Source organism: Oxyura jamaicensis, chromosome 5, assembly GCF_011077185.1.
Source record: "Oxyura jamaicensis isolate SHBP4307 breed ruddy duck chromosome 5, BPBGC_Ojam_1.0, whole genome shotgun sequence".
Classification (NCBI taxonomy): Eukaryota; Metazoa; Chordata; class Aves; order Anseriformes; family Anatidae; genus Oxyura; species Oxyura jamaicensis.
In genome coordinates, this window is record NC_048897.1 from 22766233 (window position 1) to 22821877 (window position 55645).

The 55645-nt window shown below is 54.5% G+C and overlaps 1 protein-coding gene and 2 long non-coding RNA genes across 3 annotated transcripts; all 3 read right to left on the bottom strand.

Moving 5' to 3' along the window:
• Positions 1 to 9897: 9897 nt before the first annotated feature.
• Positions 9898 to 11069, bottom strand: LOC118168142. Its single transcript, XR_004751378.1, has 2 exons — positions 10487 to 11069; positions 9898 to 10190 (listed from the first exon to the last, which is right to left on the bottom strand). It is a non-coding gene; the product is annotated as an uncharacterized LOC118168142 (long non-coding RNA).
• Positions 11070 to 17702: 6633 nt separating this feature from the next.
• On the bottom strand, positions 17703 to 23163 carry LOC118168143. Its single transcript, XR_004751379.1, has 2 exons — positions 21948 to 23163; positions 17703 to 19786 (listed from the first exon to the last, which is right to left on the bottom strand). It is a non-coding gene; the product is annotated as an uncharacterized LOC118168143 (long non-coding RNA).
• A 12369-nt stretch (positions 23164 to 35532) lies between these two features.
• Positions 35533 to 38189, bottom strand: FOS (Fos proto-oncogene, AP-1 transcription factor subunit). The gene is made up of 4 exons (XM_035328678.1): positions 37951 to 38189; positions 37293 to 37544; positions 37056 to 37163; positions 35533 to 36936 (listed from the first exon to the last, which is right to left on the bottom strand). Exons 1-4 carry the CDS (start codon positions 38089 to 38091, stop codon positions 36328 to 36330), a joined length of 1110 nt encoding a protein of 369 aa, XP_035184569.1. The 5' UTR covers positions 38092 to 38189; the 3' UTR covers positions 35533 to 36327.
• Between the last annotated feature and the right edge of the window lie 17456 nt (positions 38190 to 55645).

The window sequence follows — 55645 nt, forward strand, 5'->3', positions numbered from 1 at the left end:
CCCCCCCCCCCCCGGCACCTCCCCGGGACCCCTTAGTGCCCGGCCGGGGAGGCGAAGGACAGCAAGGGCGGCCCCGGCAGCCCCCCGCCGGCCTCTCCCTCTCCCCGGTCACAGCGGTGAAGCCGAGGGCTGTCGGCCCCACAGCCTCCAGCCCCTCACCGGGATGAAGCTGGGGGAGAGGAAACCGAGGGGTTCGGGGAGCCCCTGCCCAGCTGCTCCGGGCTCCTTCCCTTCTTGTCACTGGGATGCCCCAGGGGGACGTTGCCCGAGGCACCTCCCCGGCCTCGTGCCCTAGCACTGAGATGGCAGGTGAAGACTGCCTGCTTCCTGATAACTTATTTGCATGGATTTGAATCGTTTCCTTCCTCTTTAACATCGGCCCTTTCCCACCTGCCAAAGTGCTGTGGAAGCGCAGCTCTGCAGGGCCACGCAGGACCTGCCGCGGGTACTGGATGCGCCGCTGCTGCCAAAGCAGCTCTGCTGCAGGACAAAACCCCTTTTCCTCTGGGAAGGAGGAACAGGGCAGCAGCTGGCGAAGCTGCCCCGCTGAGCCGCACGAGTCCGTGCACAAAGTAAAGGGGGAAAGAGATGGGAGGTGTCCCCCAGAGGGGGGTGAACCACAGCAAGCAAATTGCTCTGAACCTCTTGTGTGTCTGCGCGCCCCATGGGCAGGTCATGGCAGACTGAGGAGTCTGTTATGGAGCTGGGCACCACTGCCAGCTCCTTGCCCTGTCCTTCCCACCACCCACCCCACCTCGTTTTCCTCCTCCTGGCTCGTCAGCCATTGCTTCTTTTCAGCGTTCACAAAGTCCATTTCTTTTCACCGCTGGCTGTTCATCACCTGCAGGTTCATGCTGTTCATCACCCACAGGCTCCCGCCACCCGTGCAGCCCCGCTCTCCCCACCTCTGAGCAGGAGCAGGGCACCAGAGCCACCACGTTCCACATGGGACGTTCCTTGCCCAAGCTGTCCTACAGGACACAGCCTGGATCTGCACCTGTGCCTTCATTCCCACTCACCTCGTGCTGGTAGCCTTTTATCTTTTTGTTTCCACAGAGGCACAACACTTTCTGCACACCTTTGCATCCAACCCCAACGTTTCATTAATCTTGGCACCTCATCCCAGGGGGAAGGGCGACGTGCACGCAGGAATGTATTTTTCCCATACGCATTCCTTCCCCTTCCTATATCAGATAGGACAGATTTTTGCAGTGCCTTGAGCTGGAAGGAGCCCAGTGTGGTTGACAAACAATATCTCTCCAGCAATTCACACGCAGCTGCCTTCAGGGCACCACAGCAGCTCCCCTGCAACTGCCGCATCCCGAGGGGAAGGAGAGGGAAAAGCACGGGGATTTCAGAGGAGGCTGATGGCCTGGCTGGGCCACCCAGGGCAGCACGGTTCCTCCTGCTCCTGGGGATGGTGGGAAAGTGCCATTTTCCCTCCTCGGTTTGGGGCTGGAAGACAACTCTGCCCATTCTTTCTTCCACATGTTTTCCCACCCTTTTTTTTCCATTTTTCTAGTGGACAGAGCTCAGACATCTCACCGCAGCACAGATATCTATGGCCCCAGCCTCGCGTGCTGACCTCTTCATTGCTTCTTTCCCCCAAGCCAGCCCTGATTCCCTGATTCCCCCCTGCAGGTCCTGGTGGCAGCTGAGTCTCTGTCATGATGCCAATCGGAGTTATTCCCGTGATTTTTTACTCTTAACTATTTAAGGGCTAGTTCCAGGGAAGCATCCTTGTCCAGGACAGCGCTTACGCACATGCTTAGAGGGACAAACTTGCATCATTCTTTCTCGAGCTGGGAACTCTCGTCTCACAGGGGAATTTTCCTCATTCTTGCAGCCACTTGTGCTTGAACTGTTCTTTTCCCAAAGTGGGTTTTGCCTCATGTAAACACAAAACATGTTTACTTTTCAGCTACGGTTTCACTTGGGCTAGAAAAGGCATAGGAATTCATTGAGAATTTGTGGCTTCAGTGGGTAAAAGTGAACAGCAAAGTCTCCGGCAAACAGACTGCTTGCCGAAGGATGCAGAGCGCTGGGGTAAACGCGGCTGTCCTACCAGGGCTGGTCAGTCTTGCCACTGCTGTGGAAACATGTGCTGACAAAGACAAATTAACCAAGCGGGAACGGCAGCATCTGCAACAGAGACAAGAGAGGCTGGGGGAAAAAAAGCACAAGTTCCACTGCACGAAATATAAAAAGCTGTCAAGCACATCGCCGCTTGGAAGGCGGCTTTCTCCTCACACGGAAGGGGCGATGTGCATATTTCTGTTCAAAATAAAGTGTGCAGAAGGTGAAGGCTCGTGGATGTGGAAACACAGCCCAGCAGCACAACACGGGGGCCAAAAAGTTATCAGGAACAGAGCGAACTCTAGAGCACAGCAGAGCTGCACCAGCACGGGGGGGGTGATTGCAAAGGAGTCACCCTCAGCCCTTGGGGAAATCTTTGCTTTTTGCCTTTGCCATTTTTGCCCCTCTCTTCCTGACTGCCTGGTGGCTGCCTCGCAGTGGGACTCGGTGCTCTCCAGGGCAGGACCATGTCCTCCAAAGCTGGGCAGGGGAGACAGTCGGTACCAGTCCATTTTGGCAACTTTCTCAGCATAACTCTGCTTGTTACGGCTCTGTCTGCCGCCCTACGATGAGAGCACTGAGGAGGCTCCTGATGGTCCCTGACATTTAATGTGCCATGTCCTCGAAGAGCACTGAAAGCGCATGTAAGACCCCAATGATAACAGCCCTTTCTCATCCTCCTGACACCACCATTGATGGAGATGATCTAGCAAGAGCCTCGCTGGGACATGCAGGTCCTGGTCACATCCCCGAGCACAGTTTTACACACTTGGTGTTAATTCCGAACCTTGATCTGATCAGGACTCTAGCTGCTCCAGTGCATCCCCTTTCCGTAACCTCTGCAGGGCTGACAAGTATGACCACACGCACGTGGGACACGCCTGGACAGACACAAGCACACACTGGCCTCCTGCTTCTAAAATTCCCTTGGCACGGCCTCTCCGTGCAGGGCTGATGGGGTTACATGGCTCAGAGAGCCGTGCTGTGGCTCTGTTTAACCTGGATTCCTCAGACGGGCTCCTTGCTCCCGCACTGGCCATCTAACATTTGCTACACGAAGCAGCGCTTTTCATCTGTCACCCATCTCCTAAATCACCCAAATCCTCGTAAACTTGCTTCCCGTGCTCCCAGCTCCTTGCTTTGCCTTCAGCGTTAGGATCATCTGCTAGCCTGATGGACAGCACCACAAACCATCTGCTGAACGACGGGTCCTGGGACGTCCTACAGCCTTTTCTGGCTGCCCTTCAGCCACCTCTGGCTGCGCATTGCACCATCCCCCCCAGCCACAGTTCATTTCTGACTGAGCCGTTCCCTTCACCCAACCCTATCTAATGCCTAATCTGATTTTTTATTTTTTTTAATTTTTAAAGTAACTCCCAGTCACTTTGCAGAATGGGGCTGGCGATCAGAAGGACAAATCACGCAAGCAGTAGGAGCGAGAGGATGGCACACTGTCCCCAGGTCAGCGCTGGGAAGTTTCTGGGGAACGTGGCCGGGTCTGGGCGGGCGATGGTCAGCGCTGAGCCCACGGGGGTCAGACAGCACGGGGACACGGACTGACAGGCTGATGGATCCCCAAGCTGCTTGTTTATAAGAACAGGGCTGATTAGATACCAGGGCTGGCAAATGTTGTCTAAGAGCCTGCCTCCGGCAGGGCTGGATCCTTCAGTTAAATAATCTTTGTTGGACAGTTGTGGAATAACTTCTCCAGAGAGGAATTTCCTTCTTATCTTTGTCAGCTAGGCATTGGCTTAGACTTTGAAGTATAATGCCTCTCCTAAAAAAGTTATAGTCCCATCAAACTCATATCCTATTACCATTTATCTTTGTAAACTCAAATGCTGTGTTTCTTGCAACCTCTGCTCACATGGAAGTGTTTTCATCCTCCTAATAGCTTTCGTTATCTGCCTGTATCTCCCCTATTTTTCCCAGCACGGGTGATGAGAAGCATACAGAGAATCATCCCCAACGAAGGTGCATCCCAGGCTCCCCGAGTGGCTCTACAGTAACATCTGGATTAGTTTCCATCCGACTATAAAACCGTCCCTGCATAGTTCCCAGGCATGAGCCGCTCTGAGCCTTCAGGGCCTTTGGCTTCTCCTCCTTTGAAGTATTCCAGCAGTGCCCGCACAGATCACCTCGTGGCCACTTAGCCTCATCGAGAAGTTCCTTTGAAAGACCCTGCTCACAGCCCTTTTTAAAATCCGTGCTCTGCTGTACTTCCTACGGCAGGAAACGCTGCACAACTTCCAGCAGCTCCGGGAGCACCACTCTCCTTTGCGGAGGGAAGCGAGCTGCAGATTCCTCTTGCTGCATAGCAGGGCAGTTGTGTGCCGAGGGGACACGCAGACCCTGAATGACCGATGTACCTGGCACTGAAATAAGACCTGTGTCCGCAATTCCTTGGCTCACTCTGCCCTCCCCTATTTCTGTGCACAGCTGCTGGTCCCCATCAGTCACTCTGCTCCTGAGGCGCTGGTGCCTGATCCCAGGGACTGCTGTTTTCTAATACATCAACATTTCCTTTTATAAGTTCTCCTGCCCAAGGGTGCCTCATCTGTATCCTGAATTGCACTATTATGGGGGTTGTGTTTTTTTCTTGTGGGTATAGGAATGATTTAGCTTCTCTGCAGTGTCCTTACTTTCCTTAGCTGCTCTACTTTCTTCCCTGTTCCCAGAAAGTCTGACAGACCTCTCCCAGGCTTCTCACTTCCAACAGATTTAGACAAGGTCCTATGTATTTTTTCTGGGTCTCTGTGCTTCACGTTCTCTCCTTACCCACCAAATTCCCATCCTGCATTTTCCCTGCCGCAGTCTGTGCTCCCGCTGACTGCTCTGGGCTTGGATGTTCGTTTTCTGAAGGGTGTCTCTTTGCCTTGAATAACCTCTCCTGCCTCGAGTCCTAGGCAGATGGAGGGTTCCTTGCCTTCCTTGGGAGATTGCTGTCTGCTGCAGCAGCGTTATTAATAAAAGAACCAATGAAAAGCCTCTCCCGGATATTTCCCCCAAACCCCCTCTTCGCACAAGGCCCTCTGTCCTCCTTCCCCATTGCATTCCTCCCCCATGCCTTCCTCACCCCGCTCCCCTGCACGCTTTGCCTTCTGGCTTTCCTGGCTTCCTCCGTCCCTCCCCCCGTGCTCCCTCCTTCTCTCTCTGCCTCCCTTCTTCCCTCCCTTCCTTGGCTCGGCTCGAGGTCCCTGCCCATAGCGACTGAGGGAAAAACAACAACACAACACTGGGGAGGCCGGGGCACGGGATTCCTTCCCAGAAAACTCCGAAACCAGGGAAAAGAGGGAAAGCAAACAGTGAGACCGGGAAGAGGGCTGAAGAGCGCAAAGGGTATTTCGAGGGGGAGGGATGAGCTGGTATCTCAGGGAAACCTGGTGGGGTCTGAGAAAAACACAACGCAGCAGAGGCAGCCCTGCTTTCTGGGCAGGGAGCGGTGTCAGGGAGCCCAGCTCCCGCAGAAGGAGCCCCAGCACACAGCTGGCCAAAGGACAGAGATAGCTGCACAGACGGGGAGGGAAGGAAAGCGGGGACCTGCTCTAGGCAGCGGAGGAGCCAGTGCCCTGGGCCGCAAACAGAGGAGGTCTCTGCGGCAGCAGGAGGGCCAGTTTCCTCAGAAAAACCAGCTGGGGAATTTGCCGTGTGAAGGAAGCATTTGGAGGGTTAATACCCCACAGGAGGGCCCTGGGGAATCCACTGTAAATAGGTGTGGTTTTCGCTGCAGCTCCAAGAGGCATTTTCTCTCTGTACCAGTCTGGACAGGTGAGAAATCGGAAGAAGTTGGAGCCTGTGCTTCCCGCTAGCACAAAGCAGGGCTGTTAGCACAGGTCTCGCTGTTTGTTTGCACACTCACAGCCTGGCTGCTTAACTCCGTGGCACCCGGTGCCAGGAACCTCTGGCAGTCAGCATGGTGGTCCCCCGGGTACAAGCACCTGCCTGTTAATGGAAAGCCACAGATTAATGGTGCAGCACAAGGAGCCTTAGTCAGCTGCCCGCTGCAGACGGGATAAATTCAGCGATAAGCAGAAGAGCCAGATGCAGCGTGCACTAGAAAGGCAGCCCTCTCCCTTCGCCTCCTGCCAGCTGTATCTCGTGGACCGGCACCCCCCACTACCCCCTACCCCAGCACTGCTCTTGGCCCTCCTTCCTTGCCCCGTCACTCAAGATCGCCCTTCCCAGGGCCCTGCCTTGCCCTCCCCATGCCACATCTCCTCCCCAAACCACAGGACTTCTGTTCCTTTCCACAAGTCAGCCTCCTCGCTTGGCTCTGCAGATCACCTGCCTCTAGTCGAGGATAATCGAGGACCAAACTTTTCCGTAGTCTCTGCTCTGTTTTCCACTTCTAAATCAGAGCATTTGAACCTTGAGGGCAATTTTACCATCTCCAAATGAATTTTAAACATAGCCGGCCCCAGGAAGGTAAGACTGGGAGAGATGTGAGATCACTGAACCCAGCCACAAGGTCTAACGCCGTCACTTACTTAATCCTCGTCATAAACTAACCAGGCTCAGTCCTGAAACCAATTTGGGCTTTGCTCTTACTGTTCCCACTAGAGAGCTTCTCAAGGATCGTACTGCTATGAAAGGAAGAAACATTCTGCTAATCTCCAGCCTAAATTTACTCATTCCCACTTGCCCTGGCAATGAAAGACAGCACCCGGGCAGCAAAGCGCTGGGTAGGACATAAGCCTCAGAGCAGAATTCAAACAAATCAGACTGAATCACAACGAGTAAAGCCAAAGAATGAAAACAGAACTGTTTGCAAAGCAATTAATCTCAGCCTTGGAAGCGTTCATTCCCCCAGCCATTTCAGATCCCCTGGGCTCCTCAGCCCTACAGAGTCCCCACAACTCTGCCTCCCCAAGTGCTTATTAGATTCATGACCCCACTGTGCCCCAGTACCAACACTTCTTCTGAAAACTGCTTCCAGGAAAACACATTTGCATGAAGGCATATCCCCCACCCAGCTCCCCAAGTCCTACCTCACATACCCACTCCCATAGCTGAGCTTCAGCCCAGGATGGCTGCAGGTGGGGAAACGCAGTGTCTGCAGGGAGTACAGGGGTACATTGTCCAAAGTGCGACATACGAAATAATAAAATGAGCTTGCAGAGGGCCGAAAGCTGAAGAAGAGAAACGACAGAGTCCTGGGAAACAGAAACTGCAGGTGCCAAACTTTCTTTCTGCGCTTCACTCATGGACACCACTCAAGTCAGCAGTAAAAGTTGTTTATTTTAGGGTTTTAGTCGAGTTCCGCTTCAAGAAGCCAAAATGGTGATGCTAGACCCAAAGGCATGTCACATCCCAGCAGAAACATGGCTCCCCGGTTTACATTGGTAGCTATAGCTGGGCCACGGACACTTGCGCTGAATCACAGATTCCTGTCATCCAACTGCAGACGAGGACAGCGGGAAATAAGACAGAGGAGATGGGGGAAACCATCTGCTCCTCTTGTGGGATTGCGCTGCGAATCTGTAGGCTCTGTTTGGGATAAAACAGCACTTATTTCCAAGGCAACAAATTGCAGTGTCATAAACAACAGAGGTCCAGGAGATGCCTGCAGGTTGGAAGCTAAGAGAAGGAACATCGGTCACGGAGGCACAGGCAGAGAGAGCAGAGACGAGGCAGGCCCCCGCGTCGCTGACCAGGGCACTCGTTTTGCCAGTTTCACCATTAAAGACCTCTTCCCCGCTCCTCCCACTTACAAGGCACCTACAGGGACACAAAACACATATTCTGCTGTGCCTGCATGCGGTAAATGCCCAAACCCAAGCAGAGGCCCACAGAGCCGGCCTTGAGAGGAGCCTGATGTGAAGAAAACAGAGCTGGAAAGCTAAGACTAAGGCCCAGAGAGGCATAAGGTAAGTCAAACACGGTGCATCGTCATGACCTGCTGCAGGACTGCCCAGTGTGGCAAGTCCCAGACTGCCAGAGGACAGTGGAAGACAAAATGCAGCTGGACCTCGAAGGTGGATAAAACCTGGAGGCATAAAACTGCAGCATAAATAGAAGCCTTCTTTAGGGAAGGAATGAGGCTGAGCAGGAGGAACAGGAGTGATAGGCAGAAGTGACACTGACTTAGGCAACCCGCTGAGAGCCTGAGAGAGAATGAACGCCCTGCAGAGGAGCACAGACGATTGAGGAGAAAGAGATAAAGGGCTATTTGCTGGGGATGGAGGACGTCCTCTCCACGTGGACCTGGAGAAGCGCACACAAATTCACTTTGTGGCACTAACATGTGGGGCACAATAAAGGCAGGGGAAGTCAGTGGGTGAGGAGAGGGAAGCCAAAGCAGGAAGAGGAGGTAGGAGTGAGGCTCCAATAACAGACAGTAGAAGCTGTAATCACAGGAAATATGAGCTGCATGGATTTTGACAGCTTAGGTGTCTGTTTAAAATGTAGACTTGGGATCCAAAAAATTTAGTGAATTGGTCTCTGTATCTACACCTGTAAAATGGGGATCTCCTAAATGCCAGGGGGCTTGAGGACCAGTGTGCATCTCTCATGCAGCACCACTGCCACAGCTCCTGGGATGCTTGCCCCATGCCTTCCAGTGCTCCTGGGACTCTCAACACTAACGTACAGCACAGGCGTGCCCAGAGGGGCGGTGAGTTGTGCTCCTGCAAGGCAGAGAGCAGACCGCTCGGCACAGAGCTGAGGACAGGCATCCTGTGCTGAAGTGAAGAAACAGTGGGGTGAGGGAGGGACACACATATCAATGGGCATGGGAGGAATTCCCAGAAGTGCCAAAGTGAGACGGAGAAGGGTAAGGAGCAAAGGCTCCAGAGCTGACCTGACAAGACTGTAAAAACAAAGAGAATAAAGTGAAGAAATGGTGGGATGAGAGAGGAAAGTGCAGGGCTTGCTACTGCCCATGGAAAAGGGAAAAGAGCTGGCCAGGGAGAAGGTGGGACTTTACTGCAGGCTTCTCTGAGAGAAACTCTGGTAGCAGAGCCTCCTAGTGAGAACAGCTAATTAGTTACAGGAGAGACCCCGAGGCAGAATCGGGATGGGGTGAACAAAAGATCCCAGTGTGAGCATTCAGTGGGGCAACCTACAACTCCCTGATGAGTCTGACAGTGGAACAAGGGGCAGAGGAGAGAAGCAGAGAGGCATCCCTCGAGACCCTTCAGTGATCTGTGTGCTCCGGAGCCAACGGGCTGCCAGTAGGGCCTGTGCGAGCCAGCGCTGTTGTACAAGCTGGACTGGATGTTCCAGGAACCGAAGAAAACCACAAAACGCCTTTGTGACGTGGATGAAGTGTGTGCGGAGCGGCCTAGTGCACACAAATGTCCTGGCTTGTTCCAGCCGACTGGCATCAATCAGTTCCCCCGAAGTCTGCTCCACGTAAAGCTGGGTTCTCCAGTGCCACAAATACACGAGGAATCACAAAGCCAGCTTGAGCCGATGGCAGCAAAAAGGATGAAGTGACCCCTTGCAGGCTTGTCCCCTGAGAGAAGTGGTACCTCCATTTTACAGTGGGACAGGTTTCTGCCCTTCACTGCTCAGTTCTCCTGCACAAGCACCTGCCTCTGTGCACTCCGTGACTCCGTCAGGGCTTCCTAGTACCAGGCACTTAAAAAAAAAAGGAAGTCTTCCTTTTGTGCACAGTCAGCCCCGTGTCACTGCTGCTAGGATTTGTATTCCAGCAGCCCTAAGGAAATCCAGCCCGGGATGGGCCTGGCTGCTGTACAGCAGGATAACACAGCCCCGAGAGCACAAAGCTTGCCCTCAGGTGTGTGAGGGGTTAAGTCCACCAAGAAAATGCTTCTGCTGCTTAAACCAAAATGACTCTTTTTCTTCTCTCTCTCTTTTTTTTTTTTTTTTTGTTGAGAAGTTCATAAAAAGGGAGAAAAAAAAAAAAAAAAAAAAAAAAGCTATTTGTTTTGCCCCTGCTGGAGCCATGAAGGGAGCTCTGCAGCGCGGACAGTGCAGTCACTGTGGCATCGCAGCAGTGAGGGAGCTGAACCGGGAGCTGCGAGGTGAAGGTCCCTGTTTAACAGCTTTCCGTTTGTTTACCGAAAAAATATTGTTCCATCATAAAAATTCCCAAAATAGTTCACGTCTTGACAGACTGACTGGCAGCTGCCCAGCTCTGCAGGATCCTGCTAAATGAAAGGAAATAAAAAAGAGCTAATCTGGTACCCACGGCCCAGCGCTTGCAGCTCGGGAATGTGCAGGGTGTTGGGGCTCAGCTGCCCCACAAGGTGCAGGGTAGGGAGGGGAGCCCCGAGGCTGAGGGGCCAGCTTTACGGATGGCAAAAGCTTTTCCGTGGGTGCTGCGCAGGCTGATGAGGAAGCCAGCGCTTGCCTTGCCATAAATGGCCAGCTTCTGCTTTATTTTTAAACCAGTTTTCTTCTTTTTTTTTTTTTTTTCCCTCCACCCAGCTCCGTAAGGCTTTACCTTGACAAGGCAGGCTGCCCCACACTAGTGGCTCCTAGCTGTGTAATTCCTGAGAGCTGCCAGTGGCTCCTTTGGGAGCACTGCGCATACAGACCTCATCCTGGACCCGTGCGGGCCCTGGCTGGCTAATGTATGGCTTGTTGCTCAGAAGGTCTTAGGGTGACAATCTGCTGTTCCTGCGGATCGTGGTGATCTTACCAGGCAGAAATGGAAAAGTGTCGAAGAGTTCATGGCACGCAAGTCAAGGAGAGCTGTCCTCTAGGAAGAGCAAAAGGCCACCGCGAAGCCCTGCAGCCCGCCGCAGCGACCGAAGGACCATGCATGCCGTGAGTCACAGTGCAGAGGATCAGCGAGCCCGGATTAGGTCATGCAGAAATAGCAGCCTCTGTGGAAAGAACCTCTCTCCGCCAGATCACAGATGTCTCCCCAGCTGCAGGGCTAACTTCTCCACGGCCCTCATGGTGCTCGGGGCAGGTCTGCTTTAGGGAGGGGCGAGGGGAAATTTGCACTCTGGATCAATCCCAGCCTCGGCCCCATTGGACTCTTCCTTCGTCCTTTGGACATTTTGGGACTGGGTCCCCAAAGCAGGCTAGGCTCGAGCAGAGGAGCTGGGGGAGGCTTGGAGGGGCGACCCTTCCCCTTTGCCTGCCCCGGGTAGAAGCCCACACAGCCAGGCTGGTTGGTGCTGTAGGAAGGGTCAGGGTGGACACATGGGGACATGGTGCTTCCTCTTCCGGAGGCGAGGTCAGTTTGGTGTCCCACTGGGGGACATTCCTGAGCCGTGTCACACCAGCTCAGCAGCCAGCCGTGGGAGATGTTTCAGTATGGGTGCGCCCAGGACTACCCACACTTGCTTAGTTTAGGCACCCTGTCACAAAAGGGAGGTGTGCTGCAGCACCGCTGGGGCTCGTTGGGATGGGACGGCTGGTCAGCTATCAGCCAGGTCATCCACAAGCAACATAAAAGTGACAGGGGACGCTGCCAATGGTTTTCAGATGACTCTGTGGTTCCTTTCATAGTGCATGTGGTGTGTGCGCTGCTGACTGGAGCTCTTTCACCCATCTGTAGCACCTGGGAGGAAAGCTGACTGCCAGTTTCCCACTGGACGTACGCTGCCACTGCAGGCTGGCCCTGTCCCATGTCAACCCGCCCTTCTTTGCGCTCGTTATTGTGGTCTGTGACCCATTTCCACGTACTGTGCTGTCTGAGGCAGCCGTGTGGATCCTCATGATGGGAAACTGACCCAAGGGCGCTTGGTACTACTTCTGTCTTTCGGCCTTAAGGACATGGGGAGCTGAACCCTCCACAGCACAAAGCAGCAGCAAGTCTTCACCTGAGGAAGAGGAGGTATGGCCTGCACATCAGGGCAAGCTGGAAGCATCCTTAGAAGCCCCTGCATGCAGCACACAGGTTGCAGCCATCCCACGCACACCAGGCCAGGCTGTGCTGGGATGAGCCTGGCGGAGCAGGGAGCCTCCGGAAGAGCTTCCAGCTGCACCTCCCACACTCTGCCAAGCAGGTGTGCCGAGATCCTCCTGCCCAGGCTGGCCATCACATCCAGCCCAGCACCAGCTCTTCATTCTTTCTCCTCTGTGCTCAGCTCCCCCAGGCTGTGCACAGCAGTTTAACAAGTGCATGCCAGGAGCGTGCTGGGGGTCTGGTTGTTGTGTGAGGGCAGGGTGACTAGGGGAAAAAAATCCCTTATTCAGGATCCCTGTGTATAACGATCTTCCTCAGCTGGCTGTTGAAGCGTGTACTCGGACAAACCTGCCCCAGGACAGTGACTTCAGCCACCAGCCCCTTTCCTTGTCTGCCTTCCTCATATCTCACTTCTGCATGGTCAAGTGCCCTTTGGTTTGACATTTCCACGAGGTGGGTTCCTGTAAGGCAGGACTGGGAACTCATCTCCCCCAGCCCTCCCACAGCTGGCTGGGGGCAGAGGCTGACCCCTGATGGGCCACATTTCACCCCACTCAGCTGGAGCCCTGTAGGGCAGCTGCCCCTCCGTCCTGCCCCTGCTGCCCTCCCAGGCCCTGACTCACCCATTTCCTCTGTCACTGGCGGGGCAGGTGATGTGCAGGGCTGCCTCAGCTCTCCCAGCACCCTCACAGTCACATTTTCCCTCTTATCTTATGACTACCAGTTAGGAGATAATCATCGACAGACCAAGTGGTCAAGGGCACAAGCAGAGGGTGTTCCCCTTTCACATTTTAACCCTCCAGAACTGGCACTACAGCCCATGCTAAACGAAACCAAGGTTTCAGGTTTGCAAAGAAGACAAAATGCTGCCACCTTGCTCCAGCGTTACCAAATTAAACCAAGGATTCATCACTGACCAAGCCAAAGCCCCAAAACACTGAAGAGCCCTGGCCTTAACCCCATCTTTTTGAGTGGTGTATAAATAGGACATTGTTACTAGTCTCTTTCCAAGAAGAGGAGCCCTCACACTCGGCGCTGTAATTTGGTGTCTGGGGATCACTTGGGCCCACAGATCCAGTTGCTCACCTTGCCGACAGCTCTGCCTGCTCTGTAGTCAGGGCTCCCTTTGTCCAGGGCATTTAGGGTCTTGGCCACATCTGAGAAGAACCGCTTCTCATGCACCCCTGTATCTGACTGTCCACTTGAGTCCCTACTCCAGCCCCTGGCTCATATCACAGAAGAACTCCTCCAAAACATAAACTTGCTTTTCTGCTTTCTCTGCTGGGAAATCCTTTCCCTCCAAACAGCATGAGAGTGACATAAGGCTGTGCAGGGGTCCCTGGGATCCCACTGCCAGCAAATAAAGCACAAACTGATTGTTGCTGTACCACACTCCTCCTCCTTTGAATAATAATAAAAATAAAAAAATATATAAAAATATCTCAGAGAAGGGGCCTGGGAATTGAATTCATCTCCGATCTAAAGTATTGAGTAAAGAAAAGCCTAAATACAAGCTTTATGGCTCAAGGAAGTCATCAGAACAGCCAGGCACACGCTGCCAGCATCAGAACCCCCCCACGCCCACCCTGCTCATGCCCCCAGACTCTGCACTTGGTTATTATCAGGTTATTATCTAGTTCTTATCAAGACTCATTCTGCATTACTTGTTATCATTAAATGGCAAGGAATTAGATTTGTCATTACTTATTGCTGTTCCCATCTTGCCAGCTATGGGACCCCCACCCCCTCCCTGGGGAGACGCAGTTCGCTTCTAGGAAGCACTTTCCTGTCTAAATTTTCTCCTTTGTTAATGCAATCTCCATCTCCTCACAGATGTTTGGAGTCAACAATCCTTCCCCCACCTTAGTCATCTTTTGGCTAAACTGGCTAGCATTATGCTCCATCTATCTTCCCAGTCTGTCAACAGCTCCAACTACCTCAAATTCAGCTTACAATATTTGGTGAGCTGTTTGGAGAAAGGCTCTCGGTCTCCTCCTTGGAGAGGAAAATTGCACGGGTCTATCCTGCAGCCATCACACGACAAAAAGTCCCTCCCTAACCTCCTCCCCAGTGCTGTCCTCTGGGCTGCTCTCCAGAAAGCAGCAGAAGATACTGAGAAACCAGCTCTACCTCTTAGCTTTCTGGTTTCTTAGGAGTAGCACCATGCTTGCTACCAAACTGATGCTCACAAGCTTAAATGAATCCTCACAGCCCTGTTCAGTCAGTCTGCCAAGTGTCCTTGCTGGAGTAGGTGAGTCCAGGACATGAGGTTTTATGACAGCTGCAGGGAAGTGTTGTTATTTGCCTTACCCTTTCCTCAAATTGCACACGAAGTTGGCTCTGTCATGCGCAGCAAGGCAGGAGCCCCACACTGATCTCATCCACCACAGGTGGCAGGGGAAGAGCAGCCCATGCAACTGAGAAGCCCACGTTACCACGCTGGAGAAGAGGGAAAGCAAGAAGACTGTGCACTGGCAGTGGGCAAGTGGCTAAAAGAGAAAGCTCTCCCTGCCGAAGCAGCGTACCAGGCCGTGCTTTCACTTTTCTCAGCGTGACACAACAGCCCCGTTAGCCTGCAGGTCTTGCTGCATGAAACGATAGAGGGAAATATTTCACATACACTCTCCCCAGTTTGGTTTGAGAATAGTCAAAGATAATTGCTCGTTGAGGCAGTCAATGCTTGACATCATTCTTCACACTCCCCGGGCTATGCAGGACATCGCTCGCTTAATTCACATCAACTGGCTCCAACCTCAAGCTCCTCCTTCCCACCCTCCCAGTGATACTGCGAGCGGGGGGGTCATGCTAAAAAAGCAGATTTGAGAGCAGCTAAGCATTCCCTGCGTGGTCTCACTCCCCACCTCCAGAAACAGAGGCTTTCTGAAGCAGGAGGGCTGTGCTGTGCAGGCCACAGACAAAATGTACAGGGAAGTCGTGCAGGACTTGGTGCAGGACTTGTACCTGCCTCAGACAGCAGCTAGGGGCTATGTAGGAACGCAGGGGACACAGCGAGCTGCAGAGGGAGAGCAGCCACCAGGAGGTAGCATGGGAGGGCTCCTGCAGAATTCACCTCTGGGTGATGTTCCTGCAGAACTTCACCTCTGTGGCAGCAAGGAAAGCACCACTGCTTGTTTACCACTTTGGGAAGTGGACTAAGCGAAACTGCAGGACAGTATGCAGAGTTCAGTGTGCAGGGAGCTAGTACAGAAAAGCCATGGCTCTCACACCCTCCGCCCTCAGCACTCCCTGCCACACGTGGCAGAGAGATGGCAGCAGCAAGGAGAGGAAAAAAGAGAAAGAACCATCTCTTTTGGTGCCTGGTCATGAATGAAAGGCATTTCCAAGCGGTGTGGTATGTATGGGAAGAAGGAGCATTAATTCCTCTCTTTACAGATTTGGAAAGGACTTGTGAACGTTTCCTTTCCTGCACTCTGCCGCTCACAGTTCTGCAGGGTGATATCATCGGGGCCTTTTCCAAACTCAGACTGTCTCAGACATTACAACACCAGGTTTTGGCTGCCTGTTCGTATCACCAGCTACACCCACTCCAGCCCCCTCCCTGCAACACCCCCGAGGGACCAGCGAACCTCCCACTGCCAGACTCTGAGCTCTGCTCAGCATCTCAGCAGCCACGAGCTGCTCAGACATCATCCCCAGACACTGTACCTACACCTCCTCAACTGCTCGCACAAACAGCTCGGCTAAAAATAGAGCCTCGCTCCTCCAAAGGGCCTAACGCTCTGAGCCCCATTGTTTTTAAGGCTGAAAGAGCAAGTGGCTCATGGTGCTAGGTACTGGGACGCCAACGAGAGGATTTGGAGTAGAAGAGAGGAAAAAAGAAGAGTGAGTGCCTCTGAAGAGCTCCTCCAAGCAGGCCATGGACAATGCAGAGGTGTATTTCCCTGGTGCTCTAGGTGATGTACTGGGGAAATCAGCAGCCCCCAATGGAAGCTTGCTCTTGAAGAAGCCACTCGCATGGCAGAGGAAGGCCAGCTGCTCTCCGGTCCCCAGCAGCCGTGTACTCATCTTCTGCATTCCTGCAAGTTCACCTCTGCTGCGCAGACCCTGCAAGCCGCAGCGGGGGGGAGGTGAAGCTCTCCGCTCTGTATGGTGGGGCTCACGTCCAAACCAGCTCTGTGCCAGTGGACAGAGGAAGTATCTCCACTGACATTAATGAAATTACTCCGGAGCGTCAAGTTAGGCCGAGTGAGAGCAGAAGCAGCATACTTTGATACATTGGAGATTTGCAGCTACAGGGCGGCCTATCAGCAAAACAGACAAAAAACAGAGCTGCAGGGAAGAAATTTTAGTTTCAATTTGTCCAAGAATCACAATGAAGCAGTTATTTAAAAAATGCCTGAGCTCGGTTCCTCAAAACAGTGGGAGTTTCGTTTAGTGCTTACCCGAGCGGTGCATTAGCAACGCGCTCAGGCCTTCTTCTGCAAAGAGCAAAAGTGCCAAAGGCCTAAGGAAAATAAACAAACCAAATGCCTGGGCTGCTCCACTGGCCAGCCCAGATGTCAGATTTGCTGTTAATAATGCCGATGGTTTGAGCTGCCTCCCCACCTGTGGTCCTGTCCAGGAAGGTGTGAGGAGCCCCCGGAGATGCAGACGGCATGTGCTGCAGGCGTGAGATGTCCCCCCGTGGCTTCTCACAGCAGGCTGGCAGCTCTCCGCCACAGATGTGTTCTGTCAGGATAAAACCTCCCAGGGCTCTCAGCCTGCTCCCATCAGCCTCATCCACTCCCCCTTGTGCTTAAAGATCACGGAGCTGCAAGGCTTTCTTCTGTTTACTGTAAGGAGATGTTGCCTGGATCCTTTTTGGATGGAAACTCTCAGCGACTTTGCTCTCTAGCAACCTTGGTCGAGGTTCCCCAGAGCTTTTTCCAGCCCACCGGGTGGTTTAGTTGCTCCAAAACAGAACGGGCTTGGTTCAAATCCAGCATTTGATCCAATGGCTCAGCCACATTCCTGCTAGGCTGTTGCCCTCAGCGTCGCCACTTGGCCTGTGCAGCGAGCGGCCCACTGATGAGAAGGACAAGCACATACCGGTGGTTACTGGGCTCACCAAAGCAAACTAACCACCAAGGTCCAGAGCTGGCAGCCTTTAGTCAGGAAGATATCTGCTCCTCTGCTATGCCTTTGTGCTGGTAGCTCTCTGCTGCTGTTTCCCCTCTTTGAGATTTATTTTGGTACTGGCAGGGCCACTGCAAGGACATATCTTTCCTTTCTCCCTGCTAGAGAGTTTTCTTCTTTCTCTCCCACGCTCTGTGTAGATAGCAGAGCCCATTTCCCTGTAGTGATTAACTCCTTTTGGCCCTCAATGTGCACCTTGCATCATACAGAGTGGCTCCGAGCACTTCCCTTCAGAACGTGGGTTAAAATCCAGCCTTGCAGTGGGCACTCAGAGGAGGACGTGGTGGGTAGGGGCCATGGAAGATACTTGACACCAACGTACAGCTATGGTAAAAGCGTAACTTCCCTGGTCTAAAAGGGTTGTTGGCCACGGGGGAAAGGAGTGGGCAGAGAGACCCCAGTGGCTGACAGCTGCTCCATCTGCCCCATAGGAAGTTCAACCTGCTTGGCCTCTCAGACAGAAGAAAGTGCCTTTATGCCACTGCAGTCCCACGGAGTAAACATGAGGCACTCAGAAAGTCTTTCATCTCCTGAAGAAAGGAAGAATGGTAACCACAGCCGGATGCCATAACCGGGCAATTCCTGATTAGAAATAAAACACTGTTTTGTGGAGTGTGGCTGCTCAGCCGGTGGAAGTGGTAGATTCCCTGTCGCCAGTCGGTTCTGCACCAGGGCTGTTTAACTTCCCAAAAGCACCGCTGGCAAGCACATATTATTGGGTGTGGGACAGGGGTAACTACACGAAATGAAGGGGCCAGTCTTATACAAGAGGTGAGGCTGGATGGTTGCCTGTCAGACCCAGGGAGCCTGTGAATTACCAGAGCTCTCGTTTCGCCTGTGGCATTTCTGTAAACCTGCCGCGGTTTCTTGGTGCTGGTTCAGCGCTGGCACGTGGCCTGGAAGCACACCTTCTCCAAGCTGCTCCTTGTTCCAGGTTTGCTGGAGACTGCATTCGCTCCCCCGCCTCTGGGGAGAAAATTTCATCTTTCCTTACATAACCTCGCAGGAGCAGGGGGCACGGCAACCAGGAGGGAGCTGGCTGCGCCCACTGGTCACACACACGAGGCCGTGCACTCCCGATTCAGAAAAAAACATGGGGTTTCTGCTCAAGGTGACACCAGAGTCACGGGGCACACTGACAACCCATCAGATCAGCCCAGGTGGGGAGCACTGCAGTGTGGCAGGGATGAAGGAGGACACCCTAGGGCGTGCGGTTAATCACGAGCATCTACTGGCATTGGCTGTGCTGCGGGAGATCACCTTGCAAAACAGAGCTGCAGCCCTTCAAAGTAATGTGTTAAGATGTGCCATAAGACAGGAAACACGGCGCCTGCTTGGGTACGAGGCCATTTGTGCCAAGAAAATGTAAGACTGTGGTCCCGTGAACTTTCTGCTTAGGCAGAACCCAAGGAAAACTTCACTGCAACTTCACTTGCCACGGAGCATCCCCCCAGCCTTTGTTATCCCACACACACGAGGGGTGACAGCATATTTAGGCCAGGCACTGAGAATTGTCCAAGAAAAAAGCTATGCCACCCTGGAAACCTGCCAGGAGCTGCTGGGCTGCACCTAAATCCCCCAAAACCCCTCACGATGGAGGCACCATGTTCAAGCTTCCAGCCCAGTAACGAAGTTGCTCAGGATGCAGCCAACCAAGCAAGTCTCACACCTCAAACATGGAGCTCCTGAGGCGTTTCTAAGCTCTGCCGGTGAGCACAGACCATACAGATTTCTTCACAGAATTAAGCAGCACAACCTGGCATGGCTAAGGATCTTGGAACAGATGAAAATAGCCAGTGAGCCCTATTCTGCCTTTGTCTCCTGTGCCCTTGTATGCCCCTCCCGCCCTGCGTTAATCCCAGTTTTCCCTTCACGCCCCTTTCCTTCCCTGCTCTGGCTAGTCCTGACGTATGCGTGTGCTGGCTGTCGCACCGACACGTGCACCCTGCATACACAGGTCACAGCTGCCAGACGAGCTCTGTATCGGCTGCACCCTCCCTGCCTCTGCCGTGCAAGGCACTGACCTGGGCCCGGTTCTCTTTCCACCCGCAGAGCGTCATAAAATCTGTAGAAATATAATAATCTTGGAAATTTCTAATCTTTTCTCAAATCTGGTTGAAGCTATGTTCAGAAGTTGCCAGAAGGGCCCCAAGGTAAACAGCACAATTACGTAGGCTTTGTCACCTTAGGAAACCAGCCAGAAGCAGCCAAGAGGCCCACAAACTCCATCCACAGCCCTAGTGGTATCTCGCTGTCGAAGAACATGGTGAGGAGGCACCCCACGAGCACGGAGCAAAGGCAGCTGCTTGCCAGCAGTGCTTTGCTGCCTCTCCAGCTTGCCTGCACATTGTCACTTTGATGAGAAATAAACTGCTTAATTAAGCAGCCAGCCCCAGGTTTGCCTGGTTTTGTTGACGGTGGCTGTCGATCCTCACTGCCATGATTCATGACTTGACACTCTTTTCTGTGCTCCCCTTCTGTCTCCAGCTGGAGCGCCCGATGCCCTTGGCTCCCGGCCAGGGTGCAGGGTGAGCGTCTCTTGCTTGTTTATAGCAGGGCTGGGAGATGTTTAAACGAGGCTGCTGATGGGAATCTTGGGAATTTCGCAGCAGACCTAACTGCAGCTACAGTCATCCTTGCAGCGAACAAGCTGCTCACAGGGCAGGGTACAAAAAATTCTTTATCTAAGGAGAAAGCCACTGACTGGCTACTTCTGGAAATGAAGGCGCTCGAGGATCACACTAGCTGCAAAGCAAGTTTAAAAAAAAAACATAATTGTTTCTGGGCTGATCTCTAAAAGGCAGGAGTCCAAAGCAACAGGGAAAACTGTGCATGCAGCTGCACGCTTAGTTGACACTTAAGGCTGCCACGACTGCCTGTGTAAAGAAACACTTTGATAGAAACAAGAGAGAGAGAGCCTGGCCCAGCCGCTGTGGCAAAAGCCCTTTGGAAGAGCAGGTCTGTGCCATAGCTGTACAGATTCGGTGGTGCTGGTGTCAGAGTACAGTCACAGCTCAAACAGAAAATTCCCCAGTCATACATTTACTAAGGAAGCACTGCAGATTATTACTAAAGCTGAAAGAATTTGTTTAGATCCATGCTGGGTTTCATTGTGAATGTTTATTTTCTTTCAGCACTTCATTCAGCTTGGACAATGACACCAGGCTAATTAGTTTCACATTTGCCTATGCTTTTAAGCCCATCTCCTCTGCCACATTCCATGGCTGCAATACCAAGGCTGTAAGCACAATGGGCAAAGGCACATTTTCTTTTTTTTTCTGGAGAAAGTCTTCACTTGATCTTTATTTTTGATCATCGAGTGATTCCAATGGGTTTGCTATTACAGAAAGCCTAAACTGGAGGGCTAAATCTGACCTGATCATGTTTCCTTTCAAAATAAAATAAAATAAAATTATTACAACTGACGCCTAGCTTAGGAGACTGAAAAGTTTGCAAGCAGAGCAGCTCTTTTTTCATGATGAATCAACTCTGACCTGTTAAAGAACTATTTATTTATTGCTTACTCCTCGAAGGACAATGATGTACTTGATTAGAGGAGCACCAAATGCCAGGACCCTGCAACTCCATTCCTATCTACACGTCCAGTTCAAGATAACAAACACTTTCAGGATCTCTGACGGACTGGCTGTTAACAATCTTTTTCTAGTAAAAGTGTTTGGACTGCTTACGGGATGTTCTCAAACACAGGAGTTTGGATAAAGTCTGCACAAACAATTTCCATGTGCACTGCAGTGCCTGAAGCTCCTTTTCGCATGGGCAGTTTTGCCTGAAAGTGCAGCTAAGCACTGGCTTTATGGGTGCATAGAAAATTTGGCCCTGACAAGAAGGGGATGAGTAGCACAGGCTCAGAGCAGACAGATGTCCCACATTATTACACCTGAGCACCATTCCAGAGGGCAAGGGTGGCCAACATTTCCACATCAAAGGGAACAAGGATAATAAAAGGGACAGTAACAAACAGCATAGCACCGAGTTGGATTTCTGCTTTCACCCTCAGCAGCCTTTCACTTACCCAGCAGCCAAAATAGCCATGACCCTCTAAAACATTTTCCAACAGTCTGTTAATTGTCAGGATTCATAGCTAACACCTTTCTGAAAGCTGGGGCCAACCAGGAAGCAAAAAAATAAATAAAATAAAATTAGCTTTTCCTGCTCTTAAACCTGTCGTGTTCGTCCACACACAAACATTTGGAGGAGGCTGGACTGCATATTTTCTGGGGATGCAGCACCAATTACAGCAGGCCTAAATCCAGGTGCCCTGTACAGTACCAGTTAAGAATATGAGAGGCAGGAGGGGCCGGGTAGCAGCGTGTGCCCCTGCTGCGTGTGCTCCTGCTCCAGCATCGCCACTGCCCCTGGCAGGGGCAGCAGCCCGGGTGCTGAGCCTTGGGTCACTTTCCTGGGGCCGGGGTTCCCCTTGCCACAAACCTACCTCTGCTGGGGATCCCCTGGAGCAGAGCTGGCACACAGCACCTCACAGTTCCAGAGTAGGTCAGGCTTTGCCCACGTAATTCCACAGAACAGTAATGTTCCCAGCGACCTGCTCCTCGCCAGACCCACACGAAGTGAGCGTACTCCCCATAAAAGCCAACGTTGCACCTCCCCTGCTCTCCTACAATTACAAGATTTCATTTTCTCTTCTCTCTGCTTCCTTCCCACATTCTGCCCCAGCTCCCATGTCTAGTAATTCAGTAATTCATTAATTTCTATTGATGGACAATCCTGCTATCTATCAAGACCAAGCTTTTGACAAATAAAAGCCAAAGCCAGCTGTTTTACAAACAGAGAGAGAACCTATATTGCACACACACGAAACCCAGGGACCCAACAATTGCTGCTCTCATTGCACACATCACAAGAGCCACTCCATGCTCTAACAACGCACCTGCCTGCATGTCCCACACATCATCAGGCTGGGGGCTGCTGCTGCTTCACCGCACTGCCTGGTGCCACAGCTCCAAGTCACTCGGCTACAGATTACTCACAACAGCAAGAGGGGAGGTGGGCTGCATGGGGAGACCACTCTGGGTAAATTTGTAACAGCTGAGATGGGTAAATTGGGAACAGCCTAACCTGAGTGTCACTGTGGTGAGGATCTGCTGAAGCTCTAGAAAAAAAGGCTCCTGCTGACTGGCCTGAAAACCCCTTTCCTCCTCTTCCTCCTCTGCTGAAGGCTAAAATAAAGAACAAGAAAGTGGGTTCCCTATAACAGGCAGCAAGAGACAAAATTCCCCCCAGAAAAAGGGCAGCATTTTCCACATTAGGCTGCCTCATCATGGAAAGACATCTGAGACACTTCATTAGTCACTGCCTGCAGCTTGTCTCTTCAATCATGTCCCCAAAGCAGCAGAGACCAAAAATACAATGAGGAAAGAGGAATCTCTGCATCTCCTTGCAAATGTGGAAATAACCGAAGTGGCAGTGTAGATGCCAGGCAAAGAAATTCCTTCACGTCTTTTATGGGCCAAACTCCGACCACTTCTCCACTGCTATTTTCAACTGTAGGTAACTCCTCCAGAACAGGGGCCAGGTCCAGAACCGCCCTACTAAGAAAAGCCCAGAAGTCAATTTGTCAAAAAGATATTTTTACAAGCAAGTCAAAATCCTGCAAATCCCTTAAGGCTGCCAGCGCCCACCAGGGCTTCTCTCCCAAGTCTGGAGATGCCCTGGTAAAGAAGCCCACGTGCTGGAAGCTGGGCTGGATGTGAACAAGGCCTCCCGACTGTCCCTCTGGAAGGGGTGGAAAGCCTTCAGTAGCAGGGTCAGCAGAGACCACTGGGAGGAGCCAGAAGAATGGAGAAAGCAGAAGGGATGGAGGAAGGCATTGCAGTGCCTAAAACATGCCTTTGCAACTCTAAAATGTTAAGAACCAGCAAGGCACGGCACAGATCTCCCTTTTCAAGTCTGCCCCTAGCCTGCACACACGGCACCGATCCGTACAAGCACACATGACACACAAAAGGAAAAAGGCCGAGAACAGAAAATGGTTCGGCATGGTTTCTGAACTCGGTAAAAGCACGGTGCCCCGGCATCCTGTTGTTGTCTGCTATCGTGCCCTCATCACTTCTAAGTCCAGCAATAAAATGGGACTTCTCCTTCCAGCTCTGGCGAGGGCACTGCCCGGGGAAGGCGTCTCCAAGGCACCGGTGCCGAGGCAGGGCAGGCTGCGGAGCACCGCGCAAGGCCCAGCAGGAGCAGGGCCCGGAGCCACCGGCCTGCACCACCTGCCGCCTCCCTGGGCACCTCTTGCCCTGGGCCAGGTCGCTGTAGGGCCCCCGGCTGCCTGGCAGGCCATCTGCCTGGCCTCGGCCCGCACTCCAGGACAAGCACCTCCACGCAGCCCTGGCTGAGTCGCGCCAAAGCACTGCTTTGCTGTCACAACTGCCACAGGATCTGGTGACCCAATGGTCACTGCAGGGTACTGCTCCTGGAGCACACAGCCTGTGGGACCTGCTAAAGCACAAGACCTTAAAGGGCGAAGCTCCGGCCATCAGATCGAGCGTGCTCATGAGCACAAAGCCTGAGCCTCCACTAGGGTACCTACAGAGCCCTCAGCACGCTGCAGGCTCAAAATATGATCCAAGGAGCTTACTTACAGAGAGGAAACAGCCACAGATATTCCTAGAGGGCAAGGGAAATGGTGGTGAATCTTTTCCCTGGTGAGCTAGCAGCCGCCGCTTGATCAGCTCCAACTTTCTGGAGTTGGCGGGGCGCAGCAGAGGTGCAGAGCACTCCACGCAGTGGGCAAGCCATGGTCACTGCAGGACAACGTGCTGCGAAGCACACTTTATCGGTCTTAATACAAAAAAAGACTTTCCTATTTCCTCACCCTTTCTTCCACAGGGAAGCTCTTAATTCCCAGATCCAGCTAGGAGGAGAGAGTCAGTTATCTGGAAATGACTGGTTGTGGTTTCAGGCTATGATAGATGGCACGCACTGTAATCCCTCCCTTACTCTCGCCACTAATACTCCTCCTCCCTTCAGTTACCAGAAAATGCAGCAACGCTTCCTTCTGCCCGCCCCTCTCTCCTCCCTCCAGGCTACTCCTTTGGAGAATTGGCTCCACAGCTGGATTGTAAAATAATCCAGCTGTTCCTATGACAACGTGCTGGCAGTGGGCAGAGATGACGCCAGCACACGGTGTTGGCCCATTCACTACCAACACCCAACTCTGTTTGTTTTGGTTTGGGATGCATTTGTTTTTCTATGCGGGCAGCTCTGCCGAGTACATTTCTGAAGGCCGGAGGGGCAGGAGGAGCCACAATACCAGAGACGCCAAGAAAGTTGCTGGCTCTGTGATTTACCCCTTTTTTTTTTTTTTTTGCCCCAGCTCCATCTGATGTGAGGATAAAAATCCCTCCAGGAGTCTTGCAGCTGCACCCAATCTTTGCAAGACTTGATCCAGAGCCTGAGTTGAACGGCACCATGCAAGACTTTGCGTGCAAGGCTTCCAAGGGAAAAAAAAAAAAAATAGTCTCGGGTAGAATCAATAAGAGCTATGCAGCCTTTATTTTAATGTCTCGCCTGTCAGCAGCAGGATTGCTATGTAGAAAGAAGCAAAGGAAGAACTTTTTCCTCGTGAACCATTAGCCAAACGCTAATGCACATGAATGAGCCATTGATCCAAGTGTGTGCAACAAAACAAATGCACCTCAGACTACACGGGCTTGGTTCTCATGTGCCACAGTGAGTAGCAGGACATTCCAGGCTGTCAGATACAAAGGGAGTCATGAGATAGGGTTAGCTTAAGCCTATAGATGCATCTCTGGTGACAGCAAAGAAACCAAAGTAACCAGAACCATGACTGTTTCTGAAAATGCCTTAGCAATAACAGACCTGGCAAAGCACCAGCACTTATCACACTGTGGCCAGTTGGGTTTAGTCGGACCTTTGTATGTTCAGGAAATTACTGGTCTAAAACTATACCTGGCATGACTGTAAGTCTGCTGCTTCTTGATGTCTCACCTCCTCAGCTCTCCACAGCCATTTCCAAGTCAGTGTCTTTCCCCGGTCTACTCTTCAACCTACCCACACTCTTACTCATGTGTTACTCCTAACTCCCCTTCCCACCACACAAGGATTTCTGTTCTGGCTTCAAAAGATAAGACATAAATGTCACGAGCCATTTGGGGACATATGTTTTCTCTTGCCATCCATTTTGCAGAAGGACATAAGTAACTCAGTGCAGAAAGTTCTGAGGTTCCTTTCTGCAGGGATGTATTTCCCTGCCCATTTACTTACTTTGGAAGTCACCCCAAGTTAATAAGCACCGCACAGCATTTGAATCCAACAAGCTCTACATCCTCCTCTGTATCCAAAGAGCCCTTTAATACTCAGTGCCACCTGAACCCCTCCTGCCAGCATGCTAATTACAGCAAGGCATTCCTTCGAGGATCTGGCTTCTGTCAGCCATTCGGCGTGAGGCTCTCTGGCCCAAAACAGGCTCGGCCCAAGATCTCCCCAAGTCCTTCCTGCAGAACACGGTTCAGCGAGTCAACAAAACAGACTTAGAAAAATAAACAAAGGCAAATTTCTTCCCCTAGCATAGCCTGTGGGAGTCCAGACTCCTTGCGTGCTGTACTTCAGCACTTCTCCCAAGTGCCAGATCCTACCCCCACAATTTCTGCCAGATCCCAACCCCACAATCTCTCTCACAGACTTTTTACCATTTCCTAGGGCAAAATCTGATAGGAGGTTGCCGGGCCCCCAAATCTGCATGGTATTTACAGGAACAGTTTATTCTATCCAAAGCTTCATTAGGTAAACTGCACCCAAGATCAGCACATATACATATTTGAGAGGATTAAGGACAAGAGATTTCATCAGAAATTATTTTCATTCTCAGACTGCACAGCAGATGTACGGCAAGGCAGAGAACTCCGGGGCAAGTCTGGCCATGTATCAACAACCTGTCCTTTCTATAAGAAGCCTACCTACCTACCTGGCCCTGCCCCTAGGAAGCGCCTGTGTGATGCTAGGCAGCCTTCGGGAAGTAGACAGGCAAGAGTGAAGGGGGCAGCCTGAGAGCAGTGTTAGTGCGGACAGGAGACGGCATCGGGACAGGGACTGGGTACCAGTTTTGTGGAGAGAACCGGGGGGGTTGTCTGGGGCAGCTGGCAAAGCAGCTGTGTGTACTACAGCACATCAGCCCTTTGGCCCTGACTGAGACAGTGACCAACTTCGGCTTCAGTGGGGCTTTCAGTGCCACCTCCCCCAGTATCCTCACAGCCAAACCAGTGAGATATTGACCGGGTACATAAATAATAAATAAGGGAGGAGGCAAACTGGCTGGAGCACCAGGCTCAAAGCTGATCAGCAGTAAAGTCTAAGTGACAACCAGCAGTTAAGTGACATTCCTCAAGGGTCAATAGTGGGGCCAGTACTCTGTGATTATTTTATTTATTTATTTATTTATATTTTTTTTTTATGCCCTGAACAGAGTGACAAAGCACATGCCCAGCAAATTCACGCACAATACCCAATCGGGGCAGTGGCTGAAATACTACACAGCAGGGTTACTAGTTAGAGGGACCCCAGGAGGCTGAACTAACGGGGTTAGACCACACCGCCTCTCCTCTGCTCAGCTCGCGAGGCACCAGCAGGGAGCAGTGGAAGGCAGGAGAAGGGCTCACCCACCGGCCCGGCAGCATGCCTGCGAGCCTGCGGGACGTGCCCAGCCCCAGCAGCAGGGCAGGGAGGCGGCCGGCCGACAGAGGCAGGCACTGCGACATGTCGCCGGCCGACAGAGGGCAGCCGGAGCCGCAGGGACTCCCGAGATGGGCTGGATGCTGCCGCTGTGAAGGCGGAGCGCTGCTCCTTGCCTCCAGCGTCTGCGGCTGCAGGGTTCGTGTTGCTCAACTCCCCTCCTCGATCTGGAGATCTAAACACAAGCTTAGCAGAAAATGAAATTCAGATTCTTACCTAACCGCCTGGCCCCAGGCACTCCGGCTTTAAGAAATACGCAGAACGTTACGGGAGTAATGATGAAATCTCAAGGAGCACCAAGACTTCACTGATACCGGAGCTGGAGGGGACTGCGGAAACCCAGGGGACATGGGCAGCCTTGTGCCGTTGTACGGGACAGTTTGCTGGTTAGGATCCTGCTGCACACCCACCGTGAAACTAAACCCTAAAGCCTCAAAGACATTGTCTCACTTCGGTCAGTTCCAGTAAAAACTATAGCGCATTTCTTTAAGATATGGCTCTTTGTACACATCTGACAAGTAGGGAAGTTCAGACATGGCAGTAAGAATCCCCAGCAGATGGATGATGTTTCTCAGGACCCCAAAGACGTGGGTTTAGAGGTGGCTGAGCCTAAAAGCAATGCCTCAGGGGTCTGACTTACATGTTGATGCAACCAGCTGGGGTGGTTTCAGGCATTCCCATGCCAGTCTCTCCACCCTGTTCTCCTGGCCAGGATTAACACACGTGTTCCAGGAGGTATGGGAACTTCAGCCTTTGCCACTTGGCATCTGGGAACTCTGCACAAGACCTTCCCCACAGTTGCTAACAGGGTTAGGAACTAGGGAGGGTTCAGAACGGACTCCTTTCTGTCACCAAAGAGAGCTATAAACCCATTGCAGAGCGCAAAGATGGTACTTTAAACTGCTACAGTTAGATCTCTCTGAGTACGTCACGCAGATTGCGGAGGTACTCGGAGGTGTTTCACGTATCCGGAACAGATCCTCATTACAAGCCATGTGCCTTACCACTGGGCTGTTCTCACACGCACTGCCGCCACCACCACGTTACTCCTGTAGCTCTCCTAACGCACCTGATCCCATTGATCAACTCGACTTATCACATCAGCGGGTCTCTGGAGGTGAGCTAGCCCAGCCCTGCTCAAAGGGCTTCGTCGAGTTTTGACTGCTTCCAAGGCTGGAGGTTCCACAACCTCTCCGGGCAACCTACTATAGTGTTTGGGCACCTTCATGGTGAAACATTAGGATTTTGGCAGATGCTCTGAAGAGTCAATATTCCCAAACTGAATTTAGGGAAATCACTTATGTGCTCAGTATGCTGCTCCACACACGTTGTTACAGATGTCAGCTGCAGGATCTTCCATCGCCCTCTTCCATTGCTCTGGTACTAGCATTTGACTGATTCCGCAGTAACTTTGGTGAGGGACCACGTTCAGCTGGAATTTAACCCTTCCACATAAAAACATTTTTGGTGCCAGCCAGTGTAACTTCTGAACCATTTCACCGAGGGCTCAAGCAAGTAACTGTGCAGAATCCAGGAAGGGAACAGAATCACACAGATCAGAGAAGTGAACACAGCAGGACCATCAACGTAGATTAATCAAAACTATCCTGGAACTGCAGTTTCAGTGCCTCAGTTTACCTGGCTGTTAACATGAATCACACCCTTCACCTACTTCATGGGGTGCTGGAGGGCAGCTGAGTCAGTTAAACTCGGTTCTTACCTTCAAGGCACTTGGTGGCCTGGCACCAGCGCATCAAAAACAAGTCACCTGGGCCACCAAGATAGACTGCAATCAACAGCTGCCTGTGGTGCAAGAGGACTCTGCAATAATGCAATGCTTGCCTGTGCAGTAGACCCCATTTTCTGGGGACCTGTCCAAACAGAGAGAATGAACTCCCTAGGGACACTTCAGGACCTGCCCCTGAAGATCGCAAGGCACGCTTCTTCCACCTGTGCTGTGAACACACTGCAACCCAGAACCAGCCGGGAGAGGAGGGGGGAACAAACCACACATTTGCGTATTAGTCACATTTGAGGTTAATGGGAAAGTACTCGGCTGCTACGCTGGAAAAGCTCATGGTAAGATGCAGAATAGAACAGAACGCTTTAATCATTAGCGCCCGTAAGGAGCAAGGAGATCCTCAGGTGGAAATCATTATATAATAATAAATACTTTGTCCTCATGAACACAGATGATTATTCCAGTGCATGATGGATCTTAAAAGGAAATACAAACCTTTGGTTAAGAGTCAGAGCTGATCTTTACCACATTCTGTGTCTGATCACCTGCAGGGCACAATCTGCCATTCAATATCCAGTAATTAAGCTGTATTTATGACAAGATTGGCTGTGAGGTCATTCCCCGTGCAACTACACGTGCCTTAAATTAGCTATGGTAATCATTCTCACATGCATGCAGCAGTTCAGGCCCTTAGCAGCAGCCACTGTCTGATGTTACAATAGCAAGTGAGAATGCGGCATGGAGAGGAAAAATAATGTAGACTTTGGTCCTAAAGTTAAAGCGCTTTGGAGGAAGATTTTGCTGGGTTTTGACTACATGGCATTGTATACATTTCCACATATCCAGCAAATTGAATTGGTTGGCACTTTGATCACAAACGCACAGACACTGACAGTTCCAGAACTGTCTTATTCATATCTACTCTCCAGAAGGAATCAGCAAATAATCTACGTGTATTTTTGCCATGAAAATAGTTGTAAAGCATTTCTCGTATTATAGGTTAGAAAAATTACAAGGAAAAATTAAAACATTGCTACTCTGAAGCGCTAAAACCTTCTTGGCAAATAAGTTTTATTTATACATGATAATGACAGGTTTATCAGGAAGCCACATTAAGCCTGTCCAGGCGTAAGGAGCAGAAGTCCTGCGCTCCCGTCATGCCTTCACACAAGGATTAGAGCTACAGCAAACGGTGTTCCGTGAGGCAGACAGTTACAAGTTCACATCTTGACCAAATGTACTGGGATTAGGAACCAGAAGCCATGCCCAGTGGAGCATTTGCCCTCAGAAGGTCCTTAGGCAAGTAGGGGTATACAGACTATAAATAAAACTTTTCTCAAATGAATGTTCCTAATCAGGAACATGCCTTCTGGGGGAGGTAGCCAGTTTGAGCATCATTCTGCAGTTCTAACAGCTGTGGAAACCATCCCATCAGCGTGCCAGGCCCCTCAGCTCAGCTTGCAGGCTGAAACAAAGATCTGGAAGATAAGCAGTCAGTAGAGTATCATGTTTTCTCGTGTGTTATTTCACCATATTCATCTCCAAATACAGATAGCTACCTACCTTCTAGTGAAATAAATTATTTCATATTTCGCTTAAATCCTACCCAATATGTAGCATGATTTGGAGGTAGTTTGCCAAGCTCTTTTAGACACCGGGGTTATTTTTGGAGCATTAAACACCTTACACAGCCATGAGGTAAGTTAAGGACTTGTCATATGCCAAAGTGCAATGAAGTAGGAAATGCAGTATGAAACCTGCTAGGGTATTGCTGGATGACCAGGGAGAGCGGCAGGAGCCCAGCTTCATTGGCACAACCCAAAAGTATTTCAGGGACTAGAATTATTACTGGGCAACAGAGCAGGGTGGAAAATCAGCAGTCCCAAGCTCCCTGCTACCTAGCCCCAGGCATAGCTCCGGAGCCCAGGCTTGTGGCACCTGACCACCTGGAACTTGCTGACAAACCTGGGGGGAGGATCTGCAATTCCTATGAAGAGTTAAAGCTGTCAAGAGCTGAATTCTTTGAAAGTCTCAGAGCGAAATCCTTATCTGTGCCGAAACCCCATTCTTGGCTTTGCACTCAACTCTTATGTAATGACAGCAAATGACTTCAGTTTATCTTCCTTTGTGTCCTCAAGGTTAGTGACACATCATGATTAGGTTACGCTACTGTTTTAATTGAATTGCCAAAGCACATGCTTAAATGCTGTAACAGTGCTTCTCCTTCTCTCTGCTGTGTGCTACTGGCAACTGACACGTCTCCTGCTATTGCAGTAAAAACAAAGCTCCAATATAATCAGTGAAGAGGAGCTAAAAATCTGTTGTTCTGAAGACAAAAAAAAGAAAAAAGAAAAAAAAAAGAAAAAAAAAGAAAAAAAAAAGAGCTCCATCACTGGAAACAATAAAGATATTTTGTCCACATGTTAGTTATGACCTTCCTTTGTTTTCCCATGGTATCCTGTTGATATAACATCCAGGTCCCTTGTGGATATCCGCTGTTTCCATATCAGAAGAATGAGTGTTTGTTGGTTTCACTTCAGCGTCTCACCGGGTCACCAGTATACCCGCTATGACTGGAAAGCTCGCCGGAAGCCACAAGAACAACCTTATCAGCAAAAGATCTGAACGGATGAGAAGCACAGACACATGAGATCACATTTTGTAATAATTTAAACAAATTTCAAATCCTACCTCAATAAGGAAGCACAGAGTAAGAGCGAAAGTTTAGCTAAGTATTTACAAAACAACAGAGGAGTAGTCACAGTCGATCAGACCAAGTTTCCCTTCCTCTGTTTCTCCCCCTCTCTGCTATCATCCAGTCTTCTGACGCTGGCTGACAGCAACCACCTAAAGAAGGCTCTAAGCACAATGTAAGGGTGTAATGCTGCATCCTCAGAATATTCCCCAAGGCCCCCAAAATTTAGAAAAATCAGAACTTCCTCAGCCAAAAGCGGTATTTCTGTATTTAACAGTACTCATTGGTTTGTTCTTCTGTTTGTTTTCTTGACTCCTCTTGAGCTTAAGCAAACTTCTGTGATCCACAGATTCACGCGGCCAGGTTTTCCACAAGTAACCACGATATGGAAAGAGCAACCCCCGTAACTTTGTTTTCAACTCACATTTTCCCTAACCTTCATTTGATGTCATCATTCTTATCTTGACAGGTGTCTCTTTAAGGCTGAAGATCCCTCATTAATTTAACTGCTCCTCACCCGGGAGCTGTTCCACACCTCCAAACGCCTATTTACTTCCCTGCACCTCTCACAGCTTCACATCCTTCTGAAGATAAGATCAGAACTGTACACAGCATTCAAAGCACAGGCACACCGCGGATTTGCACGGTGCTTTGAATGCTGCTCTCTGCTTTGTTCTCTAGTTCTTTCTTGACTCTTTACATTTGATTTGTTTATTTACCAAGCCTTGAGCTGAGATTTTCAGGGAACTAATATGATGCCAAGATGTTGTTTCTAAGTGATAAATAAGCTTATAGGCTGGTTTTGAATATGTAAAGGATTGTCTTTTCCCCATTTGGAACACTTCAGCTTTACCTACGTAGAATTGCATCACGCGCTCCTGTTCAGTCTTACTCGACTTCCTCTCAGTCACCTCACTATTTACCACCTGTTCCAGACCCCAGGCTCCAATTCAGATCCTTATGCAACTTCACATAAAGACTCCTTCCACCTAAGAAAACATTTTTTAATTATTATTTTTAGTGCCCCATCTTTTAAACCAGCCTCATCTACTCATGTGAAAACATCTTCTCTTATTCCGTAGCACCTGAGTTTTTTCAGAAGCTTTGGCTGATAGATGTTAAAGAACGTTTTCTCAAAACCCAAGCAAGTGACATCAGGGGAATCTCTTTTCCATATGCTTGCTGACTCCTCACAGGACTTCAAACAAGGTGTGAGGAATGCTTTAGAAAAGCTGCCAACTCACCTGGTACATTTTTTTTTCCCCTTGTGCTCAGTAGTTTGCCTTTTTAAACAGCTTTCACTGCCTTGCCTGGTACAGACAGCTGGCTCATTGGTCGGCAGCTCTCCAGAATTTTCTGGGCACTTTATCTGGCACATTAACTATCTTCCCAAGTATCGCAGCACTTCTGGATGAGATGCTACACTTAGCCACCAGTAGGCAGCCCAGCTACTTAAATCTTAACTTCTCTTAGAAACCGTGCATGCACGCTACCCAGCTGGGCCTGTTCGGTGTCTTTTGTTTCATAACCTTTTCTGTGGACACTTCAAACACACCCTCTGGTAAATCTCTCAGAACACTGAGCACAGGAACCTTCTCAAAATCCTCCGCAGCGAGCACAAAACTTTTGTTGTTGTTGTTGTTTTCCCCTAAGCCCTTACCTTCCCCGAACAATCCGTTTATTCCCAGCTGCCCACTGGCTCCGGTGGCAGTTTCTGGCAGGCTCCCGCTCTATTTTGAGTGAGAGGAGTCAGGTTTGTTGGCCAAACGGTGGCCGGGGAGCCAGCAGAACCAGAGTTCAAGGACGCCGGTGCCTGCTCACCAGCTGCCCTGAGGCCAGCAGGTTTCACGGGTGAGCTGCAATACCACAAGCGTGGTGCGTATGCGTGCGTATATATATATATATATATATGTAATATATATATCGTTATTTAATTTCATCTAGGGCCGCGTGGAGAGTAAAAGCGTCACAATTCACCATCCTGGCACTGAGCGGAGCCACCCCAGCTGCGATCCAGCAGCACAGGTGGAGCCGGGGCAGCCCGGGGAGCCGCGGGCCCCTCGGGGAGCCGTAATGGCGGCCTGACGGGGCTGATGGCGGCCGCCCCGGGGCCGGCGGCGCCGCCCTCGCGCCCTTCTGGAACCTTCCCGCCGCAGCGCCTCACGCGCGGCCCAAAGACCAGCGCCCGCCGGGGGAAGCCGCCGCCGCTTTCCCATATATGGGCACGGCCGGAAGCTCTTGCGTCATGGCGCTGGCTCGCGGCGTCTCCGCGGGGAGCCGGGACGTCACGTCCCTGACGCGCCCCGCCGCGCGCCGCCCTGGCAACCAAACAGTAAACACGGCGGCGGGCGCGCATGCGCGGGCCGGGCCGCCCTGAGGGGGGAGGGGGGCGGGAAGATGGCGGCCGGGGAGGCGAGGCTCGGGCGCTGCTCCCGGTGCCGCTGGGGGTGAGCGGGGCCCGGCGGGCGGCCCCTGAGCCCCGCGGGGCCTCTCCCCACGGCCCTCAAGTACCAGGAAGCACGTGAATCACCCGCAGCACGCCGCGAGTTTCACGCGGTGCGTCCCAGAGCCTGCGGCGGGGCGAGGAGCAGCGCCGGGGCTGCGGCCGAAGGAGCGGGTCCCGCCCGGTGCCCCCGCTCGGCACCACCGCAGGACCAAAGCAAAAGCTGGCGCCAGGCCCGGCGGCTGCCGTGCTGCTGCGGGGCAGCGCCAGGCTCGGCTACGCTGCAGGGGGCTGGCAGAGCCCGGCCCCACGCTTGGTGTTAAGCTGCGCAGTGACGGGGACGGGCGGTGGGGCCGGGAGCACCCCGTCCTCCTGCAGGCACTGGGGGAGCGCTGCTCCGTGCTGTCTCCGCTGAATCCAACACATCCCTCCCCAGGGCCTCTTAACTCCCCGGTTGTGAACCCGACGGTCTTTTCAGCGGAAGGCCCGTTGTGATGCCTGGTTACTTCGCCAGGTTACCCGTCACGTAAGTCTCTTGTAGCTACACCTACATGACAGCTTCAGGGGTCAGAGCTATTGCGCGTTTGCCGTGCCTGGGTGTTGCCCCTGTAAATCGGTGCGGTGATGTGAAAGGAGCTGCACCTAAGTGGGCGGCATCTCGGTGGCACCGGGGTCATTCTTTGTCAGCTGTCAGCGCTGCCGCCAGCTCCACGCCGAAAGGCGGAAGCGCTACGAGCAGTGTTAGCTTTTGCACAGGGCGGGCAGTGTTGAGCAAGCCCCGAGCAGAGCAATACGCACTACCGAGATGAGAGACATCCTGTGCGTGTTCTGATCGGGGAAGGGGTGAAGAAAGCAGAGCTTGCAGCAGGGACCAGGAAACCTGCAGTTGCACAAACCCTGAGCGCTGCAGTCCTCCAGCCTGCAGAGATTTCCTGAGAGCACGGCGTCAAGGCAGTCTTCAGCCAGACGCAGGTGCCAGCGCAGGTGGCACCTCTGCCATCACCTTGAGAAAGGCGCTCCTGAGAGCGAGCAGGCTCACGCAAGCAGGAGAGAGGGAGTGTAAAAGCACCGTGCACACAAGGGTGATCTGCCCCAGCCCTGTGAGGCACGCTGTCCTCACAGAGGGACACATTTTACTGTGCAGGCAGCAGGAATGACAGAGGGCTGCAGCTCCCTTAAACTAACTGGAGGAAAAAGCCACGCTGCACAGATCCCAGCGGGGAGAGCATTCCTGGAGCATGCAGGCTGTTGGCCATAACTTGCATTCATGCAAGGACTGAGCTAACTTCAGTACAAAGTGAAGGGCAAGGGAAGTGTCAGTGTTATGCCATACACCGCTCAGATACAAGAGGTGGGAACATCTCCCCCATCTTTATGCCTGGAAGAAGACGCTCAGTAGCTGCTCCTAGAAGAGCCAGACCAAGTCCAGGGACACCTGGAGCCAGGGAGTGTTCCCAGCCCTGCCCATGCAGGAGGAAGCTGGGCTGTTAGCCACATGTTAATGACAGGGTGGACCCCAGCCTGGAGCCAGCCTCGGTGATTCAGAGGCTGGAACTCCCCTGCAAGAAAAGCCTCTTTTTTTGCAGAAAGGCAGAGGTGCAGGAGGGTACCAGTCCCAGGGCAGGCAGCCCCATGCCAAGGGGACAGGGTGGCCAGAAGATGGGCAACCCTACTGGTAGGTGGGAAGGGCGTAGCCACAGCCAGTCCTAATTAACAATGGCAATGACAGATTTGCACTTAATGCTTTTCCTGCCCCAGCACACCCTGTGCCTCAGGCAGCTTGCACCAGGCTGCAGTTTGCAGAGCCCAACCCAAATTAGAGTTCAGGGAGCCCCTTCAGGGTCACGGGAGTGATGCAAAAGGTAAGGCAAGGACAGCTCCAGTGCTCAACTTAAATGCTTTTATTGACAATGTCTCTGAACAATAATAAGCAAACAATGCTTAAGTTTCATCCAAATTCACTTTCCACATGTCAAAAAAGACCTCAAGGTAGAAAAAAATAAAATAAAAATATAAATATCTGAGAATCCATCTTAATAAATAAATTAAAAACACAATAAAAACGTTTTCATGGAAAACTTATGTCAGAACATTCAGACCACCTCAACAATGCATGATCAGTAAAGTTACAATGAACATCGATGTAGAACTACAGTACATGGATATAGCTATTCATCTACCTACTAGAAAATAAAATAGAGTCTCTTTCCCCCCACGTAAGATGGGTCATTGCTAAGTCATCAGAACACGATATTGCCAGGAACACAGTAGTTATTGTTAATCAGCTGCACTAGATACGAGTTGGAGATACCCAGCACCAGGTTAATTCCAATCATTTAAAACCAAGGGATTAATTAATTAATGCTAGTGATACTAAGGAGGGGAGGGAGTCACCAACCCAGCCATGTGGGACATGCTACAGACTACCAGCTCTCATGGATGGGCCGTTGGGGACAAGACAAACTCCATGCGGTTTGCTACATCTCTGGAGGAGGTACGCGGCCTCGGCACGGGGCGCTCCGCCAGGCCCCGGGGCACCCAGCCAGACAGAGGGGGGGCAGCGGCAGCAGGGCCCTCCCCAGGCCCGGGGGAGCCCCAGGGGGCGTGGCGGCGAGTCTGTGGGGGTGCACGGGCAGGGGAGGGGGCCCGGCAGGTCAGTCAGTGCGGGGCGGCCGAGCCCCTCACAAGGCCAGCAGGGTGGGGGAGCTGAGGGAGTCAGATGAGGGCTCGTTGCTGCTGCTGCCCTTCCGGTGCGCGGCAGCACAGCTGGGGAAGGCATCCGCCTCGGGGTAGGTGAAGACGAAGGTGGAGGTGTAGGTGCTGGGGCATGGGGTGCAGGTCACCACCGGGGTGCAGAGGGGCTCCAGCTCCACGCTGCTCCCGGCACCCAGCGGCTCCCAGTCCGACGCGTAGAAGGAGGAGGCCCCAGGCAGGTCCATGTCAGGCACCGAGCGGGAGGCCTCCCGTGGCCCCGTGGAGAAAAGCAGCTCATCGAAGGGCTCAGCCTTAAGCTCCAGCCCACCGCCACTGGGCTCCTTAGGTGGCACAGCCGGCGGCGCCTCAGACATCAGCGGCAGGGTGAAGGCAGCCTCCTCGGCTGTAGTGGGGCTGGGGGCACCCAGGTCCAGCGCAGTGGCAGCCGCCAGCTCCTCAGAGAAGCGCAGCTCCTCGGGCATCTTGCAGGCTGGCCGGTGCGCCGCCAGGATGAACTCCAGCTTCTCCTTCTCCTTCAGCAGGTTAGCAATCTCCGCCTGCAGAGCAGACTTCTCCTCCTCCAGCTGGTCTGTCTCCTGCAGAGGCAGCAAGCAGGCTGTCAGCCAGGGCCGGCCTCACCCCAGGTGCAATTGTTTTGGGGAAGCCCCCCCACTTTACTCAGGCCCGCCCCCCGGACCTCCCGGGCAGCACTTACCGCCTGCAGCGTGTCGGTGAGCTCCCGCCGCCGGTTGCGGCACTTGGCCGCTGCCATCTTGTTCCTCTCCCGGCGGATCCTCCTCTTCTCCTCCTCCTCCGGGGACAGCTGAGGGCAGAGCAGCAGGGGACCCGTCAGTGCCGCTGCCAGACCCCTGGCCCGAGCAGCACCCCCGGCCCCGCTCCCCAAACCCCGCTCCCCAAACCCTCCCCCCCCAGCACCTCGCTCCCCTCTCACCTGCTCGACTTTGCCCCTGCGGCCGATGCTCTGCCCGCGGCCTCCTCCGGGCGCCTTGAGCACGGCGGGGCGGCTGTAGGCGGCGGGGGCCGGTGGTGCCGACACGCCGTAGGGGTGCCCGCGGTTCTGCGAGGGGGCCACGGAGGAGATGAGGGTGGGCTGCACCAGCCACTGCAGGTCGGGGCTGGTGGAGATGGCCGTCACGGTGGGCACGAAGCTGGCGCTGGACACGGCCAACTCGGAGCAGAAATCCTGCGGGACACGATGGAAGGGGGGGCACGGTCAGGGGGGCGGCAGCGCTCCGGGCCGCTCCCCGCCGCCCCCGGGGCCGCGCTGCCAGCGGCGGCTCCGCACGAGAGCGGCCCGCTATAAATAGCTCTGACGTCCGCGCTGACGCAGGCGCCGCTCCGGAGTCTCCTCAATGAACTCGCGTTTTTATCAATGGAGCCGCTTTACGCACCCGCCGCGCCGCGCAGCCCGGCCACGGCTCCCCCCGACCCCCGCACCCCGCCGCCTCCCCGCGTCCCGCCGGCACCGGGCGGCCCCCGGCGGGGCTGCAGCCGGCCGTGAGCGGCCGGTACCGACCCGCGGTGCTGCCCCGTGCCGTGCCCCGAGCGGGGCTCCCCCAACACACCCCCCATAGCTGCCAGCCCCTCACCTGCGGGTTGACGGGGGAGCCCATGCTGGAGAAGGAGTCCGCCGGGGACGGGTAGTAGGTGAGGCTGTCCCCGGCCGGGGAAGCGCTGCTGCAGCGGGAGGAGGGCGCCTCGTACTCGCCGGTGAAGCCCTGGTACATCATGTCGGCGGGCCGCGCCTGCGGTGCGCTGCGGAGCTGGGAGCGAGGAGAGGCGAGGCGAGGAGCGGGGAGGGGAGGCCGGCTGCGGAGCCCGTCCGGTGCGCGCCGCGCGTCTGCCGCTCCTCCGCCGGGGCTGCCTCTGGTGCCGGGGAACCGCGCCGCGCCTCCCTTTTATACCCTCCCGCCGCGTGAACGCCACACACGTCACGCGGCGCGCGCCACTCCCGCCCGCGGGGGGGGCCGCCCGCAACGCCTCCGCCCCCTCCTGCAGCCCGCCCCGCTCCCCCCCCCCCGCCGCGCCCCGCTGCCCGCGGGGAGAGACCGCACTGAGAGGGGCGGGGGGGGAGCGGGGCGCGGGGAGCCCCGCGGGTGAGGCAGGCGGGGGGGCGCCGTGCGGCGTGCCCCCCCCGCGATGGGAATGGTACGGGCGGGCTCGGGAACCCACTGACGCAGATATCCTTATATGGGATACATCCTGTGCGGGGGGGCGGGACTGACGGGAAGCGCTCCAGGGCTGCAGCCAAGTGCGGCGGGACGGGACGGGACGGGGCGGGACGGGGCGGGCGGGGGGGGGCGCGGGGCGGGGCCGCCCCCTGCGCCCACGGATGCCGGGACCCCGCGGGGGCACCCCACGCCCCCCCTCCGGGTCTGCCCCCGCTGCTAACGGGGGGCTCTGCCCGCGGTGCCGGGCTCCGGGTGCTCGCCCCGCGGTGCCGGGGCAGGGGCACGGGCACGGCCCCCCCGGGCGGCGCGGGGCGAGGCTCGCCCTCTGCCCCAGTGCCGGGTTTGTTTTGGTGCCGGCCGCGGCTCCCCCGGGCCACCCACCCACGTTGGGGCCGTCAGGCAGCCCTGGCTCGGGTCAGGCGGAGCCGGGAGCCAGCCCGCAGCCTCGCCTTGCACGGGAGCCAAGAGATCGCGGCTATAGATAGTAACAGGGGAGCTGCAGCGCCGAGCTGTGTTTACAGCAACAAACAGAGCCCGCAGCGCAGTCTCCAGGCGGGAGCGTCACCCAGCCGGGCTGGGATCCTGCTGGCAGCCTCCGCCGCTCCCTGAGCTCATGGGCTAAATGCAGCGCCTGATGCCGCTGCTGCCGCTGCTGCCTCGCGAGCGACTGCTGTTCTTCGAGATCTGGGCCACGGGGGCGGGAGAACTGGGCCAGCCGCTATTTTTGAGCTGCCCGGCGCAGCAGAGGGGACAGCCAAGGACTGCCGCAGCGCACGGCCCCGCCGTCCCCGGGGAAGGACCTGTGGGGGAACACGCGGCTTCTCGCCCGCTCAGCGCCCACCCGGGGGCTGCCCGCCCTCCGGGGCCGTGTCAGGACCCCCAGACCCCCGGGGCTCCTCGCCCCGGCCAGTGCTCACCCCAGGCCGGCTGCCAAGGCAGCAGCAGGCCATGGCCTCCTGGTGTCCCCGGGGGCCAGCTCAGGCTGGTAAACTGGTGCCCAGCATGGTGAGAGCCCCCAGCACACTGAAATCCCCCAGTTTTCCAGGCACACTGCTAAAAGTCACTGCTCAGCCCTCTGCCTGCCCACAGAGCCGGCCCGACTGCACCCCCAAGGGAAGCTTCTGGAAAGCAGGGGGGGACCCGCTTCGCGGCCGGCCCCAAATGTTTTGGCGGTGTCCATGCAAACTGCCGTTGCCATCCCCGCCGGTGACCGAGGGCGCGCTGTTTGCACCAAACGGAAAGCGCACGGGCGCTGCGCGTTTCGAGCACGTGCCGGCGGAGGCAAGGAAACAGAGAAACCGAAAACACATGACGTGGGCCTGTTGTTTGCTCCGAACGCGGGGCACGCACGGCGCTACCGCAGCGAGTGTGAGAATAAGAGGAAGCGAGCGGCCCCGCAGGGGCCGAACATGGGCAGGGCACAGAGCCCTCCTGCCTGGGGGACGGGGATGTCCTCGCTGCCACACCATGGCATGGCCGCTGCTCTGCTCAGGCACCACAGCGGTGCTGGCAGGGCAGGGACAGCACGTGTCTAACAGGGATCTTGCCCCGGATCCCCCAGCTGCCCGGCCCCCCGCTTGCCCCCTGGAAAGCTGCTCCCAGGCTGACAGCGAGTGCCCCCACCTGCCTTCACACCCCGCCCCAAGCCCAGCCGGTAAACTGAGCCTGGGCTTGGAATGCCACAGCAGAGAAGTGCCCGAGGCGTGTGGGACGGTGCAGCCCGCACCGCCAAAACCCGCTTCTGGGGCAGGAGCCGGCTGTGCCTAAATCTGGCTGCTCACCAGGGGAAAGTTCATGCCAGCAGCGCGGTGCGGCGGCTCCGGCCCACCCGCCGCGATTCGCTTCCCGGGTGCACACCGGGCGCCTGCCTCCGTGGGGCTGCCATGGGGTGGGGACCCGGCGGTGGGGCTGGCACAGGGGGACGCTGCTGCTGGGGCTCCAACGCGTGCCCACGGATGCACACACACACACACACACACACGGCTGCCCATGTCTCGCATGCTCCCAGCTCAGCACGGGGCATCCTCGCCATCCGCCTGGCCCCTGCAGAGCTGGGCAGAGCAATCGGGAAGGTTGAGCGGGGAAGGGGGGTGATAAAGCAGTTTTGGGGCCCTTATCGCATTACGGGGCTGGGGGCTGAGCCCTCCTACTCGCACGCTGCGGCTTGCCCTCGGCCTGGGAGCTCCCGGGAGGGGAGGGTTCCCACCTTCTCTGGCCTGTAAAAGGCAGCGCATCCCCGCAGCGAAGCATAAATAGTAATTAATGATCACAGCAGCCGGGCGTGTGACGGGGCTGTCCTGAAGCACAAACACTGCCAGCAGAGACATCCCGGCACCTCGTGGTCGCACAGCCGCACGCCACCAGCCACGAATTTCGCCCTCACCCCGCTCCCCTCGCTCTGCTTTCCCCCACGCCGTGCCGGGTGTGAGCTCCGCGGGCACGGCCACGCCTGGCCCCACGTGCTGCCTCAGCGACGGCAGCTCCGCGGCGCCCGTCGCCGCGCTCCCGACCTTGGGTCCCAGCCGCTGGCGGCCGTGCCCCAGGAAGGGCGTCCACAGCCCGGGACGAGCCGAACACCCGGTCCTGCTGCGGGAGCCTCTTATCTCCGCGCCGTCTCGGCCGCGCCGGGCGCGTCCCGCTGATACCGTCCCAGGGCACTGATCGGCCGCGAGGGGAGGGGGAAACACGTGGAGCCGAGCGGCCCAGACGTGGAACTGCTCGGGGTCTGGGAGCAAATCCCCGAGATGGGGCAGGGTAAGGCAGGACGCGGCCGCACGTCCAGACCCGGGGGCAGGCGGGCTGATGCGGTGCCTTTCTGCTCATCGGGCAGCAGCCAGCGCGGACCCCCGCAGGGACCCACAGTGAAATCCCACCCCGCTCGGGGTGACCCCGGGCTTTCTGTTCACCCAGAGGTGCTCTGGGGAGGTGGCGGTGCCGTGACCGCGGCTCACCCCGGGGCCAGGCCTGCGTTAGCCCACCCCAACCCGCGTGGCTGCCACGGTGTGTGCTTGTGCACCGAACGCGGGGGCACGCGGGGTCTGTGGGCCAGCCTGCGGGGCTGAGGACGCCCTGCTCCGGGGGCAGCCCGGGGGGAGCCGGGCTCCAGCCCCCGCCCCGGGCACCAGCCCCGGGCCCCCCGCGGGGCTCCCCCTCAGCCCGGCCCGGCCCCAGCCGGTCGCGGGCAGTGGCCGTGGCCTCCCGCCGCCGAGCCCCGCCTCCCCAGCCCCTCCCAGCCAATCCCCGCGCTGTTGCTGGGTCCGCGCCGACCGCCTGACGTTGCCTTGGAGACGGCGGGACGTTGAAAACACACAACGCGGGTGACGTCGCTGCGTGGTTTCCGTAGCAACGGGGCGGCGACGTCATCGCCCTCCCCCTCCCTCCCTCCTTCGACCACCGCCGGAGCTCTCGCGGGCGACGCAGGCGGCGGCGTCAGCCGCGGCGGGAGGGGCGGGGCGCGGTCGCCGCGGCAACGGCGGGAGGGGCGGGGCGAGGTCGCCATGGCGACGGGAGCGGCCGTTGGGCTGTTCGGGAGGGGCCGGGCCGGGATGGAGGCCGCGGGCTGCGGCCCGAGCGCCGGGGCCGTGCCCCTGCCCCCGGGGGCGGCGGCTGGGGGGGTCCCGCTGGGAAAGAGGGGCGTTGGGGCCTGCTGGGCCGCTGGCAGCGCTGTGCTGGGCCCGGTGTGCCCGTCCCCAGCCTCCCGTGTCCAGCATCCCCTCACAAGCGCGGCCACCACACAGCAGGGAGAGACCCCAAGCCAACCCCCAAGGCCTTACGGCCCCCCGAGGGCCGCCCGGCCTTCCCTCGCCGCCAGCAGGCCTCGCCCGCGGCCTGGGCACGGCGCTGTCCCGCCACCGGCTGCGAGGCGCCCCGACGCCCCACGCACCTCCCTGGGCAGCCCTGCCGGCACCAGCACGGCCACCAGCGGCCTCCTCCCAGCCCCCCGGCGCAGCGGGGCGCCCTGCCCTCGAGGGCGGCCTCCTCCCCTGGCACACGCGGCAGCCGAAGCCCCGCGGGTGGAGCGCCCGCCCGCAGACACCCGCCCACGGGCATTTCCCCGCGCGGCCAGGCCCGGCGGGTGGGGGACGCCGGGTGGCTGGGGGCTCCCCGAGCCCCAGTGCTGCTGCGCTGGCGCCAGCGGTTGCACGAGCCCCGCCGACAGACACGGGAGGAGGGAGCCGCGGGGCTGTCCGGGCACCGCAGCACCGGGCACCCCCGGGGTGACAACCCCCAGTGCCTGCTCCTACCCCTTATCTGCTGAGGCCAGCAGAGTGGAAGGCGGCTGCAGGCCCAGCCCTCGCCGGCAGCCAGGCTGCTGTCACCGCTGTTTGCTTTGCATCAGCGCTGTTTGGTTTGGCAGGCGGAGGGCAGCGGGTGCAATCCCGGCTGTTTTACGAGGGCCAGTTCCTGTCCCACACCCCTCGTCTGCGAACACGCCGTACGTTTAGGATACCCTCGCCTCGCCGCCTGGGGCAGGAAAGGGTGGGGCTGAAATCAGTGTTTACTTCTCAGGGGCAAGCCCGTGGTGCCTGCCTTCAGGAAGGCGATCACTGTGGGTGAGAACAAGCGCGCTGCGTGGTCACCGCACCCGTCACCGGCGCTTGGGGACAGCCGCACGCGTGGGAAAGCGAACGGGGGGGCAAAGGCAGGAGCTGGGCCGGGGTCTGGCCAGACACAATGCAGAGCGTGTCCATGGGCACCTGCTGGGACTTCACAGCCGCTCCTCTCCTCCTTGCTGGTTGCCTGCAGCTAATCCTGCAAGGACTGGGACCAGGCAACCATGATCCCAGGCAACAGGGCTGCTGGCATGGATGCTCGCTCACCAGGGAGGTGAGGCCGGTCAGCCCGGTGTCCTCTAGGCTCCGTCGCCTCATCACCCAGCAGCCTGCCCTGCTCTCCGCCGTCAGCCGGTGTCCCCGCAGCGGTGGCTGTGTCGCACCCCGCTGAGCACAGGGCCTCACCCGGGGCAGGAGCAGTGGGGCAAAGGACGGAGTTCACCGTGCGGCACCGCTTCAAGCCCAGCCCTGCCCCGCCGCTGGTTCCCAAACCCGCCCTGCCCCGCGGCGTGCGGGCCGGCGGAGCCGTGACGTGGGGCAGGAGGCTCGGGAGGGCGGAGGGGTGCCCCGCAGCAGCTCAGCCACCGCGGGTGTCTCTGATTCAGCAGCACCGGCGGCAGTGTGGCCGGGCATCACCCTGCTGCCCGAGCTGCGCGTTTCCGCTCCTTATGCACTGGCTGGAGAAATCCGAGGGCTTCTTTTTAGCCAGGTTATACACCAGCTAGGGTGGCTGCTGCTCAGGCTTGCCGTGGGCTGCCAGGGCACCCTCCCTGCCTGGGAGCCCTCTGCCCTCCTTGCCATTCCCCGCTTGGAGCTGCTCTCTCACGCTGCCTCAGCAGAAAACCCTTTGCTGCTGTCAGTCAGTGCCCTGCCCGTTTAGCAAGGTGAGACAGCTGACAGCAAAGTCAAGAAGCGGGCTGGGTGCCGTGCCAAGAGGGCCGGGAAGAGCGAGCCTGCAGCGGCCGGACTCGGGCTGCCATGGAGCTGCAGGCTGGGAGGGCCGGTACGCGGCGGTGCTCAGTGGCTCTGGCAGGAGAGCGGCCCTGCACGAGCAGAAAGCGATTCTTTTTCTGCCAGATCAGCTCCCGGATCCGGTTCGCCGAGCGGCTGCGTTGTGCCAGCACAACGGGGAGGATGTGGGTGAGCGCTGAGGAGCTGGGTTCGCTCAGACCTCTTCAAATGGCCCTGGCACTGAAAAAATGTAACCATGGCCACAGAGAGACCCCGCGTTAATAGGGCTGCAGTTATCTGCAGAGCCTTTGTGAGGCCGAGCCTGACACAATCCTGTACTGAACTGCCTCGCTGTGGCCGATTTAATGAGTGCTGGATGTGAGCTAGCAGGGGGCATGGCGGTGCCTTCCCCTGTCCTCCCGCGTAAAACCTGCACTCATTTGCACTTTCAGGCAGAGCTGACGGGGAGGATGACTGGCTGCTTTCCCATCACAACTTACCCAAATGTGTCATGTTTTCAGCCCCAGAAGCATTTTAGTGTCTTCATGCCTCTCGGCTGCTCGCTGTGGGTCCTGGCAGTTTGGCGGCCTCTGCCACCCTGCCCGGTGCGCCTGGAGAGCTGTACCCACAGCAGCCTCTCCGGGGCACGCACTGCCCGGCCAGCACTGCGGGCGTTACAGAGCCACCAAGCCCCCTGCCTGCTGCTCTCAGGCTGAATCCATCCGCATCATCTTCCAGCCCCATCCCCGTCCCGCGGGCTGGGGTGCGCTCATTCTCCCTGCACTGCTTTTTCTCTCCCTCCCCGGCAAGCAGGATCCCTCCGCTGCCATCCTGACTGTTGCGAAACAGTCTAACTTCCTAGCGGCGCGGCAGTCCCTGCCTGCCAGCCTGTGCCGGGCGCTCACGCCTCCAGCGCTCACATCCCTTCTTCCTCCTCACTGACGTGCGCACATGCACGCTCCTGCACGCACGCCCCTGCCCTCCCCGGTTGTGCCTGGTGGTTTCCCAGGGGCGAGACCCTGCTGCGGGGAGCGCGTGGCCCGGGGGAGATGACGGCGAGGCTGTCAGCACGGGCAGGGGGTGCGCTGCACCGCGTGGACGCGGGTCCTGCTGCCGTGGAGGCAGCTCTGCCACCAGCACCTCCGTGGGCTGACGGCGGCGATGAGGGCACGACGGGCCCCTTGGCCTGTGGTCGACCTGCCCCAGCTGCGGCAGGCACTGCTGTCACACGTGTGCAGGTGGCAGGGCACAGCCAGGAGGCCATGGAGAGGCTGGCGGCAGGGGCACGGAGGCCGAGCCAGGTGGGAGGAGGGTGCAGGTGGCCCGGCAGGGCAGGGCAGGGCACGGCGGGTGCTGTGCCAGCCGTGGAGGCTCAGCCGCCTTCCCGGGAGGTGACTCTTTAGGAAGTGGGTGCGTCCCGTGGCGTGGGAGCTGCAGGGGAGCAGGGAGAGCCGTGGGACGGGCTGGGCCGTGCTGTGACCCCCCAGGTCACTGGGGAGGAGTGAAGTGGCAGCAGAGCCGGGCTCTGAGGAACACGGGAGCTTGGCAGGGGGAGCAGGGCTCGGCTGTTTTCAGGGGGGAATAGGATCAGGGGTGGGGGGGCAGAGCTGGGGCTGGGGAAGGGCAGGGATCACTGCTGATGGGCTGTGTGCAGTTGCATCACGACACGTCGGAATTACTTTAGCTTCCAAATCCACATTGTGCTGTTAAATTCGCTGATTGCACAAGAAACAAAAGCAAGAGGCATTCCCTAAAACTCCCTCCAGCGTGTAACCCAGATGTTGGCAGACCTGCCTGTGCCAGAGAGAGGAGGAGGAGGGAGTCCCAGTCACGCCGCCTCCTTCCAAAAATTCCAACACCGGCGAGCCCGCGGCCCCCTGCCCTGCCTCCCAGCCGCAGAGCAGGCATTGCTCACAGAGCCGCAGGAGGAGCCGGGCTGAGCTCCCTGCCGATGGGAAGCAGCCTCTGCGTGGGGCCAGGCATGCGCTCAGGGCCGGGAGCACCCCACGGCGTGCGTGACGTGCAGGAGCTGGGCAGCGGGAGAAGCCCTCGGGGCTGCACGCCGCAGGTGCTGCGGCTGCTGCTGCCTAACGGAGCCGCTCCCACGCTGGGTGGGTGCCCCACGGGGTGGGCTGCTGCGTGGGGAGCGCCCGAACCGTGGGCACCAGCATGGGTGAGACCCCAAGCGCACGTCATGCGTGTGTAAAACCGGGACAGAACACGCCGCCCCCCCATAGCTGCCCACCCGTGGGTCTCGCTGCCGCGCGGGTGCCACACGTGTGGGTGCCACGGGAGCCCGGGGCGAGCACCCGAGCCGGTGTGCGGCGGCGGTGGCTGCGACGGGGAGAGCGAAGCGGCTCCCGAGCAATGCGGGTCATGGCAGGATGCTTTATATAACCCAGAGCCACAGAGAAAACCAAAATAGCTGCCTCCCCGCTGCTCAGTTAGTCTCTTCCATCAAACGCGGATAAAATTAGAGCAGGCGGTGACGTGCGCCTACGTCTGCACAGGGACTCCAGGGAGACGCAGGGAGACGGCTCGGGGCTCTGCCATCAGCCGCACGCGCTGCCGGAGCTTTCAAGTAACGTCCGTGGGCCCGGCCGGTGTGTGGCCGCAGGGGACAGGCGTGTGGACGAGGAGGCGGTGGCGGGGGCCTGGCTACCGCAGGCTCCCCGGGGACTGCTCCACGCCTCGCCTCGGCCTTTCGGGGAGGCAGCGCGAGCGCTCAGACGCAGCTCGATCCCGAGCAGGGGGTGCCGAAGCTGGGGTGCTGCTCTGAGAGCTGTTCCTCCACGGGCTGGCAGCCAGAGCTGCTGGCTGTCCCCTGGAGGTGACCCGCGCTGCCCAGCCCCGTGCTGCCTCTGCTGGCTTGGCGGCTCGGAGGAGCCCCAGGCTCTGTAGTACTGGCGGTGGTGAAAAGCTGACTCAGAAAGCGCTGCCTGGAGGTTCAGACCCCTCGGAGGAAAAAAAAATGAAAAGAAATAAATAATAAAAAAAAGAGCCAGGACAAAAACCTGGGCGAGGAGCTGGAAAAGGGTTGCCTACATCTGTGTTTAGACTCGCAGATAAGGTCTGAGTCCGCCACTGATAACACGAGAAACTGCAGTTGCTAAAAGCCCCTGCATACCAGAGACTTTTATTGTTTGGTTTACTGGTCTGAACACAGGGGAGGGAGCCAGGAACGCAGTTGTCTACCTCATGGAGACATTGCCCTGGTCTGTGACCTTGGGCACATCTTTTCCTGACGTCTGTATGAAGATGTGGCTGCTTCAGAGTCCCACCCTCCTCTCTGGAGCTAATGTTCTCCTCATCCCGCTGACAAGGTAAGGACCGGGGAAGGTGAGTGAGTAACATTTGTTGGACACTCTGAAGATGGCAACAGCCCTGGAGAAAACCTCTAGGTTAATTATTATTTGTAGGAAAGCAACCTAAAAAAATAAAAGTAAAAATAAAAAAATCAAGAGGTTAAAAATTGCTTTCCTGGTCTGAGAGACATGTGCCCACTCACCAAGGTAATTTATGTCCCGTCCCCTGGAGCTCAGCCATCTTCCCCCTCCACCTCCGTCACACGGCTCTGCTGGGTACCTCTGCTCTTGGAGGGGTGGCTCAGGTCCCGGCCAGCTCCCCGAGGCAGGAATCGCATATATATTTGTAGCAGCACAGCAGGGAACAAGCCAGGCAGCCACAGCAGCAGCCCCTCACTCTGGGCTCCAAAAAATATCCCAATGCGCACGCAGAGCAATGAAACCCGATCATCTCTCCGGTGAGCTCCTGGAGTTGAATAGCTCAACAGGGACGAGGGGAGGAAGAGCTAGATGAGAGGAGGGCACCTGCTCCGTGCTGCGGGGTCCCTCTTGCACGGTCCTGCCCTGTCCTCAGACTGCTGAGGCCTCCTGGAAGTCATTGCCTTTTCCTGGGGACATTCTTTGCTAAGTCGCCATCTGTGCCTGCTATCTTATCTCGCTGATAGCTGGGCTTTCTGAGGAATTACCCTGGAACCCAGAGGTCACACAAGGCGCTGCACAGCACTCAGCACGTTCCTGTGCTCTCTTATCTTTTCCTCCTTTGGCTGGTGTAAGACCGAGGGTGTGCTCGTCTGTGGGGGCACACAGGGGTGTGGGAATTGGCATGTGCTGCTTTGGTGTGCTGTGAAGCAGTTCAGAAGGGGTGTGTGGGAATGAAGGGACTTCACGTGACTGTGTACCGAAGCCCACCTTCTGTGGGTCGGTGCTGAAGTCCGTGTGACATCCACAGCCCCTTGAGCTGGAGCCATCCCTCACTGTTGCAACGCTGGGGCCCTCACCCCTCCTCAGCCGCTCCTCAAACCACCCCTCCTCTGCCCCTCCATCCCTGCTGAGTGTTGCTGAAGGGTTAAGAGGCACCAAAGGCAGGTGAGGCAGCCTTGAAACAGCAGCCAGGAAGGTGAAGAGAGGGTCCCACAGCTCCGCAGGCCGGGCAGGCCGGGTATTTGGGGTTTCCAGCAGCAGCTCCCGCTGCACTCACACCTCAGCCACGCCTCGTCCTGCACACCAGCTCCTCAGGGATGGAAGAAGTAGCACGGCTATTGAATACCAGGGGTATTTGTTACAGACGAGCAGGAGAGCACGATGATACAGGCTGGGATTCCCCTGGGGTTGCTCAGGAGACTGGTATTTACTGGTGGGCTCTCCGCTGGGATCAGCTGAATGGGGAGCAGGATTAGTCTGCAATCCCTCTTACGTCATTTGACGGAAGACTTAATGACTGGGATTTCCCTCCAGTTATCCTGAGGGAATTGGAGTTTATTTTACGAGCTCTCACCCAGCGTCGGCTTTCTCAGGCTGTTTGAGTCTGCTTAGAAGGTTTTAGGAATAAAAACTCTTTCCCGTGAGCAGTGGCAAGGAGTAGCCTCGCACAAAAGTGGTCTGAAAAGGATGCGTATAACAAGAGCATTTTTTTCCTCAAACCCTCAGCATATTGCTCTTTCATAACTGTTCTGTGGCCCAAAATAACCTGTCCTGGCAGCTGGTGTTACTTGCACAAAGAGGAAGCTGAGGCCCCCAATGAGGTCAAAGGGAAGAGCACCCTGTCTAGACTGACATCCCTGGGGATTTCAGCCTCGGGCTCCTGGAAACCCCCCTGGTCCAGAATTGCTCCGGTGACTCACAGACACTTGCACAAAGCCGGCACCAAGACAAGCTGCAGAGCTGTCCCACCACCTGACACCTCTCCCGTGCCCTGCCCTCGTGAGAAGGCCTCTGGGGGTCTTCTCATTTACACTGCAGGGCAAAGGAAATTTCCTCCGCTCCTTCCATTTTATGCTGATCAGCTCTTCCTGGACACGCTGCAGGATGGGTGAGAATCACCCTGCACATCCTATCCCTTTCCATCACGTATCTTCCCTTCCCTCCAGCTGGGAGGCCTTTCTTGTGCTGCTCACCACAAGGCCTGGCTGCTAGCGCTCTTCCTTCCCCATCAGGTGCTGCGTGCAACCATCAGCCCAGCCTTTGATGCTCACCAAGCCTGGGGCACCAGCAGGGCTGGCAGGGCCCACCTGTCTTTGGCGTGATGCTCAGGAGGGACTTTTTGCCTCTGGCCAGCAGTGAGAAAAATAAATAAATAAATAAATAATAAAATAGCAGTATCCCTGAGGAGCCTTTCCTTGGTTTTGGGGTGCCTCCTGCACCCACATCCAGCCCGGTGGCCCAGCTCGGCCTTGCAGAAGGAACTCTGCAATGCAGAAGTTGCCCATCTGCACCCGGTGGCTACGGAGGCTGTGGTTTCGGTGAGCCATCCTGCCCCACAGAAGTGTTGCCTTAGAGGAGTTATTAATATTGCTGTTGCCCACGTGCCATGCTGACTAGCTTCCAAGGATAAGTGCTCTTCTCATGTGCCTGTGGAGAGAGGGGACTTCCCGGGCCTAATTCAACGCTTCCCATCCCTTCTTTCTGACACACCAATCTCTGCCGAGGCTATGAATATGTCCTGCTGATTCAGGGCTCATCCAGCCAACTTCCCCTTTTCACAAGGGGAATTATTTATAATCTAGCACTCGAGCCACCACACAGTGCAGCTGGTGGAAGACATCCAATAAACATCCCATCTGCCTTCTCTGCTGCCAAACCTCCCTCCTGAGTGTTGGCGACTTGAGCAGCGTTCAACCTCTCTGTTGTTGATATATACAAGTTTGGCTTTTTTTTTAACCCTTTGTTTTTTAAACCTTCAAATAACCAACAAGGCTGTTCTGAGAATAAATAAATAAATAAATAAATAAATGGCAATCTGGAAGAATTCATTAAGGGTTGTCTTTGGTGGAGAACTGGAATTGGCACTGCCCACTGCAAGTTGTTTGTCCCTAGCATGAAGATATCTTTGAAATATGTAGTGTCTCTGTGCAGAAATCTTCTCTGTTTATCATTACCAGGTAATATGAGGATAATATCATTCAGAAATAGCGGCTCCATAGCTACAGCTGAGGTTAATTTTGTGTTTAAAATAGGGATTCATGATCTCTCCTATCTTCGTGTTTCCTCCTCAGTGTTCTTCCACTCGCTGTGTTTAAGGAGGATATTTCTGAGAACAGACAGATACAAACGTTACGTAGCTGAGAAGAGTCATTAAAATCAGTGCTTGAAGAACTACAGCTTCTAGTAACAAACCTTTTTGGCATTTAATCACCACCATAGTGGAATAATATAAAGACTTTGAGCTTCCTACGCTCCTACACAGTAAAGGCTTACTGCCATCACATGCAAAACCTACACAAGTTTTTTATTTTAAAAAAATCCTAGGTATTTTCACATTACTTCAGAACTGTTCTTTTAAAAACGCTACTCAAGTCACAACTGGTCTTAACTGGGGATCGTCTGGGAAGAGCTACTTTTAAACACACTCCTACATGAGCCCTTCCTCATACCTACTCAGGAATTACTCAGGCATTTCTCTCGGTTGCTGTCTCCCCACACCTTGGGCAGACATCTTCCTTGAGAGCAGTTTTGGCTACGTTCCCTTCAGGAACAAGTTGAGGGGTAGGTTTTGTGACAGATAAGCGTTCAGGTATGAAAAGCTCAAACTGATTTAAGGAAATACCTCCACAGACTTTGGAGAACTAGACCATAAGGCATTTAAGTCAAGAATTCAACAACATTCAGAAACCTAGCATGGCCAACCACCTCTTATTTAAGGTGCTATTCATTACATGTTTGCTTTATCTCTTTATTTCCCTTATTTGTTTCATGGGTGAAGAGACTGTTAAGACTTGTGCAGAGCAGCAGTATGCAACACAACTGCTGATTAAACCTTGTTTTCAGCATAAATTCAGTTTCAAGAAAGCTGGGTGGGATTTACCCCACAAGCTTTAGATGCCTAGTTCAGGGTGAGACAACCTCTCTAGACGAACCTCTTTCTTTCCATCTCTTGGAGAGGGGCTGCAGCCCCGGGCCCCGTCAGACGCAGAGGTGTGCATTTGATGAGATGAATCTCAGCTCTAGCCTTTTCAGAAAAAGTAACTGGAAAGTCATGCCCCAAAACTTTAAGTGCTTTATTTTATCTTGCCCTGAGACTGCACTGAGTTTCATAACTGGAACAAAAATAATGGCATGACATAACGTTGGAGAGTTTGCCTGTTAAAACAGGACGGTTCCCCGAGCCTCTGTTTTTTTCAGAGCTGTGGCTTAGGTAACACACTTGCATGCAATGTTTTGCGGAGATCCTTGAAGCTTCAGACCCTCCCTGAGCAGCAGCGTGCTCCTTGCAGAGGTTAGAGGAGGGCGGTGCCAGGCTGGGGGAGAGTGGAAGTTTCCAGGTGGATTTCCCGTCGGCGTTCACAGGACAAGTTAATCCCGACGCAGCCGCCAGCCAGCAGAAATGGCCACTGGGCTCCGCCGGCTGGCAAGCTGCCGTGCTACACGCCGCTGAGGTAACTGGAGAAACTGGGCTCTGGAAATGGAAAGAGGAACAGGCTCGCCTTGAACTTCAGAAGGGCAGTAGGTGAAAGTTCCCGGGAAGTGAAGGGGAACGTTTCCTCAAAAAGCTGGGAAGGAGCCTCGCAGGCCCCGCTGCGGCTGTTGCTGAGGGCTGGCACCAGATGGGAGAAGTGTTCCGAGCCCTCACTTCCTCAGGGCGGTTTGTGTGTGATTGAATCTGTGCTATCTTTGATGAAGGATGTTTCATTTCCCTAAATGAACTCGTGTCCCAAATATTTGATTTCAAGCAAAACTCGGTGAAATGGAAACAGATGCGTGTAAATATGTTGTAACAGCAGCTCGTCTCCTCAAAGAAAACGTGGCCAGAATTACCATGTGTGCTGCCTCTCTTGATGTCCCAAGGTTGTTTTGTCCCATGCCTCATCAAAATGTGATTTATTTAGCTGTAGGACCAGGACACCATATCTGGGGTCTCCACGACAGATTACACAGGAGGCAGAGCAGAGCAATGGCAATTTATGGCTGTTCAGCTCCTGCTTTATTTTTAGTTGATCGAATTGTGTCTCTATCTGGCTTGTGACCGTGATGGTAACTGTGATGGCTATATCTTGGCGATGAGTTCAAATACGGACCCTTAAGAGAAGAGGCCTTGCACTTTCCAGAAGTGGCTGAATAATTCTGCATGGTTAGTAAAGCCAGCAAACTGGATCATAAAGCTTATGCCGTTTTTTTACAGAATTTTCTCAGTAGCTTGCAGTAGGCTGCCAGGTGCAAGGCAGAATGCAAACGGATTAGAGCATAAAAGTAATTCTGGAATAGTTTTTAAGAACGACAAATTGTTTTAACTTTTTATTGTTAAAACCAAGAAAATGCTGAAATGTCAAAGCAGCTGACGCAGAAAGAGGGAAAAAAAAGTCTAATCACCACATTCTCACACATTCATATACATTGTTTCATGGAGACAGACAATTAGTCTTGTTTTCTGCGATTCACCGTGGATAAAAGAAATATTTTGGTACAGCAAAAATTGATTATTGCCAACAGTCTGTGAACTTCTTCTTCAGTTGAGAAAACAATAACGAATTTTGTGGGAAATGGCGTATTTTTTTTTTTTCAGTGACCATTGCCGCCTCAAACTACAGAAATACCAAAAGCTTTCCAAAGCTTCTTTGTGACTAAAGGGTTGAAAGCTAAACAATTCATTGCTTTCTTCATTATTTTCCAGACAGCAATGAAACTGTATTAGGGATATTTGAAAATACAAAAAGCACAAACAGAGAACAAAGTGGTTTGAATTTTGACAATGTATAGGCAGATGAAAAGGCAATATTTGCTTTGGGGACACACCCATTTGTCTGCAGATTAATGGCAGGGAGAAAGGATACCTGCTTTTACCTAATTGCCAAGCTCACACAATGTGTAAGACAGCAAATTACACTAAAATAGGTCATCGTTTCATCTTGGAAGTTGTGTAACAAGTTATCAATCTCTTCTTCTCATCTGTTAAGTGTTTCAGAATTGCAGGAAGTATTTCATTTTGCCAGCCCTGAATATGTGGAAACGTAAAGGCATGTCCCTGCAAGACTGTTATTTCTAAACCTGCAGCTGAAAGGATCTTAAACTGCTTTCCATCTGCCGTAAGTTACTTTGCACATGAAATGAAGATTGCCCCATTGCATTTTAAGCACTTTAAAGAGTGAAGAGGTGGGGATTGTAAGGAGACTTTCGGCAGTTCAGTGCTACTTTCTTTCACAACACGCTAAAGCACTAAAGCATGTATGATTGTACAATTTTATAATTAGATCTGAGCGTGTGTGTGCTGTGGTTAAAGCATAATGCATTCATTACACGAGAAATTTAAACAGAAACTCGATGACCAGTTTGTTGGTCATAAATGCAACTCTTATCTAAAAATGTACCGTGACAGAATGGACACAATAGGAAGGGATCGTATTTAGTTATAGATTTGCTCGTCAGTAGTTGACCTCACACTTTGATTTTAGAAAATGAGGCTGCCTTTGCATGAATGAGCCATTTTCTCCAATATTTGTCCCAGAAAATAAAGCATTATTGAATGTTTTAAACTTGCTGGAAGACCGGGCACATATAATTGGTATGAGGAATGTTCCGCATGGAGGAATTTGTTGTGTTGTGCATGTTTCATCAGGAATTTTGTGGCAGAACATTACAACATTTCATATCTTCAGATTCTAGTAATCTATGTTTCTTAAAGCTTGTGAAATAGTATCTATTCCTGCTTTCAGTGCTGCAACGGAAAGAATGTTTTCATTGTGCAAATATACTTTGACATACTGCAGAAACAGCAAAGCATTCATTTTATTAAGGTTGAGCTTCAAATTAATTTAATTGTCCAAGTAGGGAAAGGTTTGTGAACTGATTAGAATAAATAAATAAATAAATAAATAGAGATGTATTGAGATGTGCAGCAAGTAACCAGAAATCCCATTTCAAACAATAAACTGGAGTTGAAAATAAAGTAATTGACTGAATGTTTGAGCACAGTTGACTTTCATTTAAAAGATATGCACTATGCTAAGGAAAATTGTGTTTCCCTAAAATATTGTTTACATGAAGGACAAGGGTCTAGTGGTGTGAGGTTTAATATACCCAAGGGTTCTGTTCGTTTTCCCCAAAGAACAGGTCGCTCTGTCACTGTACAGCTGGGCTTAGCTTCCATTCCTTCACATGGAGGGCTTCATCACATTGCCTCAGTAAATACGAGCATGTGGAATAGCAGAGCTCTTCTTTAAAATACTGTGGTAAAGGCTTGGCCTATCTTGATCTGCACATAAACACCGAGGCGTGAAGTCTGCTGCTTTCAGGCTCTTAAGACTGAGGTTCGTCGTGATTCCTGATAACTGCTTGTCGCTAAGGAACAATGACGTTTAGGAAATAGAAGCAAAACAATGGTTTATTTATTTATTTTGTAAACTCTAGCTAATAAAAATAAAAGAGCTATTTATTATTATACTTTTCTAGCAACGTTACTATTCATTTCTTTCTTCCCACATTTCCTTGCATCTCAACACACCCAAACATTTGCAGACAATCCCAGGAGCCGCGTTAATCACAGCCACGCGTCGGGGAAACTTTCCTCCCGCCTTTCCCCCTGCGTCAGGCCAACTAATACTGGAGAGCACAGCAGAGGCCGCAGGAGCACAGAGAGGACGTGACTGGGGGATCGCAGCCCAAACCTTGCTGTTCTTCCAGCGTGCCCTTAGCCGCCTGTTTCTGCCACCGCCTGCTGTGCTCCCTGACCGGGCTGCCCAGCGGCCAGCAGGCAGGCAGGGAACGGGGAAGATGGGGCTGAGGGGTCGGGGGGGGGGGGGGCGGCCACCACGGGCCGGTGCGGCTGTGGTGTGGTTGTTTGGTGCTACGCTCCTGAAAAGCAAAATGCTTCGTGTATGCCTGACCAAAGCATATTAAAAATATGTAGACCTGAGCACATGCCGGAGAGGGAGGGGGAAAAATGCCTCTCTAAAAACATCACGGTTTTATTTGCTGTCAAAAACACTCGCGTGCCTCTGCCACTATCACAAGGTATTTGCACGGTGCTGCTCCAAGGCAGGGAGACATCTGATAGAACAGCTTCCTTGGCTGAAGATGGCAGGGGCACGTACTCAGGAACTTTACAGTACGCGTAATTTAAAACAAGCGCATCTTCCAGGGGAGGGCCTGGGAGGC

Coding starts and splice junctions, on each gene's coding strand:
- FOS (XM_035328678.1), bottom strand. CDS start 38,091: ATGATGTACCAGGGCTTCACCGGCGAGTACGAGGCGCCCTCCTCCCGC. Junction 37,545..37,950: donor GCTCCCCCGTCAACCCGCAG/GTGAGGGGCTGG, acceptor CGTGTCCCGCAG/GATTTCTGCTCCGAGTTGGC. Junction 36,937..37,055: donor TCACCGACACGCTGCAGGCG/GTAAGTGCTGCC, acceptor CTGCCTCTGCAG/GAGACAGACCAGCTGGAGGA.